This window comes from Loxodonta africana, chromosome 9 (assembly GCF_030014295.1).
Source record: "Loxodonta africana isolate mLoxAfr1 chromosome 9, mLoxAfr1.hap2, whole genome shotgun sequence".
In the NCBI taxonomy this organism is placed as follows: Eukaryota; Metazoa; Chordata; class Mammalia; order Proboscidea; family Elephantidae; genus Loxodonta; species Loxodonta africana.
Genome location: NC_087350.1, coordinates 69,755,479 through 69,827,567, shown reverse-complemented (window position 1 = coordinate 69,827,567; position 72,089 = coordinate 69,755,479). Strand labels below are relative to the sequence as shown.

The 72,089-nt window shown below is 40.0% G+C and overlaps 1 protein-coding gene across 2 annotated transcripts; it reads left to right on the top strand.

Moving 5' to 3' along the window:
• Positions 1 to 16,722: 16,722 nt before the first annotated feature.
• Positions 16,723 to 62,133, top strand: RAD23B (RAD23 homolog B, nucleotide excision repair protein). Of its 2 annotated transcripts, XM_064291635.1 has the most exons (10): positions 16,723 to 17,013; positions 35,634 to 35,715; positions 37,204 to 37,283; positions 43,148 to 43,416; positions 45,869 to 45,924; positions 49,915 to 50,042; positions 52,223 to 52,358; positions 54,041 to 54,168; positions 55,680 to 55,850; positions 59,693 to 62,133. In XM_064291635.1, exons 1-10 carry the CDS (start codon positions 16,948 to 16,950, stop codon positions 59,804 to 59,806), a joined length of 1,230 nt encoding a protein of 409 aa, XP_064147705.1. In that variant the 5' UTR covers positions 16,723 to 16,947; the 3' UTR covers positions 59,807 to 62,133. The 2 variants fall into 2 exon arrangements, with proteins under 2 accessions (XP_064147705.1, XP_064147706.1); XM_064291636.1 differs by lacking the exon at positions 55,680 to 55,850.
• The last annotated feature ends 9,956 nt before the right edge of the window (positions 62,134 to 72,089 follow it).

Below are 72,089 nucleotides of genomic sequence, written 5' to 3'. Positions count from 1 at the left end.
TCTTGTTCATGCCAATGGATATCAATTAGCACAACACACCTAGCCTCTCTAAGTCCCTCAAACATTCCTCCCCTGGGAAGGTGAGTTGACCTGCCTGGCTGGAGAGTTTGGAAGGAAAACCGGGCACGCACAGCTTAACTCCCTCCGCTTTTCCTTCTCTTAAGAGCTACCGACAGGGGAGCATCTTTCTCTACATGGGAAGGCTGCCCAATTCTGGTGTTCCCTAGGCTGATGGGTAAGCTGGTCAAATTCTGGAGTTCAGTGCTAGGAACTCCACTTGTTCAAGGAGAAGCTGCATCATCCAAAGTAGCACTGATCAGCAATTTGTTGTTGTTGTTAGGTGCTGTTGAGTCAGTTCCAACTCATAGTGACCCCATGTACAATAAAAAGAAACACTGCCTGCTCCTACACCATCCTCACAATCGTTAGGCTTGAGCCCATTTTTGCAGCCACTGTGTCAATTATCTCATTGAGGGTCTTCCTACTTTTTGCTGACCCTCTACTTTACCAAGCATGATGTCCTTCTCCAGGGACTGATCCTTCTTAATCGGGGCCATATGCTGCTCTCCATCTGTGGATTTCTTTTTATTTTTCAATTACTTCAAAACTAGTGTGGGGGAAAGAGTGCTATTAGGCCCTTTAGAACCCCAAACAGGTCCTCTCCCATCAGCCTTTGCTCCTGAGGTCTGAGAATGCCTTGTGGCTGAGCCCATACAAGCCCTTTCTAAGAAAAAAAAAAACAAACAAATCTTGAAACAGACTGGCAAATTTATTTACCTCGAATCCCTCTTATTACCAACATGTGTATGTAATAGTAACAATGTTTACACAATCAATCACCTTTTATATGCCAGGTATTGTACATGTCAGATACTGTACAAACTTCACAATGATCTTGAAAAACAGGTATTATCATCCCTTTTACAGATGAGGAAATTATGATGTAGGGTGTTTAAGTAACCTCCCAAAGTCACAAAACTACTAAGGGACCAAGCTAGTCATCTGACGACAAAGCCCTTGCTCTTCCCATTACACTTTCTCTCCCTCCTCTTTTCTTTCTCTTTCTTTCCATACTCAGTTGAGCTCTCTCTCTTTTCCTCCGTTTCTCTTTCTCTTCCTAAATTTTCTTTTCTATCCCGCTAGTCTTCCCTCTCTCTTCTTCTCTCCCTTCTAAAACCACCTTCCCTCTTTTCCACATTTTCCAGCTCTTAGACATTACAGAAAACCAAAGCTGCTTTGGAAACCTCAGAGACTGCAGTATATTCAAAAATCTTACCCCAACAGCTGGCCCTCAAGAAACCTGGCAGCAGGCAGTAGGAAAACTGTGGCTGTCTTTTTAGTATCCTCCTCAGGTTTCTCATGAGGAATGTTGAGCATCAAGCACTGCATTCAAGGTCCTAGGGGAACAGGTCACAAAAAAACTAGTGTGCATAGAGACACCACCTGACTTCCTCAGCCTGGGGTCTGCCCAGGCCTGACCTGCAGCTGGGCTCTAAGGAAAACGCAGCCTGTCGTCAACTGAGGTGCTTGCTGTTACCTCCAAATCAAAATTTCTTTCCCTGGGGTCAATAGTTGCACAATAGGTGCAAGGACCGAGCCAAGGGTTTAGGGATTACTTGTGGAATAGATGAGGGAAGGAAACAAAAATACATATGGTGCATTCTCAGCAGGAGTGCTATTGCCCCCAAGGGCGCAAAAATTGGTTCTTGAGGGACAGGGTGAAAAACGTCTTACTCTCTTTATGCATAAAGCATAGATATATACATCAAGTACCTAAGCAAATACACCATATATCTGTGGTGGTAAAATTTCATGAAGGGAATGATTAGGAAAAACATGTCAAAAAATGCTCCTTAGGGGAGCAATTTAAAAAAGCTTAAAAACACTTACATATATAAAAAGAAGGAGCCCTGGTGGTGCAGTGGTTAAAGCACTCAGCTCCTAACCCAAAAGTTGACTGTTTGAACCCACCAGCTGCTCCATGGGAGAAAGATGTGGCAGTCTGCTTCCATAAAGATTTACAGCCTTGGAAACCCAATGGGGCAGCTCTACTCTGTCCTATAGGGTCGCTATGAGTTGCAATCACCTTGACGGCAGTGGGTTAGTGGAATATGTGACACATAGTAGATATTCAATACACAAGAACTACAGTTTTAATTATTCAAGTTATTTGTTATTATGATTGTCCTCTAACCCTACTAGAGAAGCCATGCTGTCCCCATCGTGGTTAGGACGGGGAGGATGGACAGTGGCAAGTACACAGATTACGTTAGCTTAAGGTGGATCCCACCTGAGCTAGAGGTAAAAACCTCCTGAGTTATAGAAAATAAGCAGATTCTTACACATTGCTGAAATGGCCCTGACCACCCGCCCTGGGATGTCCAAAAACACTTGTGCCCAATGGTGTTAAAATAAGAAAATCCAAAGAAGTCTGCATGCCCAGTATAATCCTGTAGGGAAAGGACAAGCTCCCCAAATTCAATTTCTTCCTGGCTGAGAATGGCCATCAAATTTTGTGCATATCCTTTTGTTTGTCCTTCAGAGGATCTGGCATCTAAGAGCCACTCAGTAAATGAATTAATATGGGGTTGAGGAAAATGCTGGGAAACTCCTCACATGCTCTGTATGTGCTCTGCAGGTCTGTGAAAAACTAAACAGCAAATGATTGTTTTTAAAACCTATGTTTGTATTGAATTTACAAAGTGGTTTCACAATTAATTTCTTATTAAATCATCATCATAACCCTGTAAGGTCAGTAATATATCCTTATTTGAAGGATAAAAAGCTGAGACTTGGAGAGTTTACTTTGTTATTTGTCCTTTTTAGCCACCCAGGAATAAGAACAGAGTAGAAAGTCTCCTTTCTACTATACTATGTCACCACTCTAATAATCCTTTCTACTATACTATGTCACCACTCTAATAATCCTTACCCACAAAGGAGGAAGACATACAAAATGGTAAAGCTATGAAAGAAAAGTCACAATCCAAGTCTTGGGGACTCCCTTGTGGGGGTATGGTAGTAGCTTTGAATGGACACAAATCTAGACACAAAAGAATAGGTGTCATCTTCATGGAGTACGACCCTAGTACATGATAGAACCTGCTGAGGCTGATCAAAGCCATGCACTGCCAAGCAACAGGGGCAAGTTACAGGGAAATGAAAGCCCATCAAAATAGAGTATGGAATTATCTCAAGACGCTGTAATTCAGAACATAAAAGACTTAGTTCCTCAAAAAGTTAAACATAGAATTACCATACCCAAAACCCTGCAATTGCAAAGAAACGAAAACAGGTATTAGAACAAATACTTATACACGGATATTCATAGCAGCACTATCCACAATAGCCAAAAGGTGGAAACAACCTAAATGTCTATCACTGGATGAATGGATAAACAAAGTGTGATACATACATACAATGAAATATTATTCGGCCATAAAAATGAACGAAGTTCTGATACATGTTACGATTTGGATAAAACTCAAAAATATTCTATGATTCCGTTTATCTGAAATATCCAGAATAGGCAAATCCATAGGGAAATAGAATAGATTAGAAGTTACCAGGGACTGGGGGGAGAGAAGAGTAGGGAGCGACCACTTAATAGTTACAGGGTTTCCTCTTTCTTTGGGGGTGATGATAATATTTTAGAACTAGATAGAAGTAAATGGTTGCAAAGCATCATAAATGTACTAAATGCAACTGAATTGCACATTTTACAATGGTTACTTTTATATGAATTTCCTCTAAAAAAATAGGCAGGTTAGGTGTACAATAGCTGAGAATAAAAATACGACATAAAAACTATAATAACTAGGTACACACTTTATGTAGGATTTTTATATCAGGGCCGTAGCTTCAAATGTAGGAATGATGGATATTTGGCTAAGAATGGAAGGCATTTTTCAAGGACTAAAAACAATGTGTTTAGTCAGAGACCAACTCATTGGGCTAAAAGAGTTGTAAATGGGAAACAGATGGGAAGGAAGAAAAAAAACACCTAGATAAAACTGAAATGGGTTTCCATGGATGACATTAAGGACAGCCAAGGAAGAATTTAAACAGTGAGAGAGGTGCCGAATAATTCAATGAGGAAACAACCGGGAAGAACATCAGAAACAAAACATAAGCAGCAGATGGCCAAATACCATGCACAGAACATGAGCAACATAGTAACCTTCAGATTACAGCACGGGGTGACAAACAAGACTTCACAGATACCAGCAAGAGTTGGCGGATGGAACTGAACCATGGGACACAGCGATAGAAAGGTGTGCTGTGTACCAAGGACCTGCTGGGGGAGGCATGGAGCAGCATTGTGGGCTGTGATAACAACAGATTCAGAGGAATCTCTGAACGTTTGGATGGAGATAAAAGGAGACAGGAACACAAGTGATGTTTTCATGGAAGCAAAGCTGAGCCACATGGAGATAAGAGATGATACATTTCTCAAACACCTCACAAAATTGGCACAGCACACGTAATTAGTGGGGATAACATTCTGGATGTTTCATTCAGATAAAAGCAGAGTTTTTCACTCGCCTTCCTAATAATTTCATTCTAGAAGGTAGAGGAAGGAATAAAAATAACTGTGCTCTGACTGATTCAAACCAATAAAAAGAATATTCTTACGAAATCAATAAGAAAAAATTTAAGTACTCTAATAGAAGACTTGTCAAATGATATGAACAGGCAATAAACAAATTAAAAATACGAGTGGTTTATATACACACATTAAAAAAGCATTCCACCGCACTAGTATTTAACTCAATACAAGTTAAAATGACATGAGATATTCGTTACCACATATGGTATTTTCAAAGTAAAGGAATAATTTGAGGTGACAAGCTTCATTAAATATTTACACTTACTATGAAGTTGCACAGTGTAAAACAAGGTGATATGGGGACTAAAATAGACAAATGAAACACTAGGACAGATGAATGCTTCCCAACAGACCCTTACATATTTAGATAGATGTAAAGAATTAACATGAAGACAAATATAGACCATGTGCTATAAACCAAACCAAACCAAACTCACCGTCAAGTCGATTCCACCTCATAGCGACTCTACAGGGCAGAGTAGAACTGCCCCACAGGATTCCTAAGAAGCAGCTGGTGGATTTGAACTGCTGACCTTTTGGCTAGCAGCCATAGCACTTAACCACTGTGCCACCAGGGCTCCAATGTGCTATATTACACACACAGAAAAAATTGTCATGTATCTATATAACAGGTCTTTTTCCTGTTATAGATTGAAAAAAAAAAAAAAAACAAACACCTGTTGCCCTTGAGTAGATTCAAACTCATAGCAACCCTCTAGGACAGAGTAGAGCTGCCCCATAGGGTTTCCGAAAAGCAGCTGGTGTATTCAAACTGCCAACCTTTTGGTTAGCAGCCGAGCTCTTTACCACTGCACCACCAACCAAACCTGTTGCTGTCAAGTCGATTCCGACTCATAGTGGCCCTATAGGATGGAGTAAAACTGCCCCATAGTGTTTCCAAAGAGCGCCTGGTGGATTTGAACTGCTGACCTTTTGGTCAGCAGCCGTAGGTGTTAACCACTACACCACCAGGGTTTCCGCTGTGCCACCAGGGCTCCTTATATCTATATATTTGTATCTGTATAACAGGATGTTTTTGTTTGTTTAATATAGCATATGATTTATATTTGTCTTCATGTTAATTCTACATTTATTTCATTACTAAAATAAGCTGGATCATGGTCCCTTTCTATTACTGGCCTACTATTACTGAAACAGGAGTCTCTGGGTAGTTCAAATGGTTAAGTACGTCACTACTAATCAAAAGGTTGGTTTGAACCCACCCATAGGCACGCCTCCAGAAAAAAAGTACTAGTGATCTGCCTCCAAATAGTCACCCCCTTGAAAATACTACGGAATGCAGTTTGACTCAACAGCAACTGGTCGGCTTATTACTGAAACGTCAGTTCTTTTAGCGCCGAACCAAAATGCTACTTATACACTTTCTGCTTATATGGCTCTAGTGGTTAACAGAGAACCAACCATGGCATCTGACTGCTGGGTTTTCTGTGCCACTAAACCTCTTTGCCACAGGTTTCTGTAAGGCTGTGAATATATTAGAACAATGGCCTTTAAGCACATGGCAAATGGCACATGAGTGATAAAGGTATTATTATTGCAATGCCATTCATAGCCCCAAGAGTTTGTTCGTTCATTCGTTTGATTTTATTTTTAACTAAAGTACATGTGGGCTACATCTACTTTATAATAATTTGAAATTTGGCAGTGAGAAAACCCAAGAAGGAATAAGACAGACTGGAAATTCCATGGGGAACTAGAAACTATAAAACCAATTTCACTATCCAAGGAATATGCAATAAAGGATGTATCAGCAGGTCAGTTATTATCTATACTTAAAACACTTTGGGCCTGGGGCTCATCTTAATAGTGTAACATCTCTGCATAACAAGGGAAGGCTTATATTAAAAAATACAAGTAATAAACATACATTCATGGAAAAGAAACCCACACTCTCCATTTAAAATCTAAAAAGTACCTTTTTAAAAATGCTCTAAATAAAGGTTCTTCCAGGAAGGCTCAGATCAAATTAATTTACTCAGAATTTAGTTTATGAGAAAACAATGTTCTGATTCTAAAACAATTTTCAGGGCATTTTGTCAGTACATAGATTCAATAACCAGCTGTGGACATCAGATACACAGCTGGAAAAAGGAGGATGAGACTAAAGAGATTCCCCTGTCCACCGCCCACCCCCATCCAGAGTCAATCAAGCTTCCTTGAACATACCTCAATTCCAGCACATAACCCAGACCTTTTACTTATCTATTTCTCCTGCTACCTTACCGAAGGCAGATATTCGGAGATTCATCTGATTGAGGGCCTAACATGTGTCTCTCAATAAATACTGGTGCACAAATAATAATGAATTTATTAACAAATAAAAGTGGTTTCAACAAAAAGCCAGCTATGATTTTTAGCTCAAAAGACAAGCCAGGTATACTTGAAATAAATTATGCGTGAAAATCAACTTTAACTAGAAATGAGAACACTGGAGTGAGAAAAAGAATGTTGAGTTGGGCAAAAGACAGTATTTAAACATATTGAACTTTAGCAAAAGATCTATTTCACAATTTATTGCTAATACTTTTTCTCCTCTCTCTTGCAAAACAGATGAGAAAATCAGTTCAAACGAGAAAAAGAATGTTGAATTGCATAAATGATACTGTTTAAACATTAAAAATGTGAACGCCAGGCCTTTGCCCCAGTGGCTGGCTGACTGCACCGTTAAACCAACTTTCCAAATCGCAGTTAAGTAGCTAAACCAAGAAAAGTAGTTTTAGGGGGGTATTTTTTTTTTTTTATGCAGGTAGAATGGGCAAGGCTTTGATCCCTTTTCAACATGAGTTGAAATTCCAAAAGTTAAGAACAATCTATCTGAGTAAATGGCTTTCCAAAAGGTTGTAACAAATTCTAAGTCAGCAGCGAACTAGGAACACATCAGCTTCATATACTTGATATTACCAGACGTTACTATTAGTTCTTAATTGTTTAATTTTAATACCTAATAATATCACTGTTTCAATTTTTTTCTCAGTGGGTAGCTAAATTTTCCCTTTATTATTAACTGAGCTCTTTTTCTGTTCCGGGCACTCTTCCAGAGACTCGAAGGATGAGAGTGAACAAAACTGTGATCCCTGTCTTCATGAAGCTTACATTCTAGCGGGGAGACATTAAACAATAACTCTAATAAATAAATTATGTAGTGTGTTAGAAGGTCAATAGAAAAGCAAGTAAAGGACACTGGGAAACGCAGGACTCGGAAGCGTTGGCCATTTTGTCATATTAAATAGGGTAGTCAAGGGGTCAGGGCAGGTTTCATACAGAAAGTAAGATTTGAGCAAAGATTTAAAGGAGGTGAAGGAGATAGCAGATATCTACAGAAAAATGTTTCAGAGCAGGAGGACAAAAGCCCGAGGCAGGAGTGGACCTGGCCAGTTTAAGGAACACCAAGGAGGCCAGTGTGGCTGGAGCATAATGAACCTGAGGAAGCATGTAGCTTGATAAGGTCAGAAAGGTCAAATGGGTGAGGGCAGGGCAAATCACCTAGGGCCATCTACACCACTATAAGATTTTCAGATTTTACTGAGTGCAGTGGGGAGCCATAATAGGGTTTTGAGCAGGAGTGACCTGATTTATGTTTAAAAGCCTCACTCTGGCTATTGGGCTGAGAATAGACAACATTAGAAGTATATTGATGGTGGAACTAATATGATTTATTTATGAAGTTTGAGAAAAAGAAATTTCTTGCTGTGAAGCAACTGTAAAAAATTTCCTGTGCAATTAGACTGTTTTTCACTTTTTTTTAAAGGCTATTTGTGGCAACCATGGAGATGCGCTGCTCAGGTCTTTCTTCCAGAGAGAACCTGCTGTTTAGCTAAGGGGAATGCAGTTAGCCTGCAGCCTCTACCTGCACCATATTCGGGGATCTGCTGCAGCATTTGAACAAAAGCCACACTCTTTGTTGGCAGCCCCCAGCCTCTGAGCACATTTCCGTCTAATGGGAACTCCTTGAATAGACAACTTTTGCTCCAGAGCTTCTCACTGGGATAGCCAAGTCTTTGTCATATCTGTACTGTCCAATTCTGCATCCTTCCCTCTTTCCTTTCACAGGTACCAGATTAGTATTACTATCTAAAACTCTTCCCTATCCAATCCTGATTCCTCCCTCTTTATATTCCACAGGTGACACCCAGCAAGAAACCTCTCGTACTCCTAATTCCATTTCAGTGTCTGCTTACCACAGGACCTGGACCGATGAATAAGAGATTCCTACAGCTGTGAAACTTGGCTGTGCGAGACAGGATGAAGGGTGAGGGAGCCAACAGTCTAAGCTAGAAGACAAAAGAGATTTTCAAAGCTCAATTGTTAAGGGCTATCTTAGTCGCCTAATGCTGCTATAACAGAAATATCGCAAGTGGATGGTTTCAACAGGGACAAGTGTATTCTCTCACAGTCTAGTCAGCTACAAGTCTAAATTCAGGGTGTCAGCTCCAGGGGAAAGCTTTCTCTTTCTCTTAGCTCTGGAGGAAGGTCTCTGTCATCAATCTTTCCTTGGTTTAGGAGCTTCCCCGCACAGGAACCTGGGGTCCAAATGATAAGCTATGTTCCCAGCGCTGCTTTCTTGGTGGTATGAGGTCCCCCTGTCTCTGTGCTCACTTCTCTCTTTTATATTTCAAAAGAGATTGGCTTAAATTGTAGATTAATCTTGTAGATTAAGTCTACATAACCGTCGTTAATCCCATCTCGTTAACACAGAGAGAGGATTACAACACATAGGAAAATCACATCAGATGGCAAAATGGTAGACAATCACCCAATACTGAAACATGGCCTAGCCAAGTTGACAGATATTTTAGAGGGACACAATTCAATCCATGACAAGGGCTAAAGCTTGTTTTAAGCAGATTTTTTTTTATCATGGCCTACAGAAATATTTTTAATGAAGAGATCATAACTACCTTAGTTATCTAGTGCTGCTATATCAAACACAAGTGGATGGTTTTAACAAACAAATTTATTATCTCACAGTCTGGGAGCCTCGAAGTCTGAATTCAGAATGCCAGTTCCAGGAGAAAGCTTTCTGCGCCGGCTCTGGGGGAAGGTCCTTGTCATCAATCTTCCCCAGCTGAGGAGCTTCGCAGTGCAGGAACCCCAGGTCCAAAGGACATGCTATTCTCCTGGCTCTTGTTTTTTGGTGGTATGAGGTCCCCCAGTCTCTCTGCTTACTTCTCTCTTCTTTATCTCAAAAGAGACTGACTTAAGACAAAACCTAATCTTGTAGATTGACTCTTGCCTCATAAACATAACTGCCTTTAATCCTGTCTCATTAACATTACAGAGGTAGGATTTACAATACATAAGAAAATCACATCAGATGACAAAATGCTGGACAATCACACAATTCTGGGAATCAGTTGACACAAGTTGACACACATTTTTGGGGGACACAATTCAATCCAAGACAATAATTTTTCTTATAAGGAAATATTTTTATACTTAAAACCATGAAATTATTAATGAAATATGACTATTCTACAAATACCTATAATTTAGAAAGTGGTCCTATTGAGATGAAATATATGTCATAAATAACTGATATACCTACAAATGACAGAAAGGGGGAACCATAACTCAGGCTAGACATATGTTTTGCCTATAGAAGGACTTAGATGCAAACACTGCCATATTTATAGATAGTGTCCAGAATCAGTTTAGTCATCTTTCATTTCCAACACAGTGCCTGGTAGAGAGTAGGTGCTCAGAGGGCATTTGCTAGGTAGATTGGTGTCCTGTAGGTCACGATCACCCAGGGTAGACACTCTCTTGAATGACGACCAGAGGACTCCAAGGAAGTTTCCTAACATGGACTTACGTGCAGTGAGCCTCTTTCTCTCACACCGCCATCAACTCCATCTATTCTATCCTCAGTAAATCCAGAATCCAACCACTTCTTACCATGTGTACAGCTTCCACCCTGATACAAGTCACCACTCTATTCAGGATTACTGCAGTAACTTCCTAATTCATCTTCTTGTGACCATCCTTGCCCTTCCCCAGGAAGTCTTCCACACAGCAATCAGAATAATCCTTACAGAACAAGTCAGATCATGTCACGCTTTTGCTTAAAACCCTCCAATGACTTCCCATGTTACTCAGAGTAAAAGCTAAAGTCTTTACAATGGCATTTAGCCCATTGTCCCACCTCCCCCATATCTCTAATGTCATCGCCTACTTTCTCCCCCTTGCTTTGTTGGTTCCTTCATCCAAAGTCCTTGCTATTCCTCTAATATGCTCAGGATGCTTCTACTTCATGGCCTTTGAATCTGCACATAATAAATGCTATGTGAGTGTGGCTATTGTTGCTGTTCCCTTTATTTGGGAAACTCTTCTCCCAAGAATCTATATGATTGCCTTCCTCACATCTCCCTGCTCTAATGTCACCTATCAGAGAGTCATTCCTTGATTAACCTGTGTGAAAACAAGGGTATCAGCAGAAAAACAGATGCTGTATTCAAATAAGATTTATTCAAGGATTCAGTTTAGGACCTCTTTATAATGATGTGGGAGAGAGTACAGAAATACCACAGGGAGAGTGCAATACCCTGGGGAAGCCCTGGTGGCTCAGCGGTTAACCAAGAGGTTGGCAGTTCTAACTCACCCAGCAGCTCTGTGGGAGAAAGACCTGGCGATCTGCTCCCGTAAAGAGTACAGCCTAGAAAACTCTATGAGGCAATTCTACTCTGTCACATGGGTCACTATAAGTCAAAAATGGACTCAATAGCACCTAACAACAACAGGTCTAAAGGGGCAAGATAGGGATCAGAACCTGAGGAAGTGAGTCACGTGGACAGGGGGCACCCTGCAGTAACGACTTTCCATCATGGATGAATAAAAACCCGAACTTAACCCTCCTCTTTCATGTCTATCGCCTGCTGGTTCTCTCCAACGGCACCACCCAACCAGAAGCCAGAGATGAAAGCTAACGGGAACATTCTCTGTAGCAACTCTTCTTTTCTCCAGCACTATTGTTGTTACGAGTCGGAATCAACTCAACAGCAACAGGTTTGGTTTTTGTTTATCGTTGTGGTCAGTTGTCATCGAGTCAAAGTAGAACACTGCTCCACAGGGTTTTCAAGGCTGTGACCTTTCTGAAGTAGACTGTCAGGCCTGTCTTCCAAGATGTCTCTGGGTGGATTCAAACCGCCAACCTTTCGGTCAGTAGTTAAGCACTTAACTGTTTGTGCCACCCAGGGATTCTCCAGGACTATTAATTCTCCTCAAATGTTCTCTTTTTTTTTTTCTTTAACAGCACCATCATCACCTGACAGAAATATTTTTTTGATTTTCAGTTTATTATCTATTTATTATTCTCCTAGAATTTTTTTTTTTTTTTTAGAATACACACTCCATGAGGGCAGGGATTTTGTTTTGTATTCTACCGTATTCCCAGCACTCCAACAGTTCCTGGCATGGATAGAGCCTCAATAACTATTTGTTGAATGAGTGAATGGTCTGAAGTCTGCCTTTTTTACCCTGTGATTTTTTTAAATCAGCAGCTGTTGCATCTCTGCTTGCTCACCCTCTTCCCTGAAATCACTTGACTGATTTCCAAAAATGCAGGCAAAACTCCCTGGCTTGTTACCAAATATTTGAAATCCACAACTCCCTTCCAGCTCCAAAAGCTCTAGGAGAGAGGCCCAGGGCCTATCCTGCAGGGCCTTGCTCACCAGCACCCTCACCTCAGTGGCTTTTAGGTGGGGGTTGGGGAGCCCTAACATGTGAATTGTGGGACTCTGGGATTTGGGTTTAGGCAACTACATCCCACGAGGAGACAAAGTCTGTCCAATTTGTGCCACTGGGCCAAGAGCGGGTGTGGCTGGTATGCAGTTTTGCTAGAAATTCACAAATCAAAAAAACAACAACAAAAAAACCTTTCTATCTTAAGACTGTATTTTAAAGAAAATTTTACTGAGTGAATTTTTTAATTCATTGACATTTAAAATCTACTCTTGTCACAACTATTGGAGGCCATGTATTCTTGTATACCCTTAGAAAATTTCTAAAAACACTCAATGGTTATTTCTGAGGGGAGGATGGGGGAGACCTTTATTTTCAATTGACCCCTTTCTATACTGTTTAATTATTTTTTTTCCAGGAGCAAAAGACTGCTTTTTTCAAAAACACATTCAAATATATGGAGAAGCATCTTCTCTTCACCCTCCCCTCCCCCCCCCCCCCCACTTTTTTCTGTAGACAGGCAACAGTAGTTTTAGCGCGGAAGGATTTAATATTATAATAACATTATACAGCATATTCCAGTTTTAAAATGTTTTCATCTATTTTCTTACACCTATTATAAATTATAAAGTGACCACTCTTTTTTTCTACCACCAAATATTCAACACCCACATTCTGCTAAACTCTGAAAAGAGCATGATGAACAAGACTGACACAACACCTGGCCTCATGGAGATTAGTTGGGAGTCTGTCAGTACATGCTTACAGAGCACCTGCTGTGTTCTAGAGCCTATTCTATGTGCTGGGGATACAGCCGTGAATAAGACAGTGAGTTCCTTTCCCTAGGAAGCAGACACAAAGGGAAGGAGAGCAGTGATTATGAGGCAGACAATAGACAAATTTGAAAAAATAGTAATTTCAGGAAGAGTCATGAAAAATTCAAACCAGGGTAATGTTGTACCTACCTCATAGAGTTTTGTGGGGGACTAAATGAGATTATCCAATTGAAGTAGCTAGAACAGGGTCTTGCATAAAGTAAGGGCTTATACATGTTACCAAAAAAACCAAATCCATTGCTGTCAAGTTGATTCCGACTCATAGCGACCCTATAGGACAGGGCAAGACTGATGCATACGGTTTCCAAAGCTATAAATCTTTATGGAAGCAGACTGTCATTGTCACATCTTTCACCCATGGAGCAGCTGGTCAGTTAGCAGCCAAGCACTTAACCACTGTGCCATCAGGACTCCCTTATATATGTTAATCATATATTACTACAGTCTTGGAGCAATCTCCTCTAAAGAAGTAAAATTTGATTTGGAACCTGAATGATGAAAAGGAGTTAGCCATTCAGAGATTTACCAAGACAGTGTTTCAAACTTAAGGAACCTCAAGTGCAAAAGCCCTAAGGCTACAACTAGTTTACCCCGTTTGAGGGATGCAAGAAGGGCAGTGCAGAGGATGTCAGTGATTGACGGGGAGACGGAAGGAAAAAGATGAAGCCAGCTAATTTGGCAGTCAGATGATGTGTAGTCTCCAAGGCTAGTTAAAGAATTTTAGCATTTTATTCTCAAGTGTAAATAGGTACTAAGTATAGATGTAACATGATCAGATTTATGGTTCAACAAGACCACTCCGGCTGCTGGGGAAGCTGCTGGGAGAAAAGAGTAGACGTGAACAGACCAGTTGGGAGGCAAGTGAAGGAAAATAGTGGCATAGCCTAGGATTGTAGAAGTAGAAATGGTGGAAAATGGCTGAATTTGAAATTTCGTTTGAAGAATAAAATTGACAGAACTTGATAATGGATTGGATGTGGTGACTGTGGGGTAGGAAGGGAAGAAAGAGACTTATCAGGGATGACAACTAGAGTTCTGGCCTGGGCACCTGGGTAGATGGTAGAGTCATGCAATTAACTAAGATAGGGAAAACTTGAGAGAGAAGCAGGTTAGGGATGGGGGCTGCAGAAGGAAATCAGTGGTTCTGTTTGGCCACGTTAAGTTTCAGAGGCTTGTTATATTTCAAGTGAAGACATTGAGCAGACAATTGGCTAACTCTATCCGTAGCTAAGGGGAGAGGTTCAGGCTGGAGGTATTTCAAAACAATAAGACAGAATGAAATCACCTGTTGACCAAGAGTAGCTGTCATGAGGCTAGAGAGCAGAGAATTAGATATTTTAATTACAATGCAGTGAGATAAGTGCTGTGAAAGGGGAAATACCAGGTTAAAAATGAGGGAGGTTGGAATTCATGTAAGAATTATATGCCAGCTTCTAGAATCCATGGAAAACCAAGGGGTGACATTGTATCAGTGAGGATGCTGGTCCAGAGAGGTAATTTGCAACTGGTCACAAAGGGGTTCGACTGCTTTATACTTGAGCCACTCACTGTAAGTTAAATGCCACAAAAAACAAAAACGCCTGTGGCTGTCAAGTCAATTCCAACTCATAGTGACCCGGTAGAACAGAGCAGAACTGCCCCATAGAGTTTTCAAGGAGCACCTGGTGAATCTGAACTGCCAGCCCTTTGGTTAGCAGCCATAGCACTTAACCACTACGCCACCAGGGTTTCCTAAATGCAACAAGGAACCCTAAAACAAGGCAGAATAGCCGGGCACCTAAAACCACCGGCTCTGGAGTCATTCTGCTTGAGTTTAAATTATGGGATCTGCCACTTACTAGTTGGGTGACTTGGCACTTTACGTAACATCTCTGTCCTTCAGTTTCCTCACTGGTAATTAGGTATACCAATAATAGCTATCCAGGGATGGAGTACTTATTATATTATGTTCCTGGCATTAAGATTTTACATATGCTGTATTACTCACCACTCCCTCTAATAATCAATGAGTTGAATACTCTTATTATCCCCATCTTCCTGATGAGGAACCTGAGTCACACTCACCCACACCACAGATAGTTACTGTGTCCTGCCTGCTATGTGCCAAGTATGTTTCTCAGATGCCAGGAATACATCGGTGAACAAAACAAAATCTCTGCCTTGGTGCAGTTTCAGTCTGGGGTTTAAAGGGGCAAAGTGAGAAAGATCATAAACATAATACCATATACACTGTATGTAGTTTAAAAAACAAAACAAAAACAAACCCGTTGCTGACAAGTCAATTCCGGCTCAGTGACCCTAGAGGACAGAGCAGACCTGCCCCACAGGGGTTTCCAAGGAGCGGCTGGTGGGTTCGAACCGCAGACCTTTTGGTTAACAGCCGAGCTCTTTACCACTGGGTCACCAAGGCTCGTATAGCGCCTGGTGGATTTGAACTGCCAACCCTTTGGTTAGCAGCCATAGCACTTAAACACTACGCCACCAGGGTTTTCATATGTATATATAAAAAAATATGTATAGGTGATAAATATTCCTGAAAGAAAAAAAAATAGAGCAGGATAACGGAGCTAGAGAGGATGAGATTTTAAATAACGTAGCCGGGACACACCTCACTGAGGTGACATTCGAGCAAAGATGTGAAGGAGAAGAGAGAGCGAGGCATCCAGATATCTGGGGGAAGAGCCATCAGGGTGTGGGAAAAGAGAGTGCAAAGAAAGGCCCTTCGGCGGGAGCTCAGCATCCATCAACAACAAGCGGAAGAGAGACAGGAGATGCGATGCAAACTAAGGGTCTAGTAGCCACTTGTTAAGAACCTTGAGTTTACGTTGGGTGACACGGGGAATCACCGGAGATTTCTGCGCAAAGGAGTGACGTAGCTTAACCTTCGTTAGGTCCTTCTAGTTCGGCCCAAGTTCAGAAGGTTAGTAAGAAGAGAAGACAAAATGTGAGCCCGGGCAGTCTAGCATCGTACGTAGCCTGTGCGCTCAGGATTAAAGAATCAGTCAACATCACATAGCCTCAGGCGCGTAGCAGGGGCCCATCTCGGTGGTTACCTGGACCCTTTCACTTAAACTCCGCCCCGATCTACTGCCCTCTAGTTCTCCAGCTCCGGAGCTCAGCACCCACTTGGTCCGCTCTCCACGTAGCGATTCCCCGGCTACTAATTGCGCAACTCCGGCGGTCGGGGGGGCTCCGGGCGTAGGCGGGGCGGCGGCGGGCTGGGAGAACACCCGGGCTGCAGACACCACAGGGAAGCCCTGAGAGCCCAAGCGACGTCCTCGGTGTGCGCCTGCGTACGCCGGATCCCGGCCGCCGACATTCCAGAGCAGCAATACGCCCCGCCCCCAATTCTGGGGCGGAGTTCTTTACCACGCATGCGCATAGTCTCGCCGCACCCTACGCCTGCGCGCTTCGCCAGCCCGGCCCCATCCCCAGCTTTTCGGGTGGGGGAGGGGGGTGCGTCTCGGCGAGTCACGATGATGGCGGCGACCGTCCTGTGGTGAGCTAGCGGATTCCCTGCTTGTCGCTCAGAGCCCCTCGCACCTCTTGCAGACTCAGTGGCTGACGCCGGACGCGGCCGGAGCTCGCGTGGAAGGCCGCGGTCGCGGAGGCAGCGGCTCGGCCTGGGGCCAGGGCTGGGGGAGAGGCCGCTCCGCAGGGCGAATGTGACAAGCCCCCACCCCCACCGCTTTCCTCTTGAGTGTGCGAGGAACGCCGGCGACCCCAGGGCCCGGCCAGGCCACAGACCCCGCCCAGCGGCCAGCACCCGGAGCAGGCCCGGCAGTGGAGCTGCGCGGTGGCACCATGCAGGTCACCCTGAAGACCCTCCAGCAGCAAACCTTTAAGATCGACATCGACCCCGAGGAGACGGTACGAGCGGCGGGGAACACAGGGCCTGGGGTCGGGTGGAGCGGGGGCGGCCGCGCGCGGGCCTCGGGGAGCGTGAGGGGCCCGCCGGGCCTCGGTGGGGGCGGCACGGCGGCCGCTGCGCGCGGAACCGGGTCTCAGCCCCGAGAGGAGCCCTGCGACGCGCCCGGGCGTGGAGAGCCTTCAGCTCACCCACGAGGGCGCCGTGAGTGCGGGCGCGAGGTGCGGCCTGCGGGCTGCGGGCGCGATAGGGCCCAGGGTTCCGGCCTCGGACGCGTGCGTCGTGCCGGACCCTTCGGAGTTGGCCACCGGCTTTGTGGTGGGAGGATGGGAAGCAGTGGCTGGACGCCGAGGGCCTGGTGGCAGATGGCGGGAGCACGCCCGCGGGGCGCCGGAGGCCTCGGCCTGGGAGCTCGTGGTAGTGGGGCCGGAGGGGGAGGGGAGGTCGCGGCGGCCCCTGGAGCGAGCCGGGCTTTCTGGCGTAGGTTTACAGGTGGGGGAGGGAGATGAGGCGTCTGGACCTGAGTAGACCTGGTTAGGTTCTAAGGTCTAGGAGGTGGTAACCCGAGATAGCGAGCCTTAAAAAAAAAAAAGTATCAGGTTTCGCCTGCCGCAGTTTTCGGAGGTGAGTAGTGGTGAAAACGAATTCTTTGCTTCTTTTCCCTCCAGAGTTATTAAACCTTTTATTTGCATGTATCACGAATCCAGCCACCCAACACACATGCACATGCAGATTGCACGTTGAGGTCTCTTTGGTGGTGAAGATTAGAGCTCTTTAGATTCTGGCTCGGTCCCAACTCGAGATTTCATGGGTCCTCTGTTAGAAGTCTTGGAATTGGAGGAGTTGTATTGGAACCCTGTTCACGCCACCTCACCGCCCCCCCCCATAGTAGCATTTCAAGGGAGATATCCATATTTAAAAAATCTTTTAAATCTGTTCTGCAGTTAAACATTTCAAAAATCCGCATGATAAATTCTCAAGCCATTTTCTGTATTTGCGATTGCAAAAAGAGCAACTAAGTTGAAGTCAGTACAGTTTTATGCCAAAAAGCTAAAAGTGTCACGTGTGTAAATTTGCTGCTTAGGTTCTGGAGTTGTTACGCTATACACAGTTAAGCAGTTTTCTGCCCATCTATATATTTTTTTAAAAATTGATTATATTTTTGTTGGAGATCAGGAGCCGTGGTGTTTATTAGATAGACTTGAATTCCGTCTGTGGGTCTGTAACTCTCTTAGTTTGGCCTGCTGTACAATGGGGAAAATTACTTGCCTTTTAGAGAGATGTGAGGACAAAATTGCATTTAACTGGTGGTCAGTAAATGGAATTATTACCCAGTGGATACCTCTTAGATACAGTGTTATGTTTTACCCTCTAATTTTATGAAGTTTTCTATGTCTTTAATTGTTTAAGAGACAGATTTCCCAACTTCTTTTGGAATTGTGACACAAGATGATTTGATTGCAAGACATTTCATTATATGTGGAAGTGTGGGTGCGATATATTCTTAATATAGGTGTGGGAAATATCAGTTAATGTGTGAGAAACTGAAGTGTTCTCAGGAGTATTTGACTGGATTAGTATTATAAATAGAAACAAAATTTTCCCAAACATTTCCTTACTGTTTAGTGTGTATTAATAAGTTGAAGGATGAAAGTTATGTTTTCAGACGCAGCTTTAGTTACTACTTCAAACTATTGTGTAGCTATACATAAAATGTCTATATGTTTTGGTTCTTTGTACTAATATATGTTGGTGCCAAAGTATCTTTACCGGAATTAATTCCACAATTACTGAAACCTAAAGAAGGTTTCTTTTTTCTTTTTGTGGTAACTAACGAGCCCTGGAAGTGCAGTGGTTAAAGCGATTGACTGCTAACTGAAAGGTCTGCGGTTCAAAACCGCCAGTCACTCAAAGGGAGAAAGATGTGGCAGTCTGCTTCTGTGGAGATTTACAGCCTCGGAAACCCTATGGGGTCGCTATAAGTCGGAATTGACTCTGCGGTGGGGTTGGTTGTTTTTTGTTGTTGTTTTGGTTTTGTGTGGGTTTATTGAAGTTAAACAGTGACTTTCCACAGCTCCAATGAAATATTTATGCTCTATGAGATTTGTAAAGCTCTTTAGGTACTTACGCTATTATCTTAGAGCCAATATTATAATTGTATAGGTTCTTAACTATATTTGCTCTTTTCCAGTTTATTTCTAAGCGTATGTATATGAACTTGAAAGTATACTTTTAGGAGTTTATTTTCATAAAGCTCATTGTTACAGAGAGTGGCATCTTCAGCATTTTGTCTTAATTTGGCTGAATACTGTTAGTCTGGGGCCAGAAATTAAAACATTTAATCCATGATATATGGAACATTTACATACATTAAAATGACTTGTTGGTTTTCAGTTTATTGGCTTTGACTTTAAGAAATGTTTTTCAGAGCAGAGCTATTTTAATTTCATCTTACTGATGAAATTCTTTTTAATAACCATTTATTTTTGATGCAGAGCTTTGGAGTCAAATTCCAGTAAGGAAAAGGAACAGTTAGAATTAAGATATCATTGTAGGGAGACTCTTAAGTGTCCTGCTTCTAACTTATTGTGAGGACCAGGTAACCAAGAATATTAAAAATAGATCTAAAATAAAAAATTGGATTTTAGTGAGACCTGTAGGAAATCCACGTATAAAATGATCAGATTTTGGCCGCTGAAACCTCTTATTTTGGCTACTCAAAGCTTTGTTTTCAAGATTTTTACCTAGAAGGAACTAAGGAAATTAGCTAAGGTAGCCAGTATAGGAATTCTTGAGAGCTTGAGCAAAATAAGTGTAAGAAAGGATTGAGGGATAAGGGAGATCTTGGGAGTTATTCATTTTTCGAACAAGTTAGATGTTAAATGAACGTTGACTGTCAACACTAGAGGAGTACAAGGACATGTAGAACATGATCTTTGCCTCCTGGGAGCTTTATTGACCTACCTGGGGCTCAGTGGCTATAGAATGGGGCATGTAGAAGGTGGAAAAAGCAAGAGGATTTGTTTTACCCTGTTTATATTTGCTCTAGTTTTTTGAATATTGCAAGTTCCCTTCCCTTTTTAAAAAAAACTAGAATAATTTTCTTAAGCTTATTGTTTTGTATCATTCACTTGGCTATATGCATGCACGGCTTTTACTGCTAGTTTTCTATAGTTTTTTTTTTTTGTTGTTGTTTTTATAATAGTAATGTATCTCCTCCAACATTTAAACAGTATAGAAACAATAAGGTTCTGTTTGGAGATAGGGTGTTGTTAAAGAGAATGTTCTTAAATGTGTGATGTTCTATTTTAATAGATGACATAGTATAAAAACCATAGCCATCGAGTCAGTGCCAACTCAGCTACCCTGCAGGACAGACCAGAACTGCCCCATAGGATTTCCAGGGCTGTAATCTTCATGGAAACCCTGGTCGCGTAGTGGTTAAGTGCTACAGCTGCTAACCAAGGGGTCAGCAGTTCAAATCCACCAGGCGCTCCTTGGAAACTCTATAGGACAGTTCTACTCTGTCCTATAGGGTCGCTATGAGTCGGAATTGACTCCATGGCACTGGGTTTGGGTTTTTTTGTTTGTTTGTTTGTTTACTCTTTAAGGAAGCAGACTGCCACATCTTTCTCCCTCAGGGTGGCTGGTGGGTTTGGACTCCTGACCTTTCGGTTAGCAACCAAGTGCTTAAAGCCAAAAAAAGCCAGTGCCGTCGAGTTGATTCCGACTCATAGCGACCCTGTAGGACAGAGTAGAACTGCCCCATAAAGTTTCCAAGGAGCCCCTGGAGGTTTTGAACAGCCCATCCTTTGGTTAGCAGCTGTAGCACTTAACCACCATGCCACCAGGGTTTCCGAGTGCTTAATCATTGCTTCCCCAGGGCTTTTTATACTGTTAACAGTATGAGAAATTTAACGTGTGTGTGTGTATATATATATATTTATATATAGCATTTTGAGATGCCTAGTAGTCTGCTACTCAAAATTTTTTTAAAGATTCTGAAGTTTTGGTGGTATGATGGACTGTAAGAAGGAAATGGAATGCACGTGGTTTGTAAGCTGAGATCCAAAGTCACTTTAGGTTTTTTTTGTTTTGCTGTTGCTTAATGCCATTTTAAGTTAAGGATAGGCTGATTAAAAAGAATTTTTTTTTTTTTAAGATAATTGCAATACCGTGCGGTATTTTATTCTGTCATTGAGTATGATGAAGAGAAAGAGTGCATGGTATACAGATTGAGTCCTGCAGTCAGTTTACCAGTGATTATATGCCTTGAATGATGGGGGGGTGGGGAGGGGGAGTAAATTTCAAATGAGACTTAAGGCAAAAGCTGAAATGAGATCACATTACAATGTAAATGACACCAAAGGTGTATATATGTTGAAAGTTTTTGTTAGGAAAATTATAAAGATACAGTAGTTTGAATTTCTGTAAACCGTATATTTACTGTGCTGTACAGTGATCTGCAAAGAATTAAGTCATTTATAGTTTACCTCTATAATGTTAGTGATCACGCTATGAAATACTGCTTGAGTACTTGTTCCGTAGCAGTATTTGCTGGCCATCACTTTTTAGTGACTTTTTCCTATTGTGGTTTGTTGCGTTTCCAGTATTGTCATGGTAGAGATAGTCCCTTATAGATGTTTCCTAGATTATTAAAATCGTAAGTGGTGAATATATTAACATACTGTATTGCAAAGATAAAATTAAGGATTCTTGGACGATAGTAGAACAAAATACAGGAAGAACCTGGAAAATCTGGTTTTGTCTCTACCAAACTTTTTCTCTATCAATGCCTGGCATACAGTAGGTATTTAATAAATATGATTTGAATTAATTTAATGTATTCATTTGGCAAACTATTAATTCAGTGTTTCTTCAGTGTAATGTGTCTACATGTTGAATCATTTGTCAAATAACTGTTGAGCACTTACTGCATATTAGGCCCTGCTGTCATAGTGCATACATTCTAGTCAACACATTTTAAAAATGAGATAATGGTAAATGCTATGCAGAAAATTAAGGTAGGGTGAGGTGATTTGACAGTGCGGAATAGATGGTTACTTTTTAGGTTGAATGATCACATTCATGTTGAATGATCACTTTCTGAATAAGGTGACATTTACACTTAGGTCACAGAGCTCTGATGGCGCAGTAGTTGAGCTCTTAGCTGCTAACCAGGTTGGTGGTTCAAACCCACCAGTCGCTCCACAGGGGAAAGATGTGGCAGCCTACTTCCATAAAGATTTAAAGCCTATGGGCAATTGTACTCTGTCCTATGGGGTTACTATGAGTTGGAATCAATTTGATGGCAGTGGGAAGCTGAAATCTGAATAATGAGGGCTCAGAGATGGGAATGGTTTTCTGTAGAGAACTGCTAGAGTAAAGACCTTTATGAGTTTTAAGAGTGTGTTGTGGGAATTTAGAAAAGGCCTGTATTGATGGTCTAGTAGGTGAGGGCGAAGATGGGTAAGAGATCAGTGAGTTAGGCAAGGGGCCAGAACCCTACAGCTTTGGAAGCTGTGTTTTTCAAGGTAAAATAGGAAGACTTTGGGGGATTTTAAGCAGGGGAGAAGTAATATTTTATCTATGATTTTAAAAGATTACTTTGATTGCTGTATGGAGAATGGCTATTAGGGCGAGCAAAAGTGAAAGCAGTTAAGCCAGTTAGGCTTGTGCACTGGTCTTAGCAATTGACTGGTGTAGTATAGGAGTGGAAATGGAGTAGAGTGGACGGATTTGGGATATGTTTTGGGGGGTAGAGTTGAGAGGACTTTTTAATGGGCTGAATGGGGAAAATTGAGAAATCAAAGATTAAACCTAGATTTTGGTTTTGTGAATTGTGTAATACTTGTGTTCTTTCCTGAGATGTGGAAGACTGAGAAAGGAGCCAGTTTGGGGATTGGAGTGAAAACTCAAAGACTTAAGTTTGAGATGACTCTTAAGGAGGTGAGTTGTTTTATGTGTCTGGATTCCAGAGAGAAGTCTGGACTTGAAAATAGCCAGCATATATGGTTGACTTTTCAGTCAGTGGGACTGAACGAGATCATCTAGCAGCCTTTTTTAACACTAGTTCCTTGAGAGAGTTTAGCTCTAATGTCTAAGTTATCTGTTGTATGTAATGAATTAACTTATGTGTTTCTAGAATTGTTCTTTAATTGGACTGTCCATGGGTGAATTGAGGAACTTTATTGAGAATTTTGCTAGGACATAGGATGGGTCCTAGAACTGAACCCTGGGATGTTCTAACATATGGAGATTGGTCAGAGAAGAAGTCAGTCAAGGAACAACCTTTGAGGTAGAAAGAAGCCAAGAGAAGAAAATGTTTCAAGGAGGAGGAAAGGGTCAACTGTGTCTAATACCTGAGAGATTAAGATAAGAATGAGATGTGACCTTTGGTTTGGGCAAATTATTGAAGGTTCCTAGTGCTCTTGATGATTAGTCTTAGCCGGGACTGATGGGACCAGAAGCTAGATTTGAGTGGAATGAGGGATAGTGGGAGAAGTGGAGATAGTAGCTTTGGATGTACATTGTGGGTTACCCTTTTTTCTGATGTAGCTGTCTTTATCTGTGGGTTAAAAAATACAAAATTCGTCACAATAATTTTGAGCTTTACAGCATGTGGTAAGCATTGTTTACAAAGGAAACCAACACCAGAGTTGTGAAAAAAGTATGTACTAATACATGTTTTAAAAAGAGGGAAAAAAGATGATTAGTAATTTGCTCCACGTTCACACAGTAAATGACCTTGGTAGTTTGAACAGCTATGAAAGATGGCATTTTCCAATATTTTAACCTTTTATTCCTTAAATGTTTATCCAGTGATCTTTTCTTCTGTTCTACCTCAGTTACTCAGTGTCTGAGTTATCTAGTGCTGCTATAACAAACACCACAGGTGGATGGCTTTAACAAAGAGAAATTTATTCTGTCACAGTCTAGAAGGCTAGAAGTCCGAATTCAGGGTGCCAGCGCCAGGAGAAGGCTTTCTTTCTCTGTTGCTTCTGGGAGAAGGCCTTTGGCATCAGTCTCCGCCTGGTCTAGGAGCTTCTCAGCACAGGGACCCTGGTTCCAAAGGTCATGTGCTCCTGACTCTACTTTCTTGGTGGTATGATGTCCCCTGACTCGTAGTAACCCTATAGGATTGTCCCATAGGCCATAAATCTTTATGGAAACAGACTGCCACATCTTTCTCCCATGTCTCTCTGCCCACTTCCCTCTTTTATATCTCAAAAGAGATTGACTTAATACACAACCTAATCTTGTAGATTGAGTCCTACTTCATTAACATAACTACCTCTAATCCTGCCTCATTAACATCATAGAGGTAGATTTACAACATGTAGGAAAATCATATTAGATGACAAAATGGTGGACAGTCACACAATACTAGGAATCGTGGCCAAGCCAAGTTGACAGATACTTTGAGAGGACACAATTCGTGATATTTAGTCTCATGACTAGTAACTGTTGTGTTGTTGGGTGCTGTCTAGTTGATTTAGACTCACAGTAGAAACTGCCCCATAGGGTTTTTTAGGCTGTAATCTTTACAGGAACAGGTTGCTAGATCTTTCTTCAGTAGAGCCTCTGGATGGGTTCAAACCTCCAACCTTTGGGTTAGCATTGGACACTTAACCATTGTGTCACCAGGGCTCCTTTTAACTAGTAACTGTAACTGCCTCCACCCCCCATAATCACTATACTCAGTCTCCAGATTTCTGTGTCTGTTTTGCTCTTGTTGCTCCATACCGTTAGGAATATATTTCATTACAGAATAGACGAAAGTGGCTTTTGTGGGTTGGTTTAGGAGGCTAAATACCATTTTATGTAGTTTTTGTGGGAAAATGAATTTTGGATTTCAAACCATGCATTTAAAGTAGTAGACTTTTAGATCATAACCCAATTTAAGGATTGCCTTTATTTTTTACTGTCTCCGTAAAAATAGATTCACATTATTAATACTATGCTTTTAGTTACTGTTTCAATAAAAATCTCATTTTTTCCTATACTTCATTTTTTTATTATTTGAGTTCAGTGGAAAGATTTTTCTGTTTGCACTGCAGTTAGCTGGCATCTTTATAATCAATTTTATTTTTAGAAATAACAGGGACCTATTTTTGAATCTATGTTTCTTGGTACCTGTGTGAGTACCTCAAATGCGTGGAAACCACTGAAGGAATCAAAATAAAATAGTGCAAGTTCATGAAATCCTTTTGTAAACCTGTTTAGCTTAAGTAGCCTCTTTCTGTTTGCAAATGGGTAGTTGCCAAAATTTAATTGGTCTTTCTAGAGGCATGCGTCAGAGATATCGTGGTATTGGTTCTGGACCCCTGCGATAAAGCAAGTATCACACTGAAGTGGATATTGCACTAGAGCAATTCACATGAATTTTTTTGTTTCCCAGTGCATGTAAAAGTTATGTTTACACTATACTGTGTTCTATTAAGTGTCAGTGGCATTATGTCTAAAACAGCAATGTACATACTTGAAAACTAAACCTGTTGCCGTCTAGTCAATCCCGACTCAAAGCAACCCTATAGGACAGAGTAGAACTGCCCCATACGGTTTCTAAGGAGCGCCTAGTGGGTTTGAACTGCCAGCCTTTTGGTTAGCAGCCGTAACTTTTAACCACTGTGCCACCAGGGTTTCCATACCTTAGTTAAAAAATACATTTATTGCTAAAAAAAAAAAAAAAAATGCTAACCATCATCTGAGCCTTCACCGAGTTGTAATCTTTTTACTGGTGGAGGGTCTTGCCTTGTTGTTGATGGCTGCTGACTGATCAGGGTGGTGGATGCTGAAGGTTGGGGTGGCTGTGGCAATTTCTTAAAATAAGACAGCAATGAAGTTTGCGCATTGATTGATGCTTCGTTTCGCTGAAGATTTCTCTGTAGCATGGGATACTGTTTGATAGCACTTTACCCACAGTAGAGCTTCTTTCAAAATTGGAGTAAATCCTCTCAAACCCTGCCTGCGCTTTATCAACTAAGTTGATGTGATATTCTAAATCCTTTGTTGTCATTTCAACAATGTTCACAGCATCTTCACCAGGAGTAGAGTACATCTCAAGAAACCACTCTCTTTGGTCATCCATAAGAAGCAACTCCTCATCCTTTAAAGTTTTATCGTGAGGTTACACCAGTTCAGTCACATTTTCAGGCTCCACTTCTAGTTCTCTCGCTATTTTTGCCATATCTGCAGTTACTTCACTTCCTCCACTAAAGTCTTGAACCCTTCAAAGTCATCCGTGATGGTTGGCATCAGCTTCTTCCAAACTCCTATTAATGTTGATATTTTGACCTCCTGCCATGAATCACGAATGTTCTTTAATGGCATCTAGAATGGCGAATCCTTTCCAGAAGGTTTTCAGTTTCCTTTGCCCAGATCCATATAGGAATCACTAACTATGGCAGCTATAGCCTTAAGAAGTAAGTTTCAGTAATAAGACTCAGAAAGTTGAAATTACTCCTTGATTCATGGGCTGTGGACTGGATGTTTTGTTAGTAGGCATGAAAACAACATTAATCTCGTACATCTCCATCAGAGCTCTTGGGTGACTAGATGCAGTATCAGTGAGCAGTAATATTTTGAAATGAATCTTTTTTTCTGAGCAGTAGGTCTGAATAAACCAAAACCAAACCCATTGCTGTCAAGTTGATTCTGACTCATAGCAACCTTATAGGACAGAGTAGAGTTTCCAAAGAGTGCCTGGTAGATTCGAACTGCCTGCCTTTTGGTTAGCAGCCGTAGCTCTTAACCACTATGCCACCAGGGTTTCAACAGTGGGCTTAAAATTTAAAATGTTCAGTAAACCATGTTGTAAACAGATGTGCTGTCGTCCATCTTTGCCGTTCCATTTATAGAGCGCAGGCAGAACATATTTAGCATAATTCTTAAGAACCCTAGGATTTTTGGAATGGTAAATGAGCAATGGCTTCAATCTAAAATCACCAGCTACGTTAATCCCCAACGAGAGAGTCAGACTTTGAAGGTTTGAAGCCAGGTATTGACTTCTCCTCTCTAGCTATGAAAGTTTTAGATGGCATTTTCTTCCAATATAAGGCTGTTAATCTACATTGAAAATCTGTTTAGTGTAGCCATCTTCATCAATTATCTTAGCTAGATTTTCTGGATAACTTTTTGCATCTTTTGCATCAGCACTTGCCGCTTCATGTTGCACTTTTTATGTTATGGAGATGACTTCTTTCCTTAAACCTCATGCTAGCTTCAAACTTCTTCTGCAGCTTCTTCACCTTTCTCAGCCTTCATAGAATTGAAGAGAGTTAGGGCCTTGCTCTGGATTAGGTTTTGGCTTAAGGGAATGTTGTGGCTGGTTTAATCTTCTATCTAAAACTTTGTCCACATTAGCAATAAGGCTGTTTGCTTTCTTATCATTTGTGTGCTCACTGGAGTAGCACTTTTAATTTCCTTCAAGAACTTTTCTTTTGCATTCACAACTTGGCTAACTGGCCCAAGAGACCTAACTTTCAGCCTACCTGGGCTTTTGACACGCCTTCCTCACTAAGCTTAATCATTCCTAGCACTTGAACACTTAGAGGCCATTGTAGAGTTATTCATTGGCCTAATTTCAGTATTGTCGTATCTCAGGGAATAGGGGGGATCAAGGAGATGTGGAAAGCTGGTTCATGGAGCAGAACACAAAAAAAACATTATTAATTAAGCTCTGTGTCTTATGGGCATGGTTCCTGGTGCCCCAAAACAATTGCAATAGTAACCTGAAAGATCACTGATCGCAGATCACCATAACAGATTTAATGAAAAAGTTTGAAATATTGTGAGAATTACCAAAATGTGACACAGAGGCACAAAGTGAGCACATGCTGTCGGAAAAATCGCACTAATAGACTTGCTTAACACAGGGTTGCCACAAATCTTCAATTTGTGTAAAACGCAGTATCTCTGAAGCGCAGTAAAATGACATATGCCTGTACTTTTTAACTTGTTAGGCTATGTAGTATTAGAACTATTGCCTCAGACTTTTTTTTTTTTAATGAAATCTGTTTACAGAATTGGAGTATTTTTCTGTGTAATATTTACCTCTGTACTAGTTACCTGTTCCTATGTAACAAATTACTTCAAACCAGTGATTTAAAATAATAGTAAACATTTATTATTTCATAGTTTATATGATTCAGGAATTTAAGAGTGGCTCAGCTGGGTGATTCTGACCTAGTCTGTCTTAGGTTGCATCAGGGCCTACAGTTATCTGAGAACTTGAGCGAGACTGGAGGATTCTGTTCAAAAGTGACTTTCGCGTGACTAGCAACTTGGTGCCGATTGTTGGCTGGGGAACTCAGTTCCTCCCCACATAAGCCTCTCCCCAGCCTGCTTGAGTATCCTCATGACAATGACATGGCCTGACATTACCCCCAATATGAGTAATCCAAGAGAGCAAGATGGAATCCACAATGGCTTTTATAAACTAGCCTCGGAAGTCACACTGTCACTTCAGCAGTATTTTACTGTTCTGATGGGCTAGCCATAATACGGTGCGCGGAGAGCATACGTAAAACCTTGAATAGCAGGAGGCAAGGGTCATTGGAAGCCTTTTTGGAGGCTGGTGACTATAATCTCAGAGTTGTTGTGTAGATTAACTGAGTTAATTATTTCAAGGCTCTTAGTGCACTTATGCAAAGGAGCTGTGTAAGTAGGAAGATGAGTATGCAGCATCTCATACTACTGTTATGGGAATGTAATTTGCAAAATATTGTTCTGTTATCTCAAACATAATCTACAACCTTAATTTGTTGTACAGAAATGACTGCTTTTAGTGGTTATTGCCCAAACTTGAGTAGCGGTGGATGCAGTGGAGTGACCACGTTAGGAAGTGATTTCCTCTGATGTTAGATGGTATATTGGCATCATTTGATGAATGGTTTTGGTATGAGAATATGGGAAAAGGAGATAAGGACCTCAGAAGGGAATTGAGATGAAAAAGGATAACTGATCGACTTTTGTGTTGGGAATTTTTGACAGTTGTCCTGTGTTTTCTTTTCCCCCCCTTTTGGGGGGGGGGAAGCCATGTCAGCTGTGTTTAACATTAGATATTGAGTATGCTTTCCTTTTAAAATGAACAATTTTATAAGAGAAGTATGTGACTTGAAAAAGCTTTTTTTATTTGAGTGTTAACCATGCTTCGTTTCTAGTTGAGTTGATGATAAACTCCCATTCTTTAATCTAGGAGAAAATAAATAGCAAAATGAAAGTTAAATTCCTGCTTCTTGTTTATCAGCATTGGGTGAGGTAGTCCTGGTTATTTACTGGCACTGTAGTACTCTGTTTTAGATCCATCCTATTGAAATGACTCATTGTAACAAGAGCATTGACATGGGGTCCAGCACAGTAGAGGAGTCATAACTACGTTCATTCCCAGCCATAACCTTCCCAAGTTAAATATCCAAAGTTGATACCTCTTCCTTCTTCACAGCATCCAGAGAGATGAGTTTTTTCTTTTTCTTTTTTCCTTCTGATCATATTTGAAAGCGTGCTCAATTCACTTGGATTACGGAAGATTTATATACTAATCTAGAAGCCATCCTGCAGCACAGGCATTATGGTTGACTTGTCTATGGTACATCCAGATGAAGGGTCCAGTAGAGAGTTGGGTATGTGTAACTTAAGGTCAGGGGAGAGAGAGAGAGAGATCTGGGTGATGATTGAAACTAGGAGTAGATGAGATGGATTACCGTGGAAATCTCTGTAGAGGAAAAGGCAGCCTTGGACATAACCATAAGTAAGATTTAAAAGGCTGGCCAAAGAAGACAATTTCACAAAGGCTTGAACAGAGAGGAAAACCAGAAATATATGGTGTTAGGAAGGCAGTTTGAAAGGGATGATAAGGTCAGTAGTATAAATATGACAGCAAGCAAGATAGGAAAAGATAAATAAGTAATGATTATGATATTGCTGAATTCAGTGATGTTGGCAAGAGTGGTCTTAATGGAACTGTGGGAGTAGGCACTAAAAGAGGAAATAAGCAGCAAAGTGAGTAAACTTTTTGTATCTGTTTGTCAGCACTGTATATCACCCTTGAGTGATACATGTGGGATTATGATTAAGTGAAGACAATGTATACAGTTAATTCTTTGAAGAATGCTTAAGACTAAGGGGAAGAGAGAGTAGCTGGCAAAAAAATCCCAAACCTATTGCTGTCAAGTCAATTCCAACTCATAGCAATCCTGTAGGACAGAGTAGAACTGCCTCATAGGGTTTCCGAGGAGTGGCTGGTGAATTCAAACTGCCGACCTTTTGATTAGCAGCCAAGCGCTTAAACACTGCGCCACCAGAGAACTGAGTCAAAATGTGAATGGAAATGAGTTAGCTTTGAGGGGGAGGTTGAAAGTGAGGGTTGGGGGGGCTAATGAATCTAGCAGGGTACTTAGAAACACTGGAGGGGGAACCAGAGGACAGGTGGAATGAACTAGGGTTGAATCAAAGAAAGGGGTACCTCTTTCTTTCAACAAGTAGGAAGGAGATTAGGTGGACTTAGAAGCAACAAAGTATGTTAGTTTGGTGGTGGAAAGTTGAACGCAAGTTCCTCCGATGGCTTCTATGTTTTTAATGAAGTAGAAAGTATGTTCGTTTGCAGAGAGAGTAGGGGTGTGTGTTGGGAATTGGATTTAGGGGAGAATGTTGAATGGTGTGGAGAATGAAGAAGAGGGCTAACCAGGGGAACAGAAAGATTGAATGTGTCTTTCCTTTTCTCCAATAGCATTTGGAAGACTGGATGTAAATGTGAAGAGGCAGTTGGTTAGATAAAGGTTGACATTTGTTAACTAAGTAAGTAAGGTGGAAGGAGAGTAGGGCAGAGAGTAGTTGAAGTAAATTTTACGTTGAGTACTGATGGAAATAATTTTAATTGTGTTGATCCAGATGCGGAATTTTGTCTGGCAGAAGGGCAAGGCATCTGTGATGTTAGGAAGAAAGTTATAGAGCTGGCCATGAACGTTGACGTGAAAGTAGAGATTCAAGGGACCTTTATGACATTCAAGAGACTTAAGGGTCTTAGTGAGGTTCAAGACCACCCGTTAAAACCCGCTGCCATCAAGTCAATTCTAACTCATAGCGATTCTATAGGACAGAGTAGAATCGCTATTACAAAGCTGTAAATCTTTATGGAAGCTGACTGACACATCTTTCTCCCACGAAGCAGCTAGCTGGTGGGTTCACACTGCCAACCTTTTGGTTAGCAGCTGAGTACTGAACCACCGCCCCACCAGGGATCCTGGTTCAAGACCAGGTATAGTGAATAGTTACCAGGAGAGCTGGCAGTAATAGGAAATTGGTCACTTAGAATTTCAAAGATGGGGCAGTTTTGGGATGGCAGCATTCAGCCTGTGGCTATGAACAGATGACTTAAGTGAATTGCAAATAAATATCACTGAGTTGAGATTAAAGAACAGTGCCAGAATTTTGGATAGATCAGTGAACCCCGTTCCAGAGTCTAATTCAGTTATTTTCTTTGATACGTTCCCAGAGTGGTATTGCTGGATCAGACTCTCCTTCCCCCCATATTGCCCTCAAAATTTTTTATCATTTCATGCTCTCAGTCTGAACTTGTATGTCTTCTCACTTGTTAACACCAAGAATTGTTTGAAACAGATTTTTCCAGTATGACAGTCTGTTGAATATTTGACATTAAAATGTGTGCTTTGGTTGCTAATGGGGTTGAACGTTCCCCATCTATTGGCTGTGTGATTGTGAATTGCCTACGCCTTTCATTCGGCCATTTTTCTGTTGGTGCAATAATTTTTTTGTTCTGCCTTTTCTGTTTTTGTGGTTTCTACTTTTATTAGCATTTTTTATTTGCCTTATTCTTTTTGGTTGCATGCTTAGTTGATTAATTTTCCTTCTTTTAATTATAAATGTTTATAGTTTAGTCTGTGATTACTTTAGCCAAATTATATAGGCATTGATGTGTATAAAGTTCTCACTATGTTCTTAGCATTCTTTAATCACATCTTTGATTTCTTGAAACAAAAGTTATCTAGAAGTAGATGATTGGTGAAGCCTTTTTCTCTTTTGGTCTTACTTTTCTTTATTTACAGGGATTTGTTTTTGCCCCAAGGAGCCCTGGTGGTGCAGTGGTTAAAGTGCCTGGCAGCTAACTGAAAGGTCGGTGGTTGGAACCCACCAGCCACTCTGCAGGAGAAAGATGTGGCAGTCTGCCTACAGCCCTGAAAACCCAGTGGGGCAATACTACTCTGTCTTACAGGGTCACTGTGAGTCTCAGTCAACCCGATGGCAGTGGGTTTTTGGTTTTTTTCCCATCCTCCTTTGATAAGCAAAATTAGAGAGTGGGTCTGTTATTGATCTAGGCTTTTTGAAATATATTAAGATACTTGTGGCCTAAAATTTTAAAATAAATATTCTGAGTGCTGGAAATATATAATTTCTTTTGGCTAGAGAACTGTGTGTGTGTCTGTGTCTGTGTGTGTGTGTCAATTAAATTGCTCTTAATTATTGCACTTACTATGACCTGTCAAGGAGTGGGAGTCCTGCTTGTATTATTTCTTTTAATTTTTCTTTCACATATTTTTATGGTGTCTTCATTAATTCGTTTCAGCAAGTAATAACTGAGCACCCAGTATGTACTAAACCCTGTTCTGAGAGCTAGGTTCACCTATAGTGACACATGCAGTCAGTTGTCTGCGATTCATTTGTAATTTTCACCAAGCGATTACATTTTCAAATATTTCATCTCTTTCTCACAAAAAAAAAAGTTTGGAAGGAGATTTATCATTCACCACAGAGCACTTTAAGCATGTTCTGTCATCACTTAAGTTGTATCATTTTGGGCAAGTCATTTAGCATGTAGGATAGTAATTCTCAAACTTGATTTCAAGACCCCTTTACACTTAAAACTTTTGAGGACTCCATATAATTTTTTTATGTGGGTTGTGTTTATTGCTTTTGTCATATTAGAAATTAAAGCTGAAAATTTGTTTAGATGTTCACTTAAAATAATAAGCCCATTAAATGTTATAATCAATATTTTTTGTGAAAATGACTTTTCTAAAACAAAATAGCAGCACGAAGACATACATTGTTTTGCATTTTTAGCAAATCTCTAGTGTTTGGCTTGATAGAAGATAGCTGGATTCTCACGTGCTTCTGCAGTCAGCCCTTTGTGATATCACATACTTTATAATAAAACCTCTGGGAAACTCCGCTGTATACTTAGGAGAAGGTGAGGATGATAAAAACGCAAATAAAATAATATCTTTTGACCTCACAGACCATCAAAGGGGTCTTAAGAACCCTTAGGGGTCCCTGAGTAACACTTTGAGAATCCCTGCTCTAGGCCTTAGTATCTGATAGCAGTATAGGGGTTTAACTAAATGGTCTTTGAAGGCTAACCTTTATTTAACCTTTCTTAGATAGTATCCATTATTTCCCACTCTTATCATAAAGTGTTAAGTGAATGTTAGGCATGAGGTACTTGACTTCTGTTGTTGTCGGTGTTAGCTGCCCTTGAGTTGCTTCCAACTCACTGTGACCCATGTGTCAGAGTAGAGCTGTGATCTGTGGGGTTTTCAAGGCTGTGACCTTTCAGAAGCAGGGCCTCTGGGTGGGTTCCAACTGTCAGCCTTTTGCTTGTGGTCAAGGGCTTAACCATTTGCTCCACCCAGGGACTCCTAAGTGTTAAGTGAATGTATAGGTAAGATCAGAAGTACCAGCATAAATGCTCTTTAAGGCAGGAGTGAACCACACCTAGCATACATAGAGTTAACTATCTAGTAATACAAAAGCAGTAACACTAAATTTAATGAAGTTGTAGAAGTCATATCCTGAGCATACTAATAGTTTTGACATTAGATTTTCTGAATGCATTTTTAAAAAGTTGTTATTGGTGTTTTATCTTTGAAATTTGAACAACAGAAAATAATGGATTGAGATTCTTGTGATATATTTCTAATTTGGAAACCCTGGTGGCATAGTGGTTTAAGAGGTACAGGTGCGAACTGAAAGATCAGCGGTTCGAATTCACCAGCCACTCCTTAGAAACCCTATGGGGCAGTTCTACTCTGTCCTATAGGGTCGCTGTGTGTTGGAATCAACTCAACGGGCAGTGGGTTTTTTTTTTTTTTTTCTCCATTTCTAATTTAGGGAGTATCAGAATATCAGTGTTGCTGCTGACTCATTTCGGGAAGCTCAGAATAGCAAGGTGATTTATATGATGTTTACAAAATACTCATTAAGAGCACTGTGATTTAGAACAGATGATTTAACCCCCCCTCTCTTTTCTCATTTATAAAATTGAGTGGATGGTATTCCCGTTTACCCCAGAGTTTCAAGGATTATGTAAGATTATGTATGTTAATGTACTTTAAGCTATGTAAACACTATTACCTTTGTTTTGTTTTGTTTTTTGGAAGTACACATCACTTTTGAATTGTACAATAAAAAACTCTTTCTTTGTATCTCTTTCTGTCAGATAATTTTTCCGTAAAGCTCAGAGCTATCAACTTAGACTGTTTTCAGAATTATTTTGGGTAATCGAAGGAAGTGGAAGTCTTTTCCTCTGGACTCTTGTGGCCATAAAGTAATCAAACTAGTTTGATTAAGCTACATGGGAAACAAGTCTCTGCCTTTTTATCCTCCTGCGTCACCCTACTTTTTTGATCAGTTGGCTTAAAAAATTGATTAGACTCATGGTTTTCTAAATACTTCATAACGAGCCTATCATCATATGATGTTAGGAATCAAAGAGGCCATAAAGGACGTCTGCTTCAATCCATCTTATTTTTACAGAAGAGACTGATGCCAAGAGAATCCAAGCTACATTCTTAAGGTCTTTTAAGTGGTACATTGGTTCTCAGCCTTGGCTGAACTTTGGAACCACCTGTAAAGTTTTTAAAGGTACCCTGGTGGTACAGTGGTTATGCACGCTCCGCTGCTAACTGAAAGATTGGCAGTTGGAACCTACCAGTTACCACTCATCTGGAAAAATACATGGCAGTCTGCTTCCATAAAGATTCTGGCCTAGGAAAGCCTGTGGGGCAATTCTACTTTGTCGTATGGGGTTGCCATGAGTTGGAATTGACTAGATGGCAACAGGTTTGTTCGTTTTTCGTTTGGTAAAGCTTTTTAAAAATAGTGATGTTCTGGCCTTGCCCTAATAGATTCTGTTTTAATTGGTCTTCATGAAGCCCGCCTCCCCTAGGTGATTATAAGGAAACATTACGACACTTAGAGTGAGTCATTTGCTTTTTAATATTTACATTTAGCTTCTAACATTGAAGTAGTCTTATTATTACTTTCTTACTCTGTGAGAAATAAACTCATAAACTTGATAGTGAGACTCAAAACTTTTTTATGTTGAAACCTTTGTTTTAAATAAATTTATTAAGTGAACAGTTCACTTTTTTTTTTTAACGATGTATATGTAACAGATAGGGTAAAACAAAATTTACACCTGTCACACCTAATAATATGGATGAGCAGTGAGTCTTTTTGTATATATTGGGAGACATGATCTTTGAGTTTTGAGAAACATTAATAATTAAAATGTAGAAAAATATTTTATCTTGCATCATTTTTTCAGGTCCTGGTTTGTCATTTTTTTGCTTAGACTTTTTGAAGAAATGTATTTCTCTTACAGGTGAAAGCACTGAAGGAGAAGATTGAATCTGAAAAGGGGAAAGATGCCTTTCCGGTAGCAGGCCAGAAATTAATTTATGCGGGTATGAATTAAATATTGAAGTTAACATGCTGTTTTCTTGCTTACCATGCCATTGTTTTCATTTTAGAAATGGTTACCTTGAGATTTCTAGTGTGTACAAATTGATTGTGTCAGAAACATTATTGTATAGATACATACAGTGAAAGAGCAGTCATTTGAATATGATCTTAATAGTCAGTCTTCTCTTTATTCACATTTATCATATAGATTTTTCCTTTCAGCAGTCTTAGTTTTGTTTGGTCTTATAGTCATCACATAACCGGATTTTGTGTTTTTATTTGATCTGAGCATCTGTCTTAACTACCAAAATTGAAGAATATGGAAAGTCTTGTATGTCAGAAAACACTGTAAATAAATGATGGGAGGAAAGGTAATCAGATTATATAAAGAGCTTTTAGAAATCAATAAGAAGAAGATGACTCAGTTAAAAAGCAACAAAGGCTATTAACTGGAAATTGCAAATTTAACTAGCCTCACTAGTAACCAGGAAAATGTATCTTGAAAATAGACTTGATACTCAAATTTTGTGGGGAAAATTTTCTTTGTTCTTCAAAGAAAATACTAAACACGACTCATTGGCGCTGTCAATAATTTGGGTCTTTGATTTCCCATGAATTGTCTTTTCTTGGATAGAGATTTTGTAGTATTTTCTTAACTGAATTGGTTTAGAGGACTGAGCCAGTTTCCTCTAAACACTGGCGTGGTAATTCAACCCCACCGTTTTTATAGGTCAGGAATCAGAAATTTTAAAGAGACAGGTAGATGGCACCCATTGCCGTCGCGTCAATTCTGACTCGTAGCGACAGAGTAGAACTGCCTCATAGAGCTTCCAAGGAGTGCCTGGTGGATTCAGACAGCCAACCTTTTGGTTAGCAGCGGTAGCTCTTAACCACTGTGCTACTAGGGTTTCCAGGTAGATGGTAGCAGGCATAAAACTAGAATTCCCAAGTCTTAGTCCTAGCCTATTTTTTCATTCCTATACAGAGTACAGATTCTTTGTTCCTCTGTCTTAATGCTTGCAGCACTTGGTTTCAATAACTTTAAAAAATGGAAAGCTATGTTCAAGGAAGAAAACCAGAAAGAATCCTGACCTAACATTTGACCTTCAGCATGACCAAGGTCTTGTGCACTCCTTTGTGCCTTCCTCAGTTCTATACTAATTTTACTTTCCTTGGGTACTGAGTCCTTTTCTGAAGTACTTTTTACTGTGAATATCTCACCTTCATACTTTTAAGAAATTGTTTTGAGTATCTATATGCATATATATGTTTGCCATCTTTTAGTCAAATACTTATGTCTTTTTAACCAACCATATTTCCATTTCATGTTTTTCTTTATCTTCATCTATTGGTTCAGATTTTTCTTTGGGGAAAGAATTGATAGAATCACAGTGATGATTGATTAATAGAAAATTGTTTTAACTTCAGTTATGTTTATGTGTAAGACAAAAATTACGATGCCTTAAATAATACCTTTCTCAATATATTAGGCAAAATCCTCAATGATGATACTGCTCTCAAAGAATATAAAATTGATGAGAAGAACTTTGTGGTGGTTATGGTGACAAAAGTAAGTTCCATCCTCATTCTCTACATATTTATGTATGCATGTGAGTCTTTAGTTAGAAAACAAAGATCTCAAATCCAACCTTTATACCTTTAAGTGAACACAGTTTATACACATGCATAGAGATACGCACTTACCTGCAATTAATGCCTTTAAGAATTTTCCTTGAGTCAACCGTACAATTAATAATTTTGTATATTTGTAGTTTTAATGTAACTTTTAAGTAGATTAAAACTGATTGAGTAAAATCTCATGTTAAGAATTGGTAGATTTTGAGTAGTAAAATCACTAATTATATAATTATTAGTCAATGGTGATGGTTAGAAATTGAATAAATGTTTTTTATTTTATAGTTTTTAGTAAGGGTTCTTTAAAGGATTTTCCTAAATTATGTACTAGATCCAACAGACTCCTCAGTGCAGAAAAGTCATATAGCCTCAGAATTTTCAGTGGTATTTCTTCGTGGATGCGATAGATTTTTAGCAACTACAAAAAGGAAAAGGCAGCTAAAGAAATGTCAGAATGATTACTCTGAGTATGTTTTAAATATGAGGAGCTTCTTTGTAATTTATTCAGTTAAATATATTTGGGACAGTACATACAAGTGAAAAATTTACTCTAAAGCAGAGAATGAATGAGTTCTCTTAAGAGGCATTGTTTTAAAGATACTTATTCATGCAGTCTGACTCTGTGGCAGCTAACAACAACAGCAACCATCTCGCGGAGACTTAGGACAAATGGAGGAGTAGTGCTGTTCATGATTACAATCTTTAGGACTGAATTGTCAGTCTCAGAATAATGTTACATGTAACACTGGATAACTGAAACCAGTTCATCAAAGGCTTAAGGTAGAATGTTTTGTTTTTCTAAGTCACAGAGTGTTTGGTAATAAGTAATAGAAAGTTGAGTTGATCAAATTTTAATCAGTGCATACAGTGGTACTCAGAAGCAAAAAGTCACTGAACAGTTTACATATATCAGACTTGAATTTTTTTTTAATCAATTAAGAGTTATATTGATTTTGCTATATTTAAGCACTTACTCATTAAATGTTGAACTTTAAGTATAGAGGAACAGAATCAGGTGAAGAAGTCTTTTCCCATCTGTTTTTATGATACATAGCACATAATGGAAAATGCGACAGTCGTACATTTGGGTATGTTTCATTGTTGACCTTATTTTCTTTAGTATTGCAATAATTGACTATTGAGAACATAGTTAAGAATTAAAGAGAATAGGTCTCAGAATAGATTCTTAAATTTGAGGACTAGATACTCAGGACCCATTTATTCATATTTTACTTAGGATCCTAATGATATTCATGGCTGTTTTATTTTGAAGATAATAGTCATTAGGTGGGGTCGAGTCAGTGCAAGCTGATGGCGGCACTGTGTAAAAAGAATGAAACCGTGCTTGATCCTGTGCCATCCTCACAGTCCTTGCTATGTTTGAGCCTATTGTTGCGGCAACTGTGTCAATCCATCTTGTTGAGGTTCTTCCTCTTTTTGCTGACCCTCACTGTACTCAGTATGATGTCCTTTTCCAGGAACTGGTTCTAAAACAGATTTGTTTGTTCTTCTGGCAGTCAATGATATATTCAATATTCTTTGCCACACCATAATTAAGAGTCATCAGTTCTTCGGTCTTCCTTATTCATTGTCCAACTTTCACATGCGTATAAGGTGATAGAAAATACCATGGCTTGGGTTAGGTGCATCTTAGTCCTCAAAGTGACATCTTTGCTTATTTAACACTTTAAAGAGGTCATTAGCAACAGATTTTGCCCAGTGCAATATGTCCTTTGATTTCTTAACTGCTGCTTCCATGGGCCTTGATTGTGGATCCAAGTTAATGAGTCTTCTGCCAATCCCGATGCTGCGTTCTTCGTATAGTCTAGCTTCTTGAATTACTTGCTCAGCATATGGATTGAATAAGTATAGTGAAAGAATACAACCCCGATGCACACCTTTCCTGATTTTAAACTATGTAGTATCCCCTTGTTCTGTCTGAATGACTGCCTTTTGGTCTGGGTACAGGTTCTGCACGAGCGCAATTAAGTGTCCTGAATTTCCCATTCTTCGCTATGTTGTCCATAATTTGTTATGATCCACACAGTTGAATGCCTTTGCATAGTCAGTAAAACACGGGGTAAACATCTTTCTGGTATTCTCTGCTCTCAGCCAAGATACAGCTGACATCAGCAGTGATATCCCTCGCTTTATGTCCTCTTCTGAATCCAGCCTGAATTTCTGGCAGTTCCCTGTTGATGTATTGTTGCAACCATTTTTTAATTATCTTCAGCAAAATTTTACTTACGTATGATGTTAATGATATTGTTTGATAATTTTTGCATTTTGTTGGATCATGTTTTTTTGGAGTGGGCACAAATATGAATCTCTTCAGTTAGTTGGCCGGGTAGCTGTCTTCCAAATTTCTTGGCGTAATCAAGTGAGCACTTCCGGAGTTGCAGCCGTTTGCTGAAATATCTTAACTGGTATTCTGTCAATTCCTGGAGCCTTGTTTTTTACCAGTGCCTTCAGCACAGCTTGAATCTCTTAATTCTGCGGGTTTTTCAAATCAGATGCTACCCCATGAAATGGCTGAACATCGACCAATTCTTTTTGTTACAGTAACTCCTTGTATTCCTCCCATCTTCTTTTGTTGCTTCCTTCATCACTGAATATTTTGCCCATAGAATTCCTCAATATTGCAGCTCGAGGCTTGAGTTTTTTCTTCAGTTCTTTCAGCTGGAGAAATGCTGAGTGTGTTCTTCCATTTTGGTTTTCTTTCTCCAGGTCTTTGCACATTTCATTATAATATACTTTGTCTTCTGGAACCCCCCTTTGAAATCTTCTGCCCAGCTCTTTTACTTCATCATTTTTTCCTTTCACTTTAACCAGTCTCCATGCAAGAGCAAGTTTCAGAGCCTCTTCTGAAATCCATTTTGGTCTTTTTTTTTTTTTTCCTTGTATTTTTAAAGACCTTTTACTTTCTTCACACATGATGTGTTTGATGTCATCCCAGAATTTATCTGATCTTCGGTCATTAGTGTTCACTGTATCAAATCTATTCTTGAGATGGCCTCTAAATTCAGATGGGATATAATCAGGATCGTACTTTGTCTCTCATGGACTTGTTTTAATTTTCTTCAGCTTCAGCTTGAACTTGCGTGTGAGCAGTTGATGGTCTGTTCCACAGTCGGCCAACAGCCTTGTTCTGACTGCTGATATTGAGCTCCTCTATCATCTCTTTCAACAAATGTATTCTGTTTGATTCCTGTGTATTCCATCTGGTGAGGTCCACATGTATTAAAAAAAAAAAATAGTCACCGTTTATATTGTCAGTAAAAGGTACGTCCAATGAATAATAGGTCATTGGTCTTGCAAAATTCTATCATGCACTCTGCCGTGTTGTTTCTATCACCAAGGCCATATTTCCCAGCTACTAATCTTTTTTCTGACTTTCACATTCCAGTCACCAGTAATTATCTGTGCATTTTGATTGCATGTTTGATCCATTTCAGACTGGAGAAGTTGGTAAAAATCTTCAATTTCTTCATCTTTGGTATTAGTGGTTGGAGTATAAATAGAGTTGGAGAGCAATAGTAGTATTAACTGAGTCTTCCTTGTTAGGCATATGGATATTATCCTGTCACTGACAGCATTGTACTTCAGGATAGATCTTAAAATGTTCTTTTTGACAATGAATGTGACTCTGTTCCTCTTCAATTTGTCATTCCCAGCATAGTAGACCATATGATTGTCAGGTTCAAAATGGCCAGTACCAGTCCATTTCAGCTCGCTGATAGAAGCGTTCCATTTCATTATTGACAACTTCCAATTTTTCTGGATTCTTACTTCATACATTCTGTGTTCTGAGTATTAATGGATGTTTGCAGCTGTTTCTTCTCATTTTGAGTTGTGCCACACCAGCAAATGAAGGTCTTGAAAGCTTTACTCCATCCACATTGTTAATGTCGACTCTTACTTTGAAGAGGCAGCTCTTCTGCAGTCATATTTTGAGTGCCTTTCAACCTGAGTAGCACATCTTCCAACACTGTATCAGACAGTGTTCCACTACTAATCTTAAGGTTTCCACTGACCAATTTTATTAGAAGTCTATTGCCAGGCCCTTCTTCCTAGTCTGTCTTAGTCTGGAAACTCTGCTGAAACGTGTCTACCCTGGGTGACCCTGCTCTTATTTGAAATACCAGTGACACAGCTTTAGCATTCATTGTCAAAGAGAATATTTCAAGATCTATCCTGAAGTACACCACTGTCAGTGATAGGGTAATATCTATACACCTACAAGGAAGACCAGTACACCTACATGCAAAGACAACAAGCCACCACAGTGCAACAAGTTGATAGATGAGTAGTGGAAGATAAAGTAGAGACCAGTAATTAGAAGGGGAAGGGACCTGCTACAATTAAGCACTATGGAAGCAAGGAGAAATGACCTTACTGCAAAGAAGAGCCAGGAGAAACTTAATATCAAAACCAAGCAGAAAAACTTCAAAAAGCTGAGTGGCTGGTATCATTTAGCCCATTGTGACATCAGAGACCTTGAGGCCATGGAATGTTACAATGTAATATTGATCAGAAGTAATTAACGAAATATTAAATGGATATATTGCATTTAAAAATATTTTATTAGATGGGTTATGATAAAGTTTGGGTGTTTAAAAATCTAAATCTTCACATGTATGAATCTCCAGTTGACAATGACACATCATCTGAGGATTACAGCTCACTGGACTTGAACAATATTAATAATCTGCAGAACATTATATTGGCAGTTAAGAAGGATACAGAGCTGGATACAAGAGCCTTAGAATAGAGAAACCAACTCAAACCCACTTTTTTGGAGTTGATTCCAGCTCATAGTGACCCTATAGGGCAAGGCATAACTGTCCCATAGGGTTTCCAAGGCTGTAAGTCTTTGTGGAAACAGACTGCCACGTCTTTCTTCTGCGGAGCAGCTGGTGGGTTAGAACCACCGACCTTTTGGTGGACAGCCAAGGGCTTTAACCACTGTGCCACAAGGCAGTTCCCTTAGAGTTGGGAAAGGAAGGACTAAATGCCACTAGTATTTTTAAAAGCCCCTTCTGCCCTCTTCACCCCCCAGCACTCCCCACCTTCTTTTCCCAGTGCACTCTCGACTAACTTATATTGAACGAGACACCAGGCAGCTTGTCGCTTTTAGTTTTTGTTTTTTTAATACTTGAGGCAAATCGTGTTGAATTTTAATCCCATCTTTCATCAAACAGTCACCTTTCTTTAGAAAGATTAGAAGCTGAATAGTTAGTGTTAGGAATCCATCTTAGGAGTAGAATAAAACTCATATGATTTTATACATATGTAATTGCTTTTTGCTCTGTGGGAACCTTTATGACTCTGCTGTTCTAGTTCAGAAAGTGCTGAGCATGTGGTTAGAACTTTATTTGGCCTACATATATATATATCTCTGTCCTATCTCAAAATGTTATGTTCACCTCTTGTACTGTTGGCTTGTAGTCAGTATTGGAATTCTTCTCCCCCTTTTGGTACAGCAGAATATTTGGCATGTTCCTTAATTCAGTTTATAGTACATTTCAAGGAAATTATTTTGGTAATACTTTTAAGTGACAATAGATATTTTAAATTTATAGCCAAGGAACTTAAATTATAAATAAAAAATTATTTGGAAAAATTGTGGTTCTTTTCTTTGCATATGCATTTTGTGTATTTACATATGTTCTCATTTGAACGCATTTTAAGTTACAACTTTGTATTAGTGTTTTGTTTGTAGCATCCTATAACTGTCTAGTCTGAGGGAATAATTGAGTACTTTATCATAATTCATTATTTGCTTTTTAATGTGTTTAGCCCAAAGCAGTGACAACACCAGCACCAGCTACACCTCAGCAATCAAATCCTGCCACCACTGCTGCAGTTAGTTCCTCTACAGCAGCAGCTGTGGCACAGGCCCCAGCACCTGCCCCTGCTTTGGCTCCCACTTCCACACCTACATCCATCACTCCAGCATCAACAACAGCATCTTCTGAACCTGCACCTGCTAGTGCAACTCAACAAGAGAAACCCACAGAAAAACCAACAGAAACACCAGTGGCTGCTAGTCCAACCTCAACGGACAGGTAAGAACTGGATTTTAGAAAATTGTATCTCAAAACATCTTTGTAACAAGAACTTCATGCATGTATTTATTTTGATTATTGTTTTGATCAAACTGACTTTCTACTATGTTAAGCTTTTTTTCAGTTTTGTGCTCTCAAACGTTTGCCTGTGTTTATAGGTATAAATTTCCATAATCCAGATTTCTGTACGTCTTGATTGGTTTTTTGGGGGGTGGTGTCATAGTCCTTATCTGTGTAGAAAAGTTAGGAAATGCAAATGATCAAAAAGAACAAGAATTCTAAAATAACTTGATGTTTATCCCAGTCATTATTTATATTTGATCTTTATAATTATTTTTGACCATTGTCATACATATCATAAACATCCTTCCATGTCAGTAAATATTTCTAGTTGCCACGTAGTTTTCCATTGTGTTTGGTTCTTAAATTTGTTAGTTCTGTAACTTCAGCCAAGTAATTGACTTTTTGGGGTTTTTTCACTCATCTGTAAAGTGTGGATAACAATAAAACCTATCTCATAGAGCTGTTTTAAAGGTTTAATGAAATAATAAGTGTAAAGATGTAAAGTAGCACATGGCACACAGTAAGTGCTAAGTATTAGCTATTGTTAATGTTTCACATAATAGCTTTTGTTAGACATGTGGGTTGTTTTCATTTTTCGCTGTTAACAGGTATCTGTTTGAGAAGCCCTAGTATCCAGTATTACGGGCTGTTAAAATATGTGAAGCTTAAGTATACTAAATGAACGTGGTTTCAAGGCTTTCATGTTATTGAGTTTAAAAAGCAAGCTGCAATACCTTTACTCTTAACAGTAAAGTTTAAAAGGAATTTTTAAAACCAACGTATGAAATAGTGCAGATTGTTCTCTAGGAAAAAAGTAATGGGGGGGGTGCTAGTCTACTGGATGCTAAAATGTATTATACACTATAATGAATGAAACAATTTAGAATTGCACATATTACAAAGAGTACTCAGTGAAATAGTAGTTTAGAAATAGACCCAAATAGGTACAAGACCTTAATGTAAGATAAAGATGTCATTTCAGACCACCGGCTGAAAAATGGTGGCGGTATAAATGCCTAACCATCTTCTGAGGGGAAAGAGATGGATCTCTCGTACCTCGTGCTCAGAAAAGTAAATTCTAGATGGACAAAGATTTAATGTGAAAATTAAGCTGCAAGTAATGGGAAAACATGGGAGAAAATAAGAAAATCTTAGTTTGGTGAACTTCTTCCTAAGCAAGATAGCCAAAAAAGTTATAGAGATTAATATATTTGACTTCAGAAAGCATTTAAAAGCTGGGAACCACACTGAAGATTTCCTCAGTAAGAGCTTGATTTTGTGCATTAGGTGGAATACTGGGCGTCTGTGGAAACACATGAAGTAGGTCTGATTGTGCTTACAAATAATAATTGTTAGTTATAAGTTGCTATTCTTTTAAATACAAGCTGGTAGTAGTGGTTGTCTCTAGATAAGGGGATCTTGGTCAGGAGAGTGACTTAGTTTTTCTGTATATTGTTCTTTTGAAATTCTGCCTTCTTTGTGTGTTAACTTTACTATCTAGTTAACAAAGCAACTTAAAAATTATACCAGGATTATTTTGATTGTAATAATCATTGGATTCTTACTACTCCAGGCAGTTTGCTAATAAGCACTTGACAAGCCGTAAGCCTACCTACAGTGGTATGGGCTATATGGATACTATCATTGACCTCATTGTATTGATGAAGGAAACTGAGGCTTAGAAAGTTTTGGTAATTTATGAATTCAAACTTGTGTTCCTTTGCTCTTGATCTGCTACAGTGCTTTCTCAGTACTGAAGTCAAATATGTTTATGTTTTTAAAATTGGGGCAGAAGGGCTCGTGTGTATGTTTTAGTTTAAACTGCTAACTACTACTTTTACCACTTTTGTAAATGTCAATTTATTTTTCTTAGGCCTGCTCTTCATGGCGTTTCATTATCTTGTCTACTTTTTTCCAAGCCTCATGTTTTGAAATTCCCCAACAGAAATTTAGTCCTTTTATACAGTCTACCTTAGGTTAGAACTTGAATTTATCCTACCTCTGTACTTTTCCTTATGCTGTGTTCCTTTGACTTGAATGTCTTCCTCTTTTAATTTCCTTGTTCAAAACTTATCAACAAGACTGAACTAAAATTCCACTATATAAAGACTTCTAGTCTTTTCCAGCCTACTTTGATTTAATTAAAATAAATTCTATTAAGGGCGATAGCAAAAAATTGGAAATAGGTAGTGGTGATGGATGTACAGCATGATGAATGTAATGTCACTGAATTGTAAATGTAAAGAATTTTGAAGTAGCAAATATTTTGTTATATTTATTTTTACTGCAATTTAAAAAAATCAAAGAATCTCTTCATAAATTGGACAGTTACGAAACTTTAATGTAAATTCTACATTTTGAAGTGTGATTTTCTAAAAACCTTTTACAGTACATCAGGAGATTCTTCTCGGTCAAACCTTTTCGAAGATGCAACAAGTGCGCTTGGTGAGTATGCGCTCTACCTCGTTGTTACCTTGTAAGAGTGAGGTAAGAGGTTTAAGTTTCATTTGTGTGATCATGAAAATGTATTTTCATAGTTTATTATAATTGAGCTACAAAATGATTGATTTCAATAATAATTATGAATCGGTATATGCCCCTAGGTGGTGTAAACGATTTGTGCTCAGCTGCTAACCCAAAGGTTGGTAGTTCGAACCCACCCAGCAGTGCTGCAAAAGAAAGGCCTGGCTATCTGCCCCCATAAAGATTGCCATCAAGAAAACCCGATGGAGCACTTCTACTCTGTAGCACATGGGGTTGCCATGAGTCAGAATCAACTCTGTGGCAATGGGTTAACATGTTACTAAATAACCCAACCCAGTGCCGTCGAGTTGATTCCGACTCATAGCAACCCTATATTATTAATAGTTTACCTATTGAACCGTTTAAAACTCAATACTAGAGTTAAGCACATTCCCTTCTTTAAAGCAAATGATTTTCTGTTTTCCAAATGCAAATTTTAAATGAGGTCTTAACAAGTGTTGATTTGTATACAGACTTATAAAGCGTCCTTGAAATGGGTGTAACATTTTACTAGATCTGCTTCGCACTTCATCTTTGTTCACCTCTGGCCTTCGTTTCCAACTTGTGGTCCTATAAGTGCCCATCTCCATCTGGTTTGCTTGTATTGTACTTGCAGCAAAATATTCTTTTTATCCCAACTTTTAATTTTATCTATTGAATGAGGTTTTTCCATCTCTTCCTCCCCTGTCAAAATAAATCAGGTTCCCCCACCCCATTTTCCCATGGTAGTATCTCTGGTAGGATTCCCATTGTGCCTGCTAATGGAGTGGGAAGAAACAGGGAGGTAGAAGCCGGGAGGGGCTGGGAACAGCAGCTTCAGCGGGGTGGAGTGTAGGCTTTACATGTTCATATTTCCTAGAGCAGCCATTCTCTATGTTTTGGTCTCGGGATTACCTTTGCTCTTTAACGTACCCAGTCTCGGTTGATACCCTCCTCCTTTAAGTTTTATTTGTTTGGCCTCTGTGACACCATTTTTTTCCTGACTGATAACCTCTGATTATTCAAGTTTTCTACTACTTTTTTTTTTAACCTACTCCTTCAACATACAGGGTGGTTCTGCTCTAGGCCATAGTTCAGAGTTCATAACAATGGGAGTGGCAATTACCTGTATACTAGAAGGATTCCCAAAATTTTAACTCCAGTAGAGATCTCTCTGAGCTCCTAGACTCATTCTTTAAACTCCCAGCTGGAAAACCTACAACCTCCACAAACTCGTTAGGTTCCAAATTGACTCATCTTTTATTTCGTCATTTGATTCTTTTGTTCCCTTCCTTACTTACACCATCATCAGCTCTTACAAATTGGCACCATCCTTGACTCCTCTGCCTCTCTTGGCCCTGTGAGCCAGTGAGCTATTGATTCTCTTTCCTGAAGTCTCTGGAACGTTTCCACCGCGGCTTAATTCGGGTCCTTGCCTCATTGTTACTGTAGCATTATCCTTTTCTAACTAGTCTCTTCCCTGCCAGAGTGGACTTTCTACAAGGCAGATCTAATGGAGTTGTTATTAGTTTCTTTAATAGTTTCTTACGACCTAGAAGATAAATTCAAGATAAGATTCTTGATCCCTAACTCTCTAGCCTCATTAGCTCTGTCTCTTATCCATTGTACCTAGTTTTTCATTATCATTTGCCTTCATGTTGTTCAGATCTAAAAGTATCATTCTGCTCGTGGGCATTTCTTTTTGAGTTTTTATAACTTGATTAGTTAAGAAACTTGGTTTTAGAAGGCATAGTGTAATAATTAGGAATTGGGGCTCTGAAGCCTGATAGCCTGTGTTTATATCTTTGGCACCATGGTTTACCAGCCATTGAGAACTTGAGCAACTTATGAATCTAAGCCTCAGCCTCATCCTCTTTAAAAGGAATTGAAAATAAATCTATCTCACAGAGGTTTTGTGAGAATTAAATGAGAAACACCAAGTTAAAATAGTATAATCTCAGTACTATAAAACTATATTACCTGATTGTGTACAGGGGAACTAAACTACTGAAAAGCATGTTACCACTTGAGTGGCTTTGTGCTATAATTATTATATCGATGAGTAATTAATAAAAATACATTAAAACGTACTTTATGAATTAGGAACCCACCAAAAAACCCACTACCATCAAGTTGATTCCAACTCATGGCGACCCTACGAATTAGGAAAGAAAAGGTCGTTACCCTTTTTCAAATTTCTGCATTTGAACAAGGTATCAAATGCAGAATTTGCTCATGAGATTTTGGTTTTATAGCTACTTTCATAGCTATTGGATACCTTTATTATTGAAAATTCTGCAGAAATACCTAATTTATTCAAAATATTGTGCATCAGCTGTGTTTTAGGGACACAACGATAGGGACTAACACATTCCCTTGCATAGTTGAACCTCACATTTAAGTGGCAGAAAGAAGAATGAATTAAATAAATTGCAAATCATGACAAATGATCTTAAGAAAACACATGAAGAATGGAGAGGGGAGAAGACTACCTAGGGTGGTTAGGTAAAATCTCTCTGAGACTGTAACTTTAATTGACAGCTGGAGCACATGAAGGAACTAGCCATCCAGAGAAGGCTGGCACATGTAAAGACTGTAGCAGAAAAATATATGACTTGTTCAAGTAACCAGGAGAAAACCCAGGAGTGTAGTTGGTGTGTGGTGGATGGAGACTGTTGAGGCCTGGAAGTCTAAAATGAGATGTAGTTTTCAACACTTTAAAGAGGTCCTTTGCAGCAAATTTGCCCAATACAAGGTGTTGTTTGATTTCTTGACTGCTGCTTCCATGGCTGTTGATTGTGGATCCAAGTAAAGTGAAATCCTTGACACTTCAGTCTTTTTCTTGGTTTATCATGATGTTGCTTATTGGTCCAGTTGTGAGGATTTTTGTTTTCTTTATGTTGAGGTGTAATCCATACTGAAGGCTGTGGTCTTTGATTGTCATCGGTAAGTGTTTCAAGTCCTCTTCACTTTCAGCAAGCAAGGTTGTGTCATCTGCATAACCCAGGTTGTTAGCGAGTCTTCCGTCCATTCCTGATGCCCCCATTCATAGAGTCCAGCTTCTCAGATTATTTGCTCAGCATACAGATTGAATAAATATGGTGAGAGGATACAATGTATTAATTTTCTAATGCTGCTGTAATAAATTATCAGAAACTTAGTGGTTAAAAACTTACTATCTTGTAGTTCCGTAGATTAGAAGTATGACATGTGTCTCACTGGGCTAAAATCCATGGAATTAGCAGGGCTGTATTCCTTTAGGAAGACTCTAAGGAGCGCTGGTGGTGCAGTGGTTAAGCACTTGGCTGCTAACTGAAAGGTCAGCAGTTCCGTGGGAGAAATAATGTGACAGTCTGCTTCCATAAAGATTTACGGCCTTGGAAACTTGGGGGAGCAATTCTACTCTGTCCTGTAGGATTACTATGAGTTGGAATTAACTAGATGGCAATGAGTTTTTTACAGGAGAATCTGTTTCCTTGACCTTTCCAGTTTCTAGAGGCTGCCCACTTTCCTTTGCTAGTGGGCCCACTTCTTCCATCTCTCACCTTGCTACCTATCCTCACATCCATTTCTCTAACCCTTTTTCATCCCTCTTCTGCTTTTTAAGGACCCTTGGTCCTAACTGAATGATCCAGGATAATTGCCCTCTCTTAAAGTCAGTTGATTAGCAACCTTAATTTTATCTGCAGCCTTAATTTCTCTTTGCCATGTAACTTAACATACTTACGGATTCCAGAGATTAGGGCGTGGGCATCTTTGGGTGGGCTGTTACTCTGTCAGCCACATACATGTTGTAATTTATACTGTTGGTCATCCTTATACTCCTAGCACTATAGTGCCTGAACTGTTGTATACATATATACATTCAAGATCTATGTGGAGAATTTTATTTATTAAATGTCCCTTTTCTCCCCACTTTTTTTTTTTTTTTAGTGACAGGGCAGTCCTACGAGAATATGGTAACTGAGATCATGTCAATGGGTTATGAACGAGAGCAAGTGATTGCAGCCCTAAGGGCCAGTTTCAACAACCCTGACAGAGCAGTGGAGTATCTTTTAATGGTAAGAAGCATATTTCATTTTTCTTTATTCTAATTGTTTAAGAGCAGTAGTTCAAAGGAACAAAAATTTTAAAGTTTTCATCAGTTAATTTTTGGAAGTAAATCACCAGGCCTTTCTTCCTGGTCTGTCTGAGTCTAGAAGTCACCATGGGTGGCTCTGCTAGTACTTGGAACACCAGTGATGTAGCTTTCAGCAGCATAGCAACATGCAAGTCACTACTGTAAGACAAACTGAGAGACTGAGTGGTAGTTACCCGAACTTGAATTAGCAGACTCTCTCAGAAACATTGTTTCCAGTCCTGGAATGATACCAGATGCAGGCAGCCATTACCCTGCTTTCATTATCCATCATTCCTTATATCGTTCTTTGGCTTCTGGTTTATTGGAAAGTGGGAGAATATACCATCTAGTCAAATGTAGTGTTTCCTTCTTCATTCTCTTCCTTCTAGAATCTATAAGAATTTGATAAAGACTATTTTTTAATAGGAGCAGAGGGAAGTGTTGTAAATCATGTCCATCAAAATAGTGTCCTGAAAGTGTTAGTGCAGTTTTAAGCTAAAATAACTTCTGAAGATAAATGATACACATTTGCTTAAAGCATCACTCGAAAGTTTATTTAAATTTCTTTTGTGTCTTTTTAGTTTTATAAGTTTTGAATAATTTTAATTTTACTTTTTTGTATGCAGCATTTTCTGGATGACACTTTCTCAGACCCATGAATTAGTAGAGGGATCCTTCTGTTTGGCCACTGGTCACCTGATCTGTCTCCATTAGACTTTGTCTTTTCAGGGTCATTTCAAAACTGTCATATATGCATCAGCACCTCTGGATGATCTTAAGGCTAGAGTTACAAATGCAATTTTTCACTGAGCGGCAGCTCACAAAAGTTTCTATGAAATAAGAAAATCAGCTAGAGTTAATGTGGCACAAAATGCATGATTATGTTGAATTTTAATAAGATGTATCAATATTTTAAAATTTTAAATGACTGACCTTTTAAATATTGAACATTATTAACTTAATGCAAGGTTAGGATCTTGCCCCAGGTACTTTGGAGTTACCTGTAACATGTGTTGCTATAGAAACATTTCATGACTTATATTTTAAATTGCAAAACCCCTTTATACCTTATAGCTGTATTGTCTAGTAAGGTAGCCACTAGTCACAAGTAACTACTTAGATTATTTAAAATTTAATAAAAGAAAACTAAAAATTCAGTTTCTTAGTAACACTAGCCACATTTCAAGTTCTCAGTAGCTATATATGGGCAGCACACATGTGGAGCATTTCCAGGATTGTGAAGCGGTCTGTTGGACAGCACTGCCTTATATTGTTGCAGTGTGGGTTCTTTTACCCTCAGGCCATTTGCAACCTAATTTGAATACTTGCAGCTTTCTTAGTAACTCTATGTATTTTTTTTAGATGTTTTCAATATGCACTTTTTTTCCTTCTTTTTTTTAATTCTACTTAGCCAGCTTAGGACAAACTAACTTCTCATTAAACAGTACACATATTGTTTTATGACATTGGTTAGTAACCACATGACATGTCAACACTCTCCCTTCTAAACCTTGGGTTCCCTATTACCAGCTTTCCTGTCCCCTCCTGCCTTCTAGTCCTTGCCCCTGGGCTAGTGTACCCCTTTAGTCTCATTTTGTTTTATGGGATTGTCTGATCTTTGGATGAAGGGTGAACTTCAGGAGTGACTTCATTACTGAGCCAAAAGGGTGTCCGGGGCCATACTGTCGGGGTTTCTCCAGTCTCTGTCAGGCCAGTAAGTCTGGTATTTTTTTTGTGGTAACTTTAACTTTTTTTTTTTATTAACTTTTATTAAGCTTCAAGTGAACGTTTACAAATCCAATCAGTCTGTCACATATAAGTTTACATACATCTCACTCCCTACTCCCACTTGCTCTCCCCCTCTTGAGTCAGCCCTTTCAGTCTCTCCTTTCGTGACAATTTTGCCGGCTTCTCTCTCTCTCTATCCTCCCATCCCCGCTCCAGACAAGAGTTGCCAACACAATCTCAAGTGGGTAACTTTAACTTTTAATTGAAGCAGGCAACTATTTGATGCTTTTAGAAATTAGACAGGGTTATTAAATGGACTAACAAATCTTTTATTCTGTATAATATTTAATGAACTTTGATGGAATATTTTAAAGCTTGGAAATTATGTTATAGGGAATCCCTGGAGATAGAGAAAGTCAGGCTGTGGTTGATCCCCCTCAAGCAGCTAGTACTGGGACGCCTCAGTCTTCAGCAGTGGCTGCAGCTGCAGCAACTACGACAGCAACAACTACAACAACAAGTTCTGGAGGTAAAGTAGAGTTTTCTCAGTGGGGAAGAAATGGTCCTGAATTTTTAGTGTTAACTAATCTTCTTTACTGGGATGAGGTTAATTCCTGAAGCATATTAATAACACCTAAGATAATGTTAGAGAGGGGCCCAAAAGAAACTTTGCCAAGAAAGGTATCCTTTGTTCATAATGTTATAAACATCACTGCTACTGTTTTTGGCAAAGGATGAATTCTGTGTAGCTTAATCTAAGGAAAGGTGCTCCCCAGGTTGCGTTTAGTGTTAAACTATGAAGCCATTCAGAATGGTTTGCTCGCCTTGTTTCTTCTTTCGCACCCTATAAATGTCACAAAGTATGTATGATTTTAAAGCCAGAAGGATCATAGTGGTTATTATTACAGACAAGGAAATAAAATCCAAGAGGTTTAAAATCTTGTATCTAGATGTGAGACTAAAACTTGAATCCAGGTCTCCTTGCTGGTCAACACCCACACTTCCATTGTCAAAGGTTTGACTACAGAGTAAAGCCTAGAGCCCATGGGCAGGCCAGGAATTACATAGAATTTCCTTCATTCTATCTGTGTATATTGATAAAATAAGTTAAACTGTTATCTTTGAAGAGGCTATTCCTTCATGCATTTCTGAGTTCTAACTATAAAAGTTGTCGGGTCTGGGTGACGAAAGTCCCTAAGCCCTTTGTATGGAAAGAGGAGACAGTAGCTTTGGTGTCAGATTTGGTGTGCTTTCCCATTCAGCACTTAATTGGGTAACTTAGTTTCCAAGTCTCATTTTCTTCATCTATAAAATTAGTGTTATACAAAGAAGAAAAAACATTCATGTGCTGTGGTCATTTTCATTTGAACAATTGTCTTCCTGAATAATAAATGACAGCATGTAAATTCTCATTACTCATAACCATAAACACAATATTTGGTTTCCTTAACATAACCAGACAAGCAACTATACCCCAAAAAGTCAGAAGTTATGTCTTATGTTTTATTGGGCATTATTAATATTTGTTATTGTAAAGGGATCTTTGACTAAAGATGTTTGAATGTCTTAGTCCTAGATTGTCTTACAGCTAACTTACCTGAAGTTTTTTACAGATCACAAATGTTTAAATTTCATTAAAAAGTCTTTTTTCTAATGATAAGTGTTTATATTAATAAAAATCCTCCTGATCTGCAAAGCCAAACTCTTAAGTGTTAAACTTCTTTTTCTGACTTGTTTGGTTTAGAAATTCTCAGAAATTTTAGCTTAGATTCTTTTCTTTGATGGTGTTTGGTTGTATTATAAAATAAGTGGGTTTCTTATTATTGTTAAGTTCTGGTATGTATTTTTCTGAGGAACTTTTGAGGAACAGGAACAACTGATAGTACATTTTATTTTGATAGGGTACATACAGGGCACAAGCTCTGATACTGGTAATATTGAACGGCCAAGACAATTGTAAGGAAGATTGGTTCTTCCACTGCGCTGCACTCTCCAAGAGCCTTTGCTGATAGGAATAACTTCTCTGGTATTAGATTTGCAAGTTGGTGCATCTTGAAGGTTTTGTAATAATTTACTTCCTATACATACATCTGAGAACTCAAATCATAATTTTTACTTGCCAGTGTTTGCTTTCTAAATGTATGATTTAACCAACTGTTTATATATGTAATTATTAGTTGTATTTTTTTAAATATTCATATGTATTTTTAGGACATCCCCTTGAATTTTTACGAAATCAACCACAGTTTCAACAGATGAGACAAATTATTCAACAGAATCCTTCCCTGCTTCCAGCATTGCTACAACAGATAGGTCGAGAGAATCCTCAATTACTGCAGGTGACTTTTTAATCAGTGTTGATTTTGAAAGTGGTCTTAAAGTGTATCATGTTGTGAAGAAGTTCATCACCTCCCCCCCGCCCCCAACTTGGTGTAAACCGTTCTCCCATACCGCGTTCAGGAGAATTTTATGCTGTGGGTATCCCCCCCTCCCCCCAACTTGATGTAAACCGTTCTCCCACACCGCGTTCAGGAGAATTTTATGCTGTGGGTGTCCCCCTCCCCCCCCACCCCAGCCAACTTGGTGTAAACCGTTCTCCCACACTGCGTTCAGGAGAATTTTATGCTGTGGGTGTCCCCCTCCCCCCCACCCCAGCCAACTTGGTGTAAACCGTTCTCCCACACCGCGTTCAGGAGAATTTTATGCTGTGGGTGCCCCCCGCCCCACCAACTTGGTGTAAACCGTTCTCCCACACCGCGTTCAGGAGAATTTTATGCTGTGGGTGTCCCCCGCCTCCCCGAGCCAACTTGGTGTAAACTGTTCTCCCACACCGCGTTCAGGAGAATTTTATGCTGTGGGTGCCCCCCGCCCCACCAACTTGGTGTAAACCGTTCTCCCACACCGCGTTCAGGAGAATTTTATGCTGTGGGTGCCCCCCGCCCCACCAACTTGGTGTAAACCGTTCTCCCACACCGCGTTCAGGAGAATTTTATCCTATGGGTGTCCCTGCCCCTGCCCCACCAACTTGGTGTAAACCGTTGTCCCACACCGCGTTCAGGAGAATTTTATGCTGTGGGTGTCTCCCCCCCCTCGCCCCCCCCCCCCCCAGCCAACTTGGTGTAAACCGTTGTCCCACACCGCGTTCAGGAGAATTTTATGCTGTGGGTGCCCCCCTGCCCCACCAACTTGGTGTAAACCGTTCTCCCACACCACGTTCAGAATTTTATGCTATGGGTGTATTAATAAGAACTGGGTGGTGGATGGAGATTGGGTTAATTTGACGTGTTCAGATAGTGAGTTTGTTTCCCTCTTGGAGATTCCCAGTGCACGCTAACATACTAAACGGTCTGAGAAGCTCTATAACAAAGTCTGTTTAATTTTTTAATTCACTTTTTTCCAGTTTATTGTGAGTGGAGTACTGCCTCTTAGAAAACATAGCTATCAGTTTATAGTCCCTAAGTGGTCTTTTTCCCACATTTTTTGTTGTTATAAAAATATATATAATACAACATTTTTCAGGTGTAAAGTTTAGTAATATCAATTAAATTATGCTGTGCAACAAATTTGGCAACCATTATAAGTGATGGTTGCCAAAGAAGTCTTTTACATTAATGGGGTGCAGGAGAGCATTTGTCAGTTTTCTTAATCCATTACCATTTACCTTATTCAAAAGTACTGAGTTTCTTTAGTTATCTGTAAGAAATTACATCCATCTAGAAACTGAATAATCCAGAATCACTCTAAAATATTGCATTTGCAAAGTTAAAGCTTTTCCTCTTATTTGTGGGGTTATGTTCCTGAAGATACTTTTTATCAATGTGTTATTTTTCTGTCCTTCAAATCACCACAGCAAATTAGCCAACACCAGGAGCATTTTATTCAGATGTTAAATGAACCAGTTCAAGAAGCTGGTGGTCAAGGAGGAGGGGGTGGAGGTGGCAGCGGAGGAATTGCAGAAGCTGGAAGCGGTCATATGAACTATATTCAAGTAACGCCTCAGGAAAAAGAAGCTATAGAAAGGGTGAGTTTAAGTAAAACTAAAAATTCAGTTCAATAGCCCCACTAGCCATATTTCAGGTGCTCAGTATCACATGGGGCTAGTGGCTACTGTATTGGACAGCAGAGATACAAGGCACTTCTATCATCGAAGATAGTTCTATTAGAAGAGCCAAATAGAGCATTGCCCGAGGAGTTGCAATAAAGACAGTCTCTTCTCAGTTCTGCTCCCCAGTTTTGTCCTTCGTGAAGCCAAGGGACTAGCAGTAAGTACCAGTCTGTCATGAAATAGGTGTTAATATCTGGAGAAACTAAGAGTTTCATTGATGTTTTAAAATTTGATAAGAAAAAATTGATCTTAAAGCATATACCCAATTCTAGATTATACCAGTTTTTTATATTTCAAATTTTAACAAGAATTATGTACAATAAACATTAGAACCTCTTTCCATCCTTCTCAGGTTGGTGAATGGAGATTGTGACACTGCAGTAACCTAGTTTTTATAACACTGAGACTTGTTCATTTTCTCTGGACCCCATTGTCAATATTTGTAAAAAGAGAATCATAGTTTCATGTTTATGCCTTGTTTTATCTTGCAAAATATTTTCTGAGATGAAAATCAAATAAGGTGCACTTTAACTTAACACTTAGGAAATCATCCAGAAAATAATATGTTATTGTTTATGATATTGATGAGTGCTCAATGTTTATGTGTTTTAAAAATACATATATCATGGTGATGTTTTGACCCCTCAAATAACAAATGAGTACTGGACACTCGTCTGAATTGTTGTATAACAGCTATTTTTCTTTTGAGATTCGGGTTTTAAATTCTTGATTTCTGTGTTAGAGATCTTCTTGTTGTTGTTGCTTGTGCTTTTGGTGTCCTATCACAGAAACGGTTCCCTAAAACAACAAAGTAACAAAGGTTTACTCCTGTGTACTCTGCAAAGAGCTGTGTAGTTTTAGATCTGTGATCTATTTTGGGTTAATTTCTGTATATGGTGTGAGGTGTAGGGGTCCAGCTTCCTTCTTTGGCATGGGGATATCCACCTGTGCTATTCTTAGTCCATTGAATTGTCTTGGCATCCTTGTTGAAAATCAGTTGACCATAAGCATGAAGGCTTATTTCTGGGCTCTCAATTCTAGTCCATTATTCTGTATGTTTATCTTTATGGCAGTACAACACTGTCTTGATTATTGTGGCTTTGTTGTAGTAAGTTTTGAAGTCAGGAATCGTGAGTGCTCCAACTTCGTTCTTTTTCAAAACTGTTTTGACTATTCTAGGTCCCTTGTATTTCTGTAGGGAACCCTGCTGGTGCAGTGGTGAAAGCTCTTGGCTGCTAACCAAAAAAAAGGTTAGCGGTTTGAACCCGCCATCCACTCTGTAGGAAGAAATATGTGGCAGTCTGCTTCTGTAAAGATTTACAGTCTTGGAAGCGCCACGGGGCAGTTCTGCTCTGTCTTATAGGGTTGCTGTGAGTTGGAATTGGTGCCACAGCAGTGGGATTGATTCTTTTTTGGTTTTGTATTTGTGTATCAATTTTAGAGTCAGCTTGTCCAATTTCTGCAAAAAAGATTGCTTCAGTTTTGATAAGGCTTGTGTTGAATTTGTAGATCCATTTGGGGATAATGGCATCTATCTTACTTTCTTAGTGCTGCTGTAACAAAAATAGCACAAGTGGGTGGCTTTCACAAACAAATTTATTTCCTCACAGTTTAGGAGGCTAGAAGTCTGAACTCCGGACACCAGCTCTAGGGGAAAGCTCTCTGTCTGTTCTGGGAGAAAATCCTTGTCTCAGCTTCTTCTTGGAAGTTCCTTAAAGATCTCCATCTGGTATTTTGCTTCTGTGCCTAATCTGCTCCTTTTATATCTCAAAAGTGATTGGCTAAAGACACGCCTTGCACTGATATGGCCTCACTAATAATACAGGAAAACCCTATTCACAAATGTGGTTACATCCACAGGTCTAAGGGTTAGGGTTTACAACACATGTTTTGGGGGACACGGTTCAATTCATAACAGCATCATAACAGCATTAAGTCTTCTGATCCATGAATGTAGAATGTTTTTCCATTTATTTAGTATGAAGTATTGAATAAGGCATGGAAATTGAGAGTGGTGTTTGGTCCTAATGAAAAACATGATTTGCTTTACAAATAATTGGGTATAGTTACAGTTTAACTCCTCTAGGCGCTTACATCCTTACCTTCACTCCTTCATATGCTAAGGGCCATTTGATTTACGAGATTGTATAGGATCATGTATTTTATTTAAAATTTTATTGTGGCAAAATACATATAACCAGAAATTGCCCATTTTAACTATTTTTAAGTGTACAGTTTAGTGACATCAGTTACTTTCACCACTGCTATCTGTATTCAAGTGTTTTTCAGCACCCCAAACAGACAGTACCCCTTTAAGCAGTAGCTCCTTATTTCCCCTTACCACCAGCCCCTGGGGACTACTAAACAATGTTTATGTCTCTGCATTTGCTATTCTAGATATGTCATATAAGTGGGATCATGCAATATTTGATATTTGTCCCTTTGCCTTTGGCTTATTTCTCTTAGCATAATGTTTCAGCGTTCATCCATGTTGTTGCATGTATCAGAACTTCATTTCTCTTTGGCGAAATAATAGTTCACCACGTTTATTTAGCACACTTTGATGATCCGTTCATCTGTTGATGGACACTCGGGTGGTTTCCACCCTTTGGTTATTGTACGTAGTGCTGCAGCGAGCAATGATGTGCTGCTGTCTTTTTAAGTCTCTCGCTTTCAAGTCTTTGGTTATGTGCTTAGCAGTGGGGTTTCTGAGTCACACGGTAATTCCATGTTTCACTTTTGGAGGAACCACCAAACTGTTTTCCACATTGGCTGCACAATTTTACATTTCCACCAGCAACATGCTAGGGTTCTGTGTCCTTGTCGACACTTATTATTTTCTTCCTGATAATAAGCTATTTTTGTGGTTGTGAAGTGGTTTCTCATTATGGTTTTCATTTTTATTTTTTTTAATGACTAATGATGTTGAGCATCTTTGCATGTGCTTATTGTCCATTTGTATATCTTTCGAGAAATGTCTGTTCAAGTCCTTTGTCCATTGTAAAGTTGTTTGTGTTTTTGTTATTGACTTGTAGGAGTTCTTCATGTATTCTGAATATTAAATACTTATCATATATGGTTGACAAATACTTTCTTCCTTGAAGAGGTTGTCTCTTTTTTTTTGATAAAGTGCTCATCAGAGCACTTTAGTTTTTAGTTCTAGTGAAGTCCAATTTATCTGTTTTTTCTTTTTGTGGGTGATTTTGGAAGTGTCATGTCAAGGAAACCATTACTAATCAAAGGTCATGAAGATTTACTCTTATGTTTTCTCTTAAGAACTTTATAGTTTTAGCTCTTACATTTAGACCTATGTCCCTGAGTTAATTTCTGTATGTGGTGTGAGGTGTTAGAAGTCCAGCTTCATTCTTATGCGTGTGGATATCCACTTGTCTCAGCCATCTGTTGAAGACTATTCTCTCCCCCGTTGAATTGTCTCGGCAGCCAAATTTTAGTGTTTATGCCAGAGTGTTCACACAGTAATTGTTAGTCTGTTTATGTGATAGCTTTCACTGGGAACAGAGACGTGTAATTGTGGAAGGAAAGGTCCTGGATTCCTTCTAGCCCTTTGAGTTGGACAGTGCATCCATATTCAGAGAGGATGAATTCGTGTAAAATTCTCAAAGAGTTTTTTAGTGTCCCTTGTATGTTTTCAAGCATAATCTGTTATATAGTGCTATCCTGAGGTCTGTGATAGGTAAACAAAATTAAATGTGCTATAATTGATGGGTTGAATTTATATATTTTTTCTTTTTTTCCAGTTAAAGGCATTAGGATTTCCTGAAGGACTTGTGATACAAGCATATTTTGCTTGTGAGAAGAATGAGAATTTGGCTGCCAATTTTCTTCTACAGCAAAACTTTGATGAAGATTGAAAGGGACTTTGTTTTTTTATTTCACACTTCACACCAGTGCATTACACTAACTTTGTTCACTGGATTGTCTGGGATGATTTGGGCTCATATCCACAATACTTGGTATAAGGTAGTAGATGGTTTGGGGTGGGGAGGGAGGGATACAGGACATAGGGCAGGGATAAATACAGTGCATGTCTGCTTAAATTAGCAGATGCCGCTGATCCACACAGTGTGTAAAATATTATACAACCAAAAATCAGCTTTTGCAGGTCTTTATTTCTTCTATAAAACAGTAGGTAATTTTCCCTAGGTTTCACTCTTTTTAGTGTAATAGATCCAGAAATTTAGTGTAATGCCCTGCTTTATATTTCTTTGACTTAACATTGGTTTCAGAAAGAATCTTTGCTACCTAGAATCTACAGTCTATTTCATGGCAACACTGGATAATGGCTTTGTGAAATTGGAGGAATTTTTGGAGCAACTGTAAACAGAAATGCCAAATTATTGATAGTTATTGTTGCTGCTTCAAATAAGTACAAAATTACTGTGTAAGGAAGCCCATTCTTTCATGCTAAATACTTGGGGGGGGGAGGGAGAAGGGGAACCTTTTCTTAAAATGAAAATAATAATTGCTATTTTAAAATTTCTTGATCATTGAATGTGTGACCCTTCTAACATAATTTGAGAAGCTGTACAAGTATAGGCAGTTATTTTCCTGTTTACATTTTTTGTTTGGGGAAAAAAATTGGTAGGTGTCTAATTACTGTTTACTTCATTGTTACATTGCAGTAAAAGTTTTAAAACAACCGTTGCATGTTTGCTTTTGATGTATCCCTTTGTGAAAGAGCACTTTTGGGGCCAATGGAGAAATGCAGCACTCACTCTCCCTCACCCCCTTCCTTCAGCAGAAATGTGTTTATCAGCAAGCCGTGAGTGCAAACTGCTGCCTTTTTTTAAAACCCACCAAATGCTGATTCGGTAAAAAAATTGATGCAAATGTTTCAAAACCAGGTTTCTGATGTTTATAAATGTTTTCTTTATTAGATAAGAATGTATGGCCATTAGTGTTATATTGCCCTCAGAAAGATAAGGGGAATGAAACTATACCCGGCATCTTTTATTGCATTGGAAAGACTGGTGAAATCTTTCAGAAGGGTTGGGAGATGTGGCTGGAAAAGTACTTCGGAAAATACACAATCAGGATATCTCATGGCATATTAAAAGAAAAATCTTAATAGCAGTCTTGGTTTTTATTTGGATTTTTTTTTAATCTCAGTTTTTTTGATTCTCCTTCATAAGTAATGTTATTTGATCATAAAGAGAGGGCAGTTGTCTACTCATTCAGTTTTTAAAATCTGTTATGCCTGAATATAAACAAGAGTATTTAAAGAAATAATTTTTTCCCTACCATCCAATACTGAGTAAGATGAATTTGCACAGATTTTTCCCTGCGTAATGTTACAATGTTCTTAGCACAGTTTGGTGATGATTTTTAAGCTTTTACGTCATGCACTCGTAACCTGTCACTTATGAAAATAAATGAAACCATGATTTTTTCCCCACAGTGTTATGTAGTTTGATTCTCATTTGTTTGTTCCATAAACATGATAAGCCTTTGGACTTTGTATTACCTGTATGTTTTATAATGGATCATGCATAATGTCTCAGGAGAATAAAATGAGAATCTGTAAATGTTCATCTTCCAAGGCAGAGTAATGAGGTGGGAAGAAGGGTGGCATTTCTGGTCGGACAACGGAATACTCATTTATTACATTCTGCATGCTCCCTTACTGCTCAGAGTGTATCAAAAATCTGAAGAAAAAAACAAAGCAGCAGCAGCCTCTTTTTTTCTGGAAAATGACAGCAGAAGATGGTGGCATGGAGCTCTTGTCTTTGGACAGCGAAACTACAAATAGTGGAATTGATAATTACCCAAAGACAGCTCAGGCCAAGTTTTGGCCATCCTTTTTACCTTGTTAATCTGTTTCCTGATAGGCTTAAAGACGCTATAAAAGAAACAGGCTTTTCATGACCTTTTTCTGTTATCTTTTTAATTTACAAACCATTTTGCTAAGTCTCCTAATGTAAGTGGCTATTTGACTTTGGATTCTGACATTTTAGGTATTCTGTTGTCTATATTTCTTGAAATGTTTTTATTATTGTAGTTGCTCTATGGAAAATGTGAGGAAGCCTCAGTTTATATTTGTTAAACTTCTGCCGTCCTCTAGTCAAATATTTCTTTCACTGTTGAAAATTACTAAAGTGTTCCACCACGTAATTTTTCTCCTGTATTAGATGGCTAGGATTCTAGAGAATTGATTATAAAATATTTTCAATACATCCAACATTGCATTTCTCATTTTTTAAATGATTCTGCCACATGGAATTTTAGATTAAAACATTGACAGTGCCATAATCCCTAGTGCTTCTATTTTCTTCAGTAATTGGTGAATGTAGCATATAATAAGCCAGGCACTAGATCAGTTTTATTGGCCTCCATATCTTCATGTATAAACTGGTTGCTGTCAAGTCGACTCTGACTCATAGCGACCCTATAGGACACAGTGGAATTGCCCCATAGACTTTCCAGGGAGGGCCTGGTGGATTCACGCTGCCGACCTTTTGGTTAGCAGCCGTAGCACTTGAAAACTACACCACCAGGGTTTCCTCTTCATATGTACAGTTTGTTCCTATTCTCAGTCAACAAAGAGATGAGATACGTGACAGAAGGTGAGTCAAGGTTCATGGTTGCCAAGTGGAGGCCTGTTAGAGATTATAGTAGAATTCCCGTTTTCCCCACACTTGTCTCAGCAGCATAAGACCACTACAAGATACTCAAGAGTAAGCAGTTGCAGGGAATGGACACTTCCTGGCCAAGTCTATTTTGGTGGGTTTCCTAGTCATGAGGCTGTGGTCAGCATGTCCTTTCAGCTGTCCTCCATTTTGTTTCAGTTTGCTCTTCAGTGCCGGGCTGGCAAACTACAGTGATATAGCAGGCAGTGAGCCAGTTTGGCTCGCAGGGTTGTATGGGCCATAAGTTAAAAAAAACTTTTTATGTTTTAAAATAGTTAAAAATTATCAAAAAGTAATATTTTGTAATATGAAGATTATTCAAATTTCAGTGTCCATAAATTATTTAATCAGAACACAGCAATGCTAATTTGTTTCCATATTGTCTGTACTGCTTTCATGCTACAAAGGTCTGTTGAATAATTGTACCAAGGACCGACCGTATGGCCCCCAAAGCCATTTGTTTTGCCCTTTTCAGAAAAATTTTGTCGACCCCTATTCTAAGCTGTGGCTAGCCTAGCATAAGTTAAATTGTATGATGTGTTTGTATAACTTTCTGGCGTTTTAAACTGTTGACTTAAAGTCTTAGCTTTAGTTTGGTTTCCATGTAACCATCGCAGATCTTTCCAGAGGAGTGGTATCACCACTGCAAAGGGAGCATCGCTGTGTCCCATGTGCTAGCCAAGCATGTATGTAATTACCACTTTGAAGTTATTCTTTGTTGTTGCTACACTTTGTTGCTCTTACAGTAAGATAATGAAATTGAGCACTAAGCATACAGGCAAAAGCACATGGCATAGTGATGCAGGAGTTCTCCCCCTGCCCCACAAAAAAAAAAAGTGCATTTGGGATTCTTTGGGCCCTTGATGGCACTGGGTTTTGGGTTGGGGTCAGAGTAGGGGTAATTGGAGGAAGGGTCTTAATCACAACTGGAAGGAGAGAGTGAGTGAAGTCCCAAAGGGAGGAATAGAACAGGTGAACCTGTTGAGTGGCAGGGTGATTTCCAGGCCTATGTGCATGTAGTTTGGGGGTGCAGACTGGGAGGGGCAGTGGTAAGGAGGCAGGGGCCAAAGGCTTGAGCTTACTAGGAAGAAGCACTGCAGTGTTTGGGGAATTCCAGGGGCAGTGATAATGACATACTGGCCTTCTCTGTCATGTGGTTACATTTGGAAAATACGGTGCCTCAAGTAGGATTGTCACTATGGAGAGGACTAAAGAATCATCAGTGATGACAACCTTGCTTCACGTCAGAGCTCTCAAGAGAAAAAGGCAAGTGGATGAGGGTTATTGAGTGGGTATGACTGCAGCTTAACAGCAATCCTGTGGTCCTGTTTCTGATGGAGAGAAAAACTACATGATCTATGAAAAATTTTCGCAAGCCTTCCAATTCTCTTTAGAAACATTTAGTCTCCAGTATTTGTCAAATGGGGAAGTGGTTGCTCCTTATCTAAAATATACAAAATGAAAATGTGCTAGATCAAAGGAAAAGCTGTGTTCTGCCCTTTTTTAGGGAAGTTATGTGGACGGAGAAAGTCTTGACTCCTGTTTGTATTTGTCTCCTGGCTGCCAGCACATATCTTAAAACAAAAGCGGAATTTTATTTTCCTTCACTAAAACATTCACCTTTAGTCCTTAATGTATCAGAGTAGTAAATCCAAAATCCCCCATTTGAAACCTTGGATCCATGTTTTATACTTCGAAAATTCCCAGGTTCTGTAAATGTAGAGTAAAGCATTAATTTCATAGCATGCCCAGTGGGATCCTGTGCTGCAACCACCCTGGAGTCAAATGTTAAGATTTCTGTAGTCATATGGCACTGGGCTGGGTCTGGTATGTAGTGTTTACACAAAGTGTAGGGGTTAAAAGCTCCATTTCCTTGGGCCAGGGTTTTTTTGCATGAGTTAGTAATTTAAGAAGAAACAGTTTCAAGATGGGTCTTGGGATCGAAGTGTCACCTTTCACTCAGTGTCTGAAGATGTGCTGTCAGCTCAGATGACTTCCTCTTTACACCCCAAACCTGGTGCCTATTGAGTCTTGATTCTGCTTCAAACCGTGCTCTTGATTTCCGCTGTCCATTGTTTTGGCCCTCACCATTTCTCACCTGAAGTACTGTGGTAGTGGCCTAGTAAATCTGTCTTCATCCTCCTGCGGCATTAGTTCGGCATTGATTAGGTGATGGTACTTGTAAAGGGCCTTTGCTATTGTGATTCAGTTAGATTTGGAAAGCCATGTGCATCAAGTAGAGTTGTCACTGAGAGAGGCAGCTGGGAGGGCCAAAGAAACATCAGTGAAGACAAATTTGCTTCATGTGTGTGGTACTGTGGATGCCAGAATGAATTGAGACATGGTCAGTCATTGAACTTGTGATACTGAGCACAAATTAGAAAAGTCATCCCAGACTTCTGTCTTAAGTCTCAGTAAAACTTTATTTTTCATTCTTGTTGCCTTTGATCTAGGCCCTCATTTTCCTGCCAGAGCATCCCAACCCTGCTTAGTACGGTATATAGATGTTTTTGGTAGTGACCCTCCCCGGCTCATGAGGTGGTCTTCAGGGCAGCTGGAGAACCTGGACTCCTGAACTCTAACCCCCAAACGGGTTCGTCTTTCCCACTGTGCTGCACAAGTATTGTGCTTGCCATGATAAAAAAGATTGGGAAGCTGTATTCTACACTTGTAGTAGCTCTCTAGATGGGCTTCCTACTGTTAATGGTCTTCTACACTTAACCAGAGCTGCTCACAGCCAATTGAATTGTCACCTTAAGGCTCAAGGAATGTTTGATATGGATACTGGGTCTGGTTATTGACAACTTTGTTCCTTCAGTAGCTCATGAGTCTGACACAGAAGTGAATACCCTGAATTAGAATTGCCTATAGTTGTCTGTATTAAACTAAGGATTAAGGGAACATTTGGTGAGTTCTTTGAAGTCAGGGGCTGTGTGCTTTTTGTCTCTATCCCCAGAGCCTAGTGCAGGGCCTGACAAAAGGAGATGCTGAGTCAATATTGGATGGATAGATGACAATGAATGAATAGTTTGGGGAACTTTTGTCATTTTTCATGGAGCTCTAGGCTCTTTCCTTACCTTTTCTGCCACCCCACAGTTCAAAAAGTCAACTAAGAAGTTGAGGAACGATGAAAAATATCCAAGGGCTGTTCAGTTTTTCTTTCCTTGGCTTCAGGAACCTTCGCACCAGATTCTGAAAGACCTGACACACAATACTGTGAGCTGGCTAGTTTGGGGACTGCAGGGTTCTGTTTACACATTCCAGATGGGTCTACATCTGAGACTCAGATGGATAGCAGGGCAAGATGTGCTCCTCAGAGACCTGTGCTGAGGGGTCAGGACTTGGAGTATCCTCACACCCTACATCAGCTGAGTGACCCAGCCAAGTCACTACCTTTGTATTCTAGTTTTCTCATCTTTAAGATAACACTATCGATGCTGGCCCCATTGGTTGCTGTTGGGGGTCAAGTGAGAGAATGGATGGGGAGAGCATTTTTAGGCCAGGATTGTTTTTCGATGTGGGTGCTGACTGTGCCTTTCTCCAAATCAAAGACACGTTTACCATGAGAGGGCTGGGAGTGTGGATGACTTCAGTAGCACCTAGTGAACTTTTTTGACCTTGGGGTGCCACTGTCCCTCCTGCTTCAACATTATCCCCTTGGTGTTTCTAGGAAGCTGGTGGGCAGGAGGCTCAAACGTTTGACGTTTCAGGAACGGAAAGTTTTATGAACTGTTTCTGAGCAATGCTGAATTTCCCCCTTTCAGTTTCTAGACCAAGGAATTGGCAACCTCTCCTACGGGTCAAATTTGGCAGAGAGCATGGCAAACCTGCCTAACAAAATGTTCCACTGCTCCTTCCAGCCATCCTGAGAGACCATCTTTCTTTTCTTGATGTTTTCCTTTGATTTCTTCTGACAGCCTTTCAACTTGCCGGAGTCAGGGGAGGGACTGAGATTTTGGAAGAGTCCATGGGTGTCATCCAGTGATGAAGCCCAGTGCCTCTCTCATGAATGACCTCCATCCAGGCAGCCTTCACATGAATGCTTTCAGTGACACGGGTGCTCATTACCGCCGGCTCAACTCCTTAGATTTCAGACACTCCAGTGATGGAAAGGTCCCAAGTCAAGCCCCCTCTGCCCCTCTCCATAGATCATCCCAGGCCCTGGTTCACTCCTTGGGGCCACAGTAAGCCAATTTAATCCCTTTTCCCTGTACCAGAGATTCAGGTCTTCAAAGATAGTGATTGTGTCTCTCCCTAACCACCTTCTACCTCCTGGCCAAGTCTTCTCCATGCGAGGAAAATCTTATTTTGAATCAGTTGTGTCAAGTCACTGATCCATACTGATGAGCACAATACTTCAGGGACACCCTGAGCAGTATGGACTAAGAGAAACCTCACCTCCCTTTTTCTGTGCGTGATAAATCTCTTCTAATACAGCCTAAATTTGAGTTTGCTTGTTTGGCAGCTGTGCTGATATACTGGAGTTTTCAAGGTGTATGTGCAGTTGGGATTCCTGTCTGGTCCCTGCGTGGTATAGAAGCAAAAGCAGCATTCCACAGACAGTCACGTGTATCTCCAGCTACTGAACAAATGCTACTGTCTTCGTAAAATCCTCTTCTGGCCCAAGAGAAGAAGGGAGCTAACACTTAAAAGCCTGGACATTTCACCTTGTGCTAAGTGCTTTACTTATACTAATCATTACCGCCATTTTATAGGTGAGTAAACTGAGGTTAAAGAGGGCAAGTGTAACCAAAGGTACACAGCTGCTGAGTAGCAGAGCCAGGAGGTAAACCTAAATTAATTGATTGACTCCAAAGTCACCCGAAGTGACACTTCTTCCTTCGAGTCCCTGAGCCTTCACATTTCTTGAGCTCAGTCTCTATCCCTCCTGTGACTTTTTTTTTTTTTTTTTAATCCTTGCTTGATATTTTGACAGCTCTTTGCTCTAGTGATTTGCCTGGTTATTGCTAGACCAAAGCAGTTCTTACATTGTGGTCTGAGGAGCACTTCAGTATGTCTATGGGGCCAAAACCATTTTCATAGTAACACTTTAATTACTTTTTCACCGCCATTCTGTTACAGGTGTGTAGTGGAATTTCCTGGAGGCTGTGATAACAGCAGATGGAAAAAAAGAAGATGTGAGAATCCAGCTATCTGGTATTAAACCAAAGAGATTTGCAAAAATTAAATACCATTTTTCTCTTTTTTTGAAAATAGTTACTTTTCATAATTTATTTTCACATATAATGGTTTATTATTTAAATAAAGTAATATTTTGAAAATTTCTTAGTTTTAATTTCTAATCAAGTAGATATTGATAGATATAACCCACACGACCAAAACCTTCCTAGAGGTTCTCCATACTTTGTTTTTGTGTGGTAAGAAGTGTCATGCAGATGAAGGAACTAAGGCTCAGAGAGGGTGAATCTCGTGGCCAAGTTCTTTGTAACTAGTAAGTACCTGAGCGAATGGAAACTCCACTTGACACCAGGCCTTCCCAAGCCCCTGTTTATGCCAGCTAGCTCTGTGTACACACTGGGTGGGGGCGACAGTGGGACTTAGGTCTCTGAGATGCCTTGGGACCTCCTCCCTCCTACAACATGCCTGGGTGAAGAACACAGGGAAAGCCTATGTATGATTTGGAGTCAGATTTTTTTTTTTTTTTCTACCTCAGGTTTATCATGGGTGAGCCCATTCTTCTTTAGAAGAATCAGCCTGTTCACCTTCAAAATCAGTCCAAACTATATGAGCAGACAACCTCACATAGCCAGAGGACTGGGTCTCCAGTTCCTCCAAGGGGCTGAGAGGCAGGCATGAGATCACTAGCAGGGTCCCCTGGCCGGTCTGTGACACCACCTGTCGCTCCCTGCTTCCTGCTGTCTGGCCCAGACCCAATCCAGGTGCCACCTTCCAGTTGGAGCAGTGGCCTTCACTGGATCGTTTGGGTTCTTCAGCCAGAGGCTCCTACAGCCCCAGAGGTGCCAGGTGGAAGTGAACCAGCAACATTTCCAAAGTGTCTCTCCTGTGGCCTGGAATGCTTTAGCAATCTCCCAGCCACCTGCCCCCTTTTTTTTTTTTTGGAAATAATATAACGAAGGTTACACAGTATGGAATGGAGTTGGGATTCCGTACCAGAGAATTTAATTTTTTTTTAATTGCGGTGAAAATATACACATCAGAACATGGACCAGCACAACTTCCACATTTATTATTCAAGGACATTGATTACATTTTTCACATTGTGCCACCATTATTGCTATCCTGTCCCAAAATATTCCATCACCTTTAACATAAACTCAATGCCCCCAAAGTAAGAATTTTATTTTTTTAACAAAACTTTTTAGGAATAATTTTAGATTTACAGAAAAGTTGCAAAGATAATGCAGAGAGCTCCTTCATCCAGCTTCCCCCAATGCTAACATCTTACAATAACCATGGTGCATTTGTCACAACTGAGAAATTAACACTGGTACATTACTGTTAACTCCAGATTTTATTTGGGTTTCCACTAACATCCTTTTACCGTTCCAAGATCCAATCCAAGATACTGCATTGCATCTAGTATCCCAGAGCTTTTGACTCTCAGGTGTAAACTTCTGACCTGTCTTTCTTACTGCCCACTGTTCCCACTAAGGGTTTGTGGCCACAAACCTCTCAGTGATGCTGCCCCAGGTGTGTGTGTGGGCAGCCCAGAAGGCGGCATGCTGACTAGGCCACTGTTTTCTCTGAGTGCTTCCCCTATGAAAACTCCCACCAAGCCCAATGCAAGAATGTCCTTGTTTTTATTCAGCTCAGCAAGGGGGAGGAGGTGGAAGCAGGGGCCTGTATCAGGGCACCCAGAACTATTTCTGGCTTATCTTACTTTCCTAGAGCTGCCAGCTAGCACACCCCTTCCTTCTCTTTTCACCTGCCCGTCGCCCACTGCTCACTGGCCCTGCAGGTTTGGCTTGAGGGAACAGGAGTTAATTAGGAGATCCTGTTCTCTCCCACACCACCCACCTCCCTCACAGACCTCATACATGCCCCCTGTGTATCTGCTCTGGGTCCTGAGCCCCATGGACAACCGCGCACTGAAAATTGTGTGGCTCTGAGGAGCTCTGCTAGCGCTACCTTTGTACTGTGGGATGAAAGAGAGAAAGAGAGCTTTACTGGCTGCAATGTGGAAAAGATACGTTATTGCACTCCATTCCAAGCTTTGCCACATACTGTCTGTGAGACCTCCTGAGTCGTTTCAGGTCTGGTTTTCTCACAGAACCAAATGTGTTCTTGTTGCATAGCAGTCAAAGAGTGTGATGAAGCCTGATGGTTTGGGTCAAATCCCAGCTCTGCCATTCACCAGCTGTGTGATCGTTGGCATGTTAATTAACCTCCCTGTGCCTCAGTCTCTTTATCTGTAAAATGGGGATTACAACATCCACTTTATGCGGATCTTGTGAGGATGAAGGGAATTAATAAATGCAAAGCATTTAGAACAGTGCTTGGCATGAATACTTATCTAAAGTATTATCCTAATTCACCTAATATCACCTACTTCACAGCGATGTTTACAGAGAATCAAATAAGATCATTATTGTAAAGGTGCTTTGTAAACGGCGCAATGATTAGGACTGTTTTTTTTTTTTTTAAGCTACTTTATTGCATCAGGAGGCACAAGTAGTTTGTAGGAAATCATTGCCTGTCTGAGTTGCCTTGACTTTGTCCAAAGCAATTCCTGGTTTTTATCTAAGGATCCACTCTTCCCCTCCTCTTGGTGTATAAGGTCTAGGGGAGGGGAGGGGAGGGCACATGACCTGTGGCCAAGCCAATCATTCGGGCACCAGCTGCAGTGACAGCAGGAGTGGTCACAGGATTCAAGCCTGTCCAATCAGAGTGAGTCTTAGCATTGGGCATAGCCTCAGACTTTCCTGCCAGGCTGTTGATGTTAGGTGCTGTCAAGTCGGTTCTTACTCCTAGCGACCTCATGCACAGCAGAATGAAACACTGCCCGGCCCTGCGCCATCCTCACAATCATTGCTATGTCTGAGCCATCTTCTTGGGGGTCTCCCTCTTTTTCGCGCTGACCCTTTACATTACCAAGCATGATGTCCTTCTCCAGGGACTGGTGCACCCTGATAACACGTTCAAAGTACGTGAGACAAAGTCTCACTATTCTCACTTTTAATGAGCATTCTGACTGTACTTCTTCCAAGACAGGTTTGTTCGTTATTCTGACAGTCCATGGTACATTCAATATTCTTTGCCAACACCATAATTCAAAGAAATCAATTCTTCTTTGCTCTTCATTATTCATTATCCAGCTTTCACACGCACATGGGGTGATAGAAAACGCCATAGCTTCGGTCAGGTACACCTTAGTCCTCAAAGTGACATTTTTCCTTTTGAACACTTTAAAGAGGTCTTTTGCAGGAGATTTGTCCAATGCAATATGTCTACTGATATCTTAGCTGCTGATTCCATGGGCATTGGTTATGGATCCAAGTAAAATGAAATCCTTGACAACTTCAATCTTTTCTCCATTTATCACGGTATTCCTTATTGGTCCGTTTCTTTGTATTTGAGGTGTAATCCGTATTGAAGGCCAAACTAGGACTGGGCAATTGTAGAGCTGGAGTTTCTGTAGCTAGAAGCCTTGGCATAGAACTTGAGGATGAAGTCAGCAGTTAGTTGGAGAAAAACTCAATCTTGATGAGATCATTCACATCCTGAATCTTGCTGTGGCTGAAGCTAATGTTCTCTGTGGGCTGTCCTGGGCTAACAAGGCCCCATTTTTTAATATACAGTTGCTTGAAACAGTCCTAGCTGATTCATTCATTCCCATGAAAAATTCCATGTAAAGAATTTAGCCCAGTGCCTGTGCATAAGCACTCAACATAAGTCAGCTATTGTTATTAGCTTAATGAAAGGTAACCATTATCATTGTTGCCGTTGCCGTTGCTGTTGTTTTTGGCTCCTTCCATGTCACCTGTTTTGCAGGTGTGGCCTAGGCTGAGCTCCAGCTGTAAGGATCTGGGGTAGCCCAAGGCAGAGGCTCCCCTAGGGCTGGGTTTGTTTGCAAGCTGCCTCCCAGTGAGCGTGCTCAGTGGCTTCCCCTGCGTGCTTGTAATGCTGTAATTGCAGCCTTCTCAACTGTCGGCCAAGGAGACTGCCTAGAAAATGAGCTTGGCTCAGTAAATATTGAACCAAATCATGCAAATGAACTCACGCTAGAGACTCAGCTGCAGAGACAGGATCTGATTGGTGGGCTCAGGCCCAGCTTGCAGGAAGCCCCTCCTCCCTCCCCACCCATAGTTCCTCACAGTTCTAGGAGCCAAAGGCAGCCTTCTGGTGCCTGCCAGAAAGGCCAGCCAGCCCTGGAGTGCGATGGGGCCCCAGGGTCACCTCTGCCTGCTCCTGATGTCCATCAGGGGCAAGGGGTTTGAACAGCTTTGTGAGTGAGACTTGGGGAGCATATGTGGTGGTGGGGGGTAGTATTCAGCTTTCTTCCACATGTCTTACTAAAAAAGAGGCT

Bases quoted from the DNA above. Each gene is read 5' to 3' on its own strand.
- RAD23B (XM_064291635.1), top strand. From the start codon at position 16,948: ATGCAGGTCACCCTGAAGACCCTCCAGCAGCAAACCTTTAAGATCGAC. The intron at 35,716-37,203 runs GTATGAATTAAA...TCAATATATTAG, and splicing joins CCAGAAATTAATTTATGCGG to GCAAAATCCTCAATGATGAT. The intron at 54,169-55,679 runs GTGACTTTTTAA...AAATCACCACAG, and splicing joins AGAATCCTCAATTACTGCAG to CAAATTAGCCAACACCAGGA.